This window comes from Schistocerca serialis, chromosome 10, assembly GCF_023864345.2.
Source record: "Schistocerca serialis cubense isolate TAMUIC-IGC-003099 chromosome 10, iqSchSeri2.2, whole genome shotgun sequence".
Taxonomy (NCBI): domain Eukaryota; kingdom Metazoa; phylum Arthropoda; class Insecta; order Orthoptera; family Acrididae; genus Schistocerca; species Schistocerca serialis.
In genome coordinates, this window is record NC_064647.1 from 156,611,427 (window position 1) to 156,683,515 (window position 72,089).

Consider the following 72,089-nt stretch of genomic DNA (forward strand, 5'->3'; position numbering starts at 1 on the left):
GTCGAGCCGGCCGCGGTGGCCGAGCGGTCCTAGGCGCTTCAGTCCGGAACCGCGCGATTGCTACGGTCGCAGGTTCAAATCCTACCTCGGGCATGGATTTGTGTGATGTCCTTACGTTAGTTAGGTTTAAGTAGTTGTGTTCTAGGGGACTGATGACCTCAGATGTTAAGTCCCATTGTGGTCAGAGCCATCTGAACCATTTTTGATAGTGTCTGACTGCTACAAGGGAGGACAGACGTACTGTGCAGCAAGTACGACATCACTCATTAACATCTGCGGCTACCATCCGAAAACAAGTACTCCCTGCAACAATCTAAGTTATCCCACACCGCTGGTTGGACATTATCAGCAACCGGAGTAGCAAATTACCGCCCCATACGTAGACTGCCGTTAACACAGCAAGACAACGGGATGGATTTGGAGTGGTGTCATGGCTGGGAAACATGTACTATTGATGATTGGCGTCGTATTGTGTTCAGCGATGTATGGCGGTTCTGCGCTACCCCGGATGACGTCGTCGGTGATAATGGCTGCAGACCTGTGGACGGGTCCCATAATCCCAGCGTTTTGGAGATGCACAGCGGTGTTACTCCTGGGGTCTCGGTGTTGAGATACATCGGGCATGACTTCAGGATGCGACCGGTAGTGAATGAGGGAATCGTGAAGGCATGTCGGTACGTCATGGAAGTCCTGCGGGCTCGTGTGCTACCTCTCATACAAGAAAATAGTGGTGCCACTTTTCAACAGGCCAACAGGCCTACATCTACAAGTCACCTTATGGTGCATGGCGGAGGGTACTTTGTATGCCACTGACGTCCCCCCCCCCCCCCCCCATGCCTTTTCTGTTCTAGCCGCGAATATTCGCGGTAAGAACGATTGCCAGTAAGCCCTTTCACGGTCCCTGCACGAGATGTACGTAGAAGGAAGCAATATATTTCTTGAGTCTCTAGGAACTTTAACAATAAACCATACCACGTTGCACAGAACGCCTCTCTAGCAGAGTCAGCCACCAGGGTCGGTTGATCATCTCTGTGACGTTTCCATGCTTACTATGTGAACCTCTAACGAAATAGAATGGTATTCTTTTGATCTTCTCTATTTCCTCTATCAGCCCTGTCTGGTTCGGATCCCGTACTAGTAAGAAATATAAATGTATTGGTCGAACGAGTCTTTTATAGCCCATATCCTTTGTTGATGGACTACATTTCCTGAGGTTTCTTCCAATGACTCTCAGTCTGGCATCTGCGTTGCTCGCGAATAGTTTTATGCGTTTGAAATCTGGTTTCGCAGGACAGAGCGGATCAGGTTATGGTTGTGGAGGGGGGAGAGGACATCCAAAATACCAGCATTAGATGCGTCAGTTTGGACTATAAACCTTTTATAAAATTCCGGCACTCCGAGAACAGAAGGATTGGCTATAGCTGCCTTAATGTGCTCAAACGCGGCCTCTTGGGCACGTCCCCATTCAAAACGCACTCCTTTCCGGCGCAATTTATTTGAGGGAACCGCCAACTGAGCAAAATTAGGGACAAAACGCCTAAAATAATTCGTCATGCCTATGAACCTGGCAATTCTACGTTTATCAGTAGGTGGAGGCAGAGCTCATAATGCCATAGTTCGTTCCTGGTCGATGCGAATACTCTGACCTGATACTAGGCGACCTAAGAAGGACACCTGCTGCCTGGCTAACGTCAATTCACTGGGTTTGACAATTAACCCGGCTCCCTGCAACCTCAAAAAAACTTGCTGGATATGATCCAAATGGTCCTGAAACGAATAGCTATAAATGACTAAGTCGTCCAAGTAATTATACACACAGACTAATTTCAAGTCCCCAAGGACATTATCCAGCAAACGAGTAAGAACGGCTACACCAGTAGCCAAACCAAAGGGAACCCTGTTAAACAGATTCCAATCAGCACAAAATGCAGTTCAAACCAAGGAAAGTAAACCAATTAGCACCGGGAAACCAAGTAAAGGAGTTATGAAGATCAGGTGCAGGAACAGACTCGAGGACAACCTTAGCGTTCAGGCGCCGGTAGTCAACAGCAGGCCTAAAATCCCGCCCCTGATCCTTAGGAACAAGGAATATGGGGGAAGCATAGGCAGATGTCGAAGGCCTAATAACCCCTTGCTCAATAATTTTGGTTATTTTAGTTCTCAATATCTTCACCTTATGGGGTGAGAGGCGATATGGGGACTGCCTAACAGGAATATCGTCAGATAGACAGATGTGGTAATTAAGAACATTAGTAACGCCCAATCTATCACAAAGAAGCTCAGGGAACCTCTGCAGCAAATCCTGTAATTGAAAGGCCTGATGTGGGGAGAGACGGGCGAGACCGAACTCATTAGGAACAGCCTCAACAGCCAGGATGCCGGTATTTGGATGCGCAGTACGTTTAGCACACTCACAGGAACCAAAATTCTCCACAGGAGCCAACTTAAAGAAGAAGATGTGCCTGGAATAATCCAAGACTAACCCAGTTTTATTGATGAAATCACACCCCAAAATTAAATCGACTAGCAGCTTCTTGACCAGGGCTAATGATAGGAGCCAGGAGAAATCCCCAACCGATATACTCCCTCAGACCCAACCATGCAGAGGCAACACCTGGCCATTGGCCACCCGACGTCTCTATACCAGAGAAGGGACCGACCAAAGTTTCGCGAGATGATCAAATTCAAGAAACCATTCGAAGCTCAATAGTGAAAGGGAGCTACCAGAATCCAAAAGAGCACAAATAGGTTTCCCGCCTACTCAAGAACAAATATAAGGCAAGGGTGCTGATGAGGGAGCGACAACACGGGTACTCCAAGGTTTAAAGGCTCGATCCCGAGGTCGCTGCCCAGCCCGGCGTCATTTATTGGCTCTGAGCACCCGAGGTTGAACACAAGAGCGCACCAAATGAGCCATGCTACCCCACCTGAAGCAACGCTGGGGTTCCCTTTTAACAGCCTCAGCCGATGTAGGCTATTCGGAATTTCCCGTGACAACTCCCATGGCCTGGCTCTTAACTTCACGACATACATCGTTCGCAAACGGCAACGCAGATATCGCTACAACAATGGCACGGAGCTCTTCCCAGGTTGAAGAATGATCACGAAAACCAAAGTGCGACTTATCGGCCGCTCGCATTCCCCTAAGAACAATAGACTGACAAATCGATCAACAAGGCTAAGCAGGCCATCTGAACTCTGTCGACATACTGATGTAACTCCTCTTTATCCTGCTGCACCTCCCAAATATAACGACACTCAAGCTGTTTCCGAACTCCAGTGGTCACTCTCTGGTTAATGACAAGCTCCCTCAATTGCTGTAAGGAAAACCCTCCTGCCATGGCTCGGGATAGGAGGTTCTGCAACTCGCCTCTAGCTAACGGGTACAAAAGTGACAAAATTACTTGGTGCGAAACGCGAAAGACAGCTGTGGTGTCACCGCCAGACACCACACTTGCTAGGTGGTAGCTTTAAATAGGCCGCGGTCCATTAGTACATGTCGGACCCGCGTGTCGCCACTGTCAGTGATCGCAGACCGAGAGCCACCACAAGGCAGGTCTCGAGATACGGACTAGCACTCGCCCCAGTTGTACGGACGACGTAGCTAGCGATGCACACTGACGAAGCCTCGTTTATTTGCAGAGAAGATAGTTAGAATAGCCTTCAGCTAAGTCAATGGCTACGACCTAGCAAGGCGCCATTAGCCTTACATAGCTTGTATCTAAAGAGTCTCACTTGTATCGCCACAATCTCCAGATGTACAACAAGGATAGATTAAAGTTAAGTATTCCAGAAGCTACGTACTTTTCTTTATAGCATTCATTACGTATCCTGCGTGAACTAAACGTGTGCCTTTCGGCTACTTCCGTGGCGTGGCTGTCTTGCTACGCCACAACAACAGCAGCATGTTGTTTCAGATGAACCAACAACCATGATAAGTTTTCGACCTGCTCATGTCGACCTACAACTAATTCAGTAATACCTCGAGGATATAACAACACCAGTTGGCTGAAGTGGCCGTGCAGTTAAAGGCGCTGCAGTCTGGAACCGCATGACCGCTACGGTCGCAGGTTCGAATCCTGCCTCGGGCATGGATGTTTGTGATGTCCTTAGGTTGGTTAGGTTTAACTAGTTCTAAGTTCTAGGGGACTAATGACCTCAGCAGTTGAGTCCCATGGTGCTCACAGCCATTTGAACCACAACAACACCACCCCCGGGCTGGCTCTCGGTTCCCCCTTGATATAGCAAGTCCCAGTCTTCAGTCCTCTTCCCATCCAATTCCAAACATGTAAGCTCAAACTAACAATGCATTAACCAAAGACCCCAATTCGACAGTTAATTTTTTATGATGATCCTAAAACCTAACATGCCTAAATCCGCTATCCGATTGATTAAATGCACTAACACAAATGGTGTCCGCAAGGCTCCTAACAGCCTTAAATAAAATTCAAAGGCTGCTTCTGTCTCACGTAACACCTCCGGCGTGATGTCAAGCAGATGAAGAATGGTAGCATGAAAGCGAGCCACTAAGTCTGGAACACTGCCCTCTTTATCCTGCTGCATCTCCCAAATATGACGACACTCAAGCTGTTTCCAAACTCCAGGTTATCGACAACTCATAAACAAGATAGCCCTTCCTCAACAGGACAATTCCCGGTCACTGCCTGACCGCCATTAAAATAAGTCACCTGAAACAGTCAACAACCAAAGCAATATGGTGCAACACTAAAAGAAATAAAATTCAAACTAACAGTAACTGGAATGGTAATATCACAATCGTAACCAAGCTTTGCTACCAGTTGAAATCTGGTTTCGCAGGACAGAGCGGATCAGGTTATGGTTGTGGAGGGGGCCGTAATCAGATACTGTCAGTTGCACAAAACACACAAACTTTTATTTTCCTAAGAACCACTTAATTACACATTGTCTTAAAAGGATCAAATTAATACAATACGGCAGAAGGTCTAGTTAAGAAAACTTGTGATACCTCCTGCGCTGAAGGCCCAAAACCACACACAAAACAAGAATGGCTGAAGGCCTGAACACAAGTCATAAAAATTGCTTTAAAGAATACATACGGCTGAAGGCCTTACTTTAAAAAATTTTCACGTTTATACTCGACTGAAGGCCACATACAAGATATTGAACAACTTATGGCTTAGAGTCTGGATAACAAGAATTTCAGATAGAGCAAATTTTTTTAAAAAATCCACCGAAGGAATTGTCTTTGCCTTCTTTGGTGGCGGTGAATCAGCACGTTTCCACAGCTTTGACTGTTGTTTTGTATGTGGGGCACAGTAGAGCACCCAAGTTTCATCTGTGGTCACAAACCGGCGCAAAAAACCTTGTTCGTTTCTCCTAAAACGGGCCAAACATTGTTCTGGAACGTCCATTCCTACGCGTTTTTGATCCAGCCTCAAGAGTCAAGGTACCTGTGTTACACTTAATTTTTTCATTTGTAATTCTTCAGTTAAAAGTGATATACCCTTTCAGATGACATCTGTTAAGCGTGAGCAGTTGCACGCACTTTCAATCGGCAGTCCTCCATGACCATTTTGTGCACTTTTGCAATGATTTCTGGAGTAGTGACACATCTTGGCCGACCACTGGACGGATCTTGATCTAAGCTCTCCCGACCAAATTTAAATTCATTTTTTCACTTGGCAACAGTTGAATACGAAGGAGCACAGTCCCCCACTGTATTCTGGAAATTGGCACGAATGTCCTTTGCTTTCATATCTTTCTTTATGAAGTACTTAATCACTGCTCGAATCTCGATTTTTTTCATCTTCGCAAATCACTAGGCGGGAACAACAGAACCACGCCACCGCCACAGCTCTCTTCCAAGAGCACTGACATGGCACGTGTTCACAGGCAACATTCCAATGAATATCACGTGAACAACTCGTTGCGCTGGCGCTGACCTCTCGTGGTGATTCCGAGAACTTTTCAAACTACCCTCGTACAACAGCACCATCCACGAAGAGCCTCATGGAACTCGTTGCGCTGGCGCTGACCTCTCGTGGTGATTCCGAGAACTTTTCAAACTACCCTCGTACAACAGCACCATCCACGAAGAGCCTCATGGAACTCGTTGCGCTGGCGCTGACCTCTCGTGGTGATTCCGAGAACTTTTCAAACTTCCCTCGTACAACAGCACCATCCACGAAGAGCCTCATGGAATTTCCGTCGTCCCGATCCACATGGCACATATCTCCATGAACTGTCTGCGTCATGTTGAGGTACTCCCGTCGCCAGCAAGACATATGTCACTGAGAAAACATGTGTGAGACCGGCTCGGACGTCAATCCCATCCCAGAATGTCATGGACCAGATACAATAGTTGCAGGGTAGCTTACCTCAGGAGAAGATACAATGGTTTTATGACACAATCCCCGATAGAATTAGTGTATGCATCCAGTCCAGAAGGAGTACAACGCCATACGGCCGAGTCCTTTTCCGTTGTGACCAGATTCTGGAACCATTTAAATAATATCACATACATTAAAAAACTGAAAACCCGCCTCGATTGCGAAAAAAGCACCTAGTGTTAAGTGTTAACCCAGGTTTCGGCGTAGATAACTACACCTTCTTCAGAACAACAATAAAACCCACAAGTGCCTAAGAAGACCTTTGTCAATGATTAAAAGAACACCATAGCTATACTTAACACTAGGTGCTTTTTTCGCAATCGAGGCGGATTTTTAATTTTTTAATATACACTCCTGGAAATTGAAATAAGAACACCGTGAATTCATTGTCCCAGGAAGGGGAAACTTTATTGACACATTCCTGGGGTTAGATACATCACATGATCACACTGACAGAACCACAGGCACATAGACACAGGCAACAGAGCATGCACAATGTCGGCACTAGTACAGTGTATATCCACCTTTCGCAGCAATGCAGGCTGCTATTCTCGCATGGACACGATCGTAGAGATGCTGGATGTAGTCCTGTGGAACGGCTTGCCACGCCATTTCCTCCTGGCGCCTCAGTTGGACCAGCGTTCGTGCTGGACGTGCAGACCGCGTGAGACGACGCTTCATCCAGTCCCAAACATGCTCAATGGGGGACAGATCCGGAGATCTTGCTGGCCACGGTAGTTGACTTACACCTTCTAGAGCACGTTGGGTGGCACGGGATACATGCGGACGTGCATTGTCCTGTTGGAACAGCAAGTTCCCTTGCCGGTCTAGGAATGGTAGAACGATGGGTTCGATGACGGTTTGGATGTACCGTACACTATTCAGTGTCCCCTCGACGATCACCAGTGGTGTACGGCCAGTGTAGGAGATTGCTCCCCACACCATGACGCCGGGTGTTGGCCCTGTTTGCCTCGGTCGTATGCAGTCCTGATTGTGGCGCTCACCTGCACGGCGCCAAACACGCATACGACCATCATTGGCACCAAGGCAGAAGCGACTCTCATCGCTGAAGACGACACGTCTCCATTCGTCGCTCCATTCACGCCTGTCGCGACACCACTGGAGGCGGGCTGCACGATGTTGAGGCGTGAGCGGAAGACGGCCTAACGGTGCGCGGGACCGTAGCCCAGCTTCATGGAGACGGTTGCGAATGGTCCTCGCCGATACCCCAGGAGCAACAGTGTCCCTAATTTGCTGGGAAGTGGCGGTGCGGTCCCCTACGGCACTGCGTAGGATCCTACGGTCTTGGCGTGCATCCGTGCGTCGCTGCGGTCCGGTCCCAGGTCGACGGGCACGTGCACCTTCCGCCGACCACTGGCGACAACATCGATGTACTGTGGAGACCTCACGCCCCACGTTTTGAGCAATTCGGCGGTACGTCCACCCGTCCTCCCGCATGCCCACTATACGCCCTCGCTCAAAGTCCGTCAGCTGCACATACGGTTCACGTCCACGCTGTCGCGGCATGCTACCAGTGTTAAAGACTGCGATGGAGCTCCGTATGCCACGGCAAACTGGCTGACACTGACGGCGGCGGTGCACAAATGCTGCGCAGCTAGCGCCATTCGACGGCCAACACCGCGGTTCCTGGTGTGTCCGCTGTGCCGTGCGTGTGATCATTGCTTGTACAGCCCTCTCGCAATGTCCGGAGCAAGTATGGTGGGTCTGACACACCGGTGTCAATGTGTTCTTTTTTCCATTTCCAGGAGTGTATTAACTAACGATTGCTGACGCGCTGCGATGTTGAAGGTTCTTAATATCACATACCCTGAAATGACACAATTTCAGAGACTTTAGTGGTCTCATACAATATGATTTTCGTCTGTAGACTGATACGGCGACTTAAAATTTGTACTGTCGTGAATTGAACCCAGGTCTCCTGTTCATTAGGCAGCTGCGTTAGCCACCAAGCCATCTTTTTTTTATTATTTTTTTTTATTTTGTTCAATATTGTTCGTAGCGTTTGGTTTGGGCGGACGTCACAAGACATCCGTTCAATTTGATCGTTGATTCGTTTACTCAGTTTTTTTATTACAGAGGGCTGGCAGCCCTCTGACCGAGCACGCTGAGCTACCGCGCCGGCTTGCCACCTTGTCACGGCAGTTGACACCCCTGCACGCACTAGGGTGGCACACCTCGTTCCTAAATAAAAATTCTCACTGCCGCCCCAGTCTACTTTAAACTCCCCTTACACACGAACAGAATTGCCGAGGCTCTCCATGTTCTGGAATAGTAACTCAGCATCGCACGTAAATGGTGGATCCATCCTGAAATGAGCAACTACGCCTGCCGCGGTGGCCGTGCGGTTCTAGGTGCTGCAGTCCGGAACCGCGGGACTGCTACGGTCGCAGGTTCGAATCCTGCCTCGGGCATGGATGTGTGTGATGTCCTTATGTTAGTTAGGTTTAAGTAGTTCTAAGTTCTAGGGGACTGATGACCTAAGATGTTAAGTCCCATAGTGCTCAGAGCCATTTGAACCATTTTTTTGAGCAACTACCTACACAAATGAAATGACACAGAGACTGGTCTCATACAGACACGATTTTATGCATATAGGCTGAATCGGCAAGTGAAAATTTGTACCAAGGCCAGGAATCGGCAGTGAGAATTTGGATCGGAGGGAGGTGTGCCAGGGCAATCCTTGCAGTTGTGTGAACAGCTGTGCAAAGGTGGCTCACTGGTTAAAGCACCTGCTAATAAACAAGAGATCTGGATTCGTTTCCCGGCCCTGATACACATTTTCACTCGCCGCTTCAGTCTATATACATATCACATACCCTCTCACCCCCATGATGTTTTATTTCGTATCCTCCACCCTTTCTGGGTGCCTCACTCCCTTTGTCAGGCAGTGTACGTCATGTACGTGCGTGTGTGTTCGTGTATTGCTAGAACACAAAGAGGAGCGTGTAGTGTTCGGCAGAGCCGGCAATAAAGAGCGGCTGTCAACACAATAAGGCCGCGAGAGGGCGCATTTAATCGCAGAGACCGGCGCGGCCCACCTGCCACGTGACGCACCGATCCAGAGCGGCAGCCGCCGCCCACGCACTGCGCAGCAACCCCCCTTGGCGAGCACAAAGATAATTACAGGGCGCGGCCAAAGCACGTCGTCAGCACGCTAGCTAACTGGCGGCAAGGCCTCCTCTGTTTGCCGAGTCCCGCACCTGTTTGAGGAGCGCTTTTGTCATTATCGAGAGGCGGGCCCGTGATGTAACAGGGAGAACCAGACGCACACACTGTCACGAACGGGTCTTCACCCAACTCTCTGTAGATATCTTCTCATTTAACACTCGACGCTTCTGCTTAAAAGATGAGTGGCGTTCAGTAAGTAATGCATCATTTGTTTCTGGAAGCAGGCTGCTTTTATTCAGGATTTCAGATACACCACACTACTACACACTCTTTTGGCTACAAAACCCTATTTTTCAATATAATCTCCGTTCAACTTGACGACCTCACGCTGTGGCGGATGTTCACTGTTCCACGTGTAGCGGCACCACCATTTAGGATAGGGAAAGTTAGTTTTGTGCAATATTCTGAGCACAAATCACAGCCAAGTGCGGGCCGGATTGCAGTGAGTTGCGCATACCAACAGTTGCGAAGTAGAATAGAGGCCACAGGGCCGTCAAATTGCTGAAAGAGTATACGTATCGGTTTTGCATGTCGCAAATCACAGGCAGAAGGGGCCCACTGGCCAACCTACCGTGTTATGAGTGCGTGACGCGAAGCAGCGCGTACTGCAAAACAGAGGCGCACAACTACGTATAAATAGGTGCGGGTTTCTAACGAGATTCATTCGAGTGTGGCAGCTCTCCTGGATGGCGGGGCGTGTCACACCACCAGCTGCACGCAGCAGCAGATGGGGCGCCAGCGTTCCAGTCTACGGCCGGTCGCTGGTTCGACCCTCTGAGGCCGACGCAGGGTCCGTAGCCAGCCAGCGGTGGACCACTCCACGGCTCGCTACCGCAGACAGTCGTCCTGGCTTCCAAAACACGCTGGAGGCATCCTGAGGCGAGGGCCACTCTGGATCGCGGGCTCTTGCTGTCGCACTGATCTTAGCCATGACGCCGGCCGGAGTGGCCGTGCGGTTCTGGGCGCTACAGTCTGGAACCGAGCGACCGCTACGGTCGTAGGTTCGATTCCTGCCTCGGGCATGGATGTGTGTGATGTCCTTAGGTTTAATTAGTTCTTAGTTCTAGGCGACTGATGACCTCAGAAGTAAAGGCGCATAGTGCTCAGAGCCATTTAGCCATGTCGGTAAGAAGCATGCAGTTGTCTGCCTGCAGCTCTCACTGAGCGTCGCTCAGTCAGTAGGGCCACAGTCAGCTGCCAGCATCCTGACGACGACGCAACTCCGCTGCCATACAGGGCCAACACAAGCAGTGCATGCACAGGCTGCTGAGGCAGCCATTTCACACGAAGCCGTTTCACAGACAGCGAACTGATGTCCTTAGCATTGCAGGACCCAATGATGCAGATCGAAAGGAACGGGGGCACCGTAGTTGGAAACAATAAATCACTTTGAAAGCTCTGACAAGTCTTAATACGGTGCCTTCTACCTCTTCCCACTACATTTGGTGTTGCTGTTACATACAGTGGCAGAAGTTTCCATTACACACGGTTTCAATTCTCGGGCCCGTCCGCCCGACAGCGAACTTGGGTGGTACCAGCCTAAGGCTCGCCTCTGGCACACAGTTTTAATCTGCCAGGAAGTTTCATATCAGCGCCCACTCCGCTGCAGAGTGAAAATCTCTTTCTGGAAACATCCCCCAGGCTGTGGCTAAGACATGTCTCCGCAATATTCTTTCTTCCAGGAGTGCTAGTTCTGCAAAGTTCGCAGGAGAGCTTCTGTGAAGTGTGGAAAGTAGGAGACGAGGTACAGGCGGAAGTAAAGCTGTGAAGAAGGGGCGTGAGTCGGGTAGCTCAGATGGTAGAGCACTTGCCCGCAAAAGGCAAGGTCCAGAGTTCGAGTCACGGTCTCGCACACAGTTTTAATCTGCCAGGAAGTTTCATTTCAGTGCACACTCCGCAGCAGAGTGAAAATCTCATTCTATCTTAAATTTTGTTTCTCTAAGTTACTCACAGCTTAAAAGAAATGAAATTGCTTTTGTTATTTGAATTCAATTTTAGCCATCCGCAGTACTTTCATCATATGTCTGTATCGCTGTTGGACTAAACTGTTCATTGTGGTAAAAGGGTCTGGGAACATTGTAAGAGGGCCGTTGCCTTATACCTGTATTAGTTGCAGGTTGAGATCGGTGCTTATGACTGGAGAAGCCGCAATGCCCCGTGTGGCCCCGTGAGCTGCGAGGTCGGCAGACCTGTCCCCAGCCAAGAGTACTCGCTTCATCTAAGGGATGTTTTTGTTAATAAATGGTGCTCAACTCTGTCTCATCACTTAATTATCCCAGCCCTCAACTCTGCTCAACGCCAGCTTACTAGGAGACCCTGTACATCTGCATTGGTCGACGTCGGAGCCAAGTCTTGCTGCATCAGTAATCTGCCAATCGTCCACGTACTGCTTCTCGCGGAGTGCATTCTTCATTGGGCACAACTCGTCGCTCTTTATCGAGTTCTGGTAGCCGGCGAGGAACTTAGCAGGCACACACCTTTGTATACCGCAACTGGTGGTCGAGTGTGTCTCATCAGTTAATTATCCCAGCCCTCCACTCTGCTCAACGCCAGCTTACTGGGAGTCCCTGTACATCTGCATTGGTCGGCGACGGAGCCAAGTCTTGATCTTGATGCATCAGTAATCTGCCAATCGTCCACGTACTGCTTCTCGCGGAGTGCATTCTTCATTGGGCACAACTCGTCGCTCTTTATCGAGTTCTGTTAGCCGGCGAGGAACTTAGCAGGCACACACCTTTGTGTACCGCAACTGGTGGTCGAGTGTGTCTCATCAGTTAGTTATCCCAGCCCTCCACTCTGCTCAACGCCAGCTTACTGGGAGACCCTGTACATCTGCATTGGTCGACGACGGAGCCAAGTCTTGCTGCATCAGTAATCTGCCAATCGTCCACATAGTGATTCTCGCGGAGTGCATTCTTCATTGGGCACAACTCGTCGCTCTTTATCGAGTTCTGGTAGCCGGCGAGGAACTTAGCAGGCACACACCTTTGTATACCACAACTGGTGGTCGAGTGTGTCTCATCAGTTAATTATCCCAGCCCTCCACTCTGCTCAACGCCAGCTTACTGGGAGTCCCTGTACATCTGCATTGGTCGGCGACGGAGCCAAGTCTTGATCTTGATGCATCAGTAATCTGCCAATCGTCCACGTACTGCTTCTCGCGGAGTGCATTCTTCATTGGGCACAACTCGTCGCTCTTTATCGAGTTCTGTTAGCCGGCGAGGAACTTAGCAGGCACACACCTTTGTGTACCGCAACTGGTGGTCGAGTGTGTCTCATCAGTTAATTATCCCAGCCCTCCACTCTGCTCAACGCCAGCTTACTGGGAGTCCCTGTACATCTGCATTGGTCGGCGACGGAGCCAAGTCTTGATCTTGATGCATCAGTAATCTGCCAATCGTCCACGTACTGCTTCTCGCGGAGTGCATTCTTCATTGGGCACAACTCGTCGCTCTTTATCGAGTTCTGTTAGCCGGCGAGGAACTTAGCAGGCACACACCTTTGTGTACCGCAACTGGTGGTCGAGTGTGTCTCATCAGTTAGTTATCCCAGCCCTCCACTCTGCTCAACGCCAGCTTACTGGGAGACCCTGTACATCTGCATTGGTCGACGACGGAGCCAAGTCTTGCTGCATCAGTAATCTGCCAATCGTCCACATAGTGATTCTCGCGGAGTGCATTCTTCATTGGGCACAACTCGTCGCTCTTTATCGAGTTCTGGTAGCCGGCGAGGAACTTAGCAGGCACACACCTTTGTATACCACAACTGGTGGTCGAGTGTGTCTCATCAGTTAATTATCCCAGCCCTCCACTCTGCTCAACGCCAGCTTACTGGGAGTCCCTGTACATCTGCATTGGTCGGCGACGGAGCCAAGTCTTGATCTTGATGCATCAGTAATCTGCCAATCGTCCACGTACTGCTTCTCGCGGAGTGCATTCTTCATTGGGCACAACTCGTCGCTCTTTATCGAGTTCTGTTAGCCGGCGAGGAACTTAGCAGGCACACACCTTTGTGTACCGCAACTGGTGGTCGAGTGTGTCTCATCAGTTAATTATCCCAGCCCTCCACTCTGCTCAACGCCAGCTTACTGGGAGACCCTGTACATCTGCATTGGTCGACGTCGGAGCCAAGTCTGGATGCATCAGTAATCTGCCAATCGTCCACATAGTGCTTCTCACGGAGTGCATTCTTCATTGGGCACAAATCGTCGCTCTTTATCGAGTTCTGTTAGCCGGCGAGGAACTTAGCAGGCACACACCTTTGTATACCGCAACTGGTGGTCGAGTGTGTCTCATCAGTTAATTATCCCAGCCCTCCACTCTGCTCAACGCCAGCTTACTGGGAGTCCCTGTACATCTGCATTGGTCGGCGACGGAGCCAAGTCTTGATCTTGATGCATCAGTAATCTGCCAATCGTCCACGTACTGCTTCTCGCGGAGTGCATTCTTCATTGGGCACAACTCGTCGCTCTTTATCGAGTTCTGTTAGCCGGCGAGGAACTTAGCAGGCACACACCTTTGTGTACCGCAACTGGTGGTCGAGTGTGTCTCATCAGTTAATTATCCCAGCCCTCCACTCTGCTCAACGCCAGCTTACTGGGAGACCCTGTACATCTGCATTGGTCGACGTCGGAGCCAAGTCTGGATGCATCAGTAATCTGCCAATCGTCCACATAGTGCTTCTCACGGAGTGCATTCTTCATTGGGCACAAATCGTCGCTCTTTATCGAGTTCTGTTAGCCGGCGAGGAACTTAGCAGGCACACACCTTTGTATACCGCAACTGGTGGTCGAGTGTGTCTCATCAGTTAATTATCCCAGCCCTCCACTCTGCTCAACGCCAGCTTACTGGGAGTCCCTGTACATCTGCATTGGTCGGCGACGGAGCCAAGTCTTGATCTTGATGCATCAGTAATCTGCCAATCGTCCACGTACTGCTTCTCGCGGAGTGCATTCTTCATTGGGCACAACTCGTCGCTCTTTATCGAGTTCTGTTAGCCGGCGAGGAACTTAGCAGGCACACACCTTTGTGTACCGCAACTGGTGGTCGAGTGTGTCTCATCAGTTAATTATCCCAGCCCTCCACTCTGCTCAACGCCAGCTTACTGGGAGTCCCTGTACATCTGCATTGGTCGACGTCGGAGCCAAGTCTGGATGCATCAGTAATCTGCCAATCGTCCACATAGTGCTTCTCACGGAGTGCATTCTTCATTGGGCACAAATCGTCGCTCTTTATCGAGTTCTGGTAGCCGGCGAGGAACTTAGCAGGCACACACCTTGGTATACCGCAACTGGTGGTCGAGTGTGTCTCATCAGTTAATTATCCCAGCCCTCCACTCTGCTCAACGCCAGCTTACTGGGAGGCCCAGTACATCTGCATTGGTCGGCGACGGAGCCAAGTCTTGATCTTGATGCATCAGTAATCTGCCAATCGTCCACGTACTGCTTCTCGCGGAGTGCATTCTTCATTGGGCACAACTCGTCGCTCTTTATCGAGTTCTGGTAGCCGGCGAGGAACTTAGCAGGCGCACACCTTTGTATACCGCAACTGGTGGTCGAGTGTGTCTCATCAGTTAATTATCCCAGCCCTTCACTCTGCTCAACGCCAGCTTACTGGGAGACCCTGTACATCTGCATTGGTCGACGTCGGAGCCAAGTCTTGCTGCATCAGTAATCTGCCAATCGTCCAGGTACTGCTTCTCGCGGAGTGCATTCTTCATTGGGCACAACTCGTCGCTCTTTATCGAGTTCTGGTAGCCGGCGAGGAACTTAGCAGGCACACACCTTTGTATACCGCAACTGGTGGTCGCGTGTGTTCATCAGTTAATTATCCCAGCCCTCCACTCTACTCAACGCCAGCTTACTGGGATACCCTGTACATCTGCATTGGTCGACGTCGGAGCCAAGTCTTGCTGCATCAGTAATCTGCCAATCGTCCACGTACTGCTTCTCGCGGAGTGCATTCTTCATTGGGCACAACTCGTCGCTCTTTATCGAGTTCTGGTAGCCGGCGAGGAACTTATCAGGCACACACCTTTGTATACCGCAACTGGTGGTCGCGTGTGTCAGCACTACCAACAGAGACGTCCAGTTGAGCAGCGAGATGTCTGACTGTGATACGTCGATCACCTCGTATGAGAGTCTCTGCACGTTCCAACATGCAGGAGTCAGGGCTGTGTGCGGCCGGTCGGCACACGGGACATCGCTTTGCGCGACCTTGTTGCGATGATGACGTATGCCTCGCCCAACGACTCACTGTGCTTTTGTTCACTGCCACGTCTCAGTAGATATTCTGCAAGTCCCTATGAATGTCCACGATTTTCTGTTTTTTTTCACCAAAGGAAAATAACAGTTCTCGGCTTGGAAGACACCTCCGCTGCAGACGCCATTTTGAAGGCTTCGTATAGCGCCGTCACGTATCGGAATTTCATGAAAATGTAGAGGCTGAAGTGGGATTGGCGCAAATGATTGAAATGGCTCTGAGCACTATGCGGCTTAACTTCTGAGGTCGTCAGTCCTCCAGACTTAGAACTAATTAAACTAACCTAAGGACACCACACACAACCATGCCCGAGGCAGGATTCGAACCTGCGACCGTAGCGGTCACTCGGCTCCAGATTGTAGCGCCCAGAACCGCACGACCACTCCGGCCGGCTCTGAAGCGGGAATATTCCACCACGTCCCACAACAAATTTCGTATTTTTCAACCGAAGAGGAAGGATAATGTGCTGCGTTACTTATTGAACGCCCATCGTACTCGTATTTTTATTTCTCGCTAGACAAGCTGCTTCATGCCTCATCAAACAATAAAAGGTAATTATGAACCATCATACTTTACTGTCGTTAGTTTCAGCCAGTGATCACAAATAAACTGCTGTCACACTCTAGATTTCGATTGGTAATAGTGATCTTAAATTCTGCCAGGTAAAGGAAGACCAGATTCGGCTGCTGGACAGCCTACACCCTGTAAACAATAAATACAAAGGGCATTCAGAAACGTTTGCACAGTCGTCTCTATTTTTTTATTTTTTGCAGGAGGAGAATGAAATTTTTTGTGAACATACTTGTAACGTTTAGCTACAGGAGAGCCATAAGGAGCTGTGAAGTAGATGTCACGTTGCGACAATGGTCGGTGATGGACTTCCTCTTCAAGACCGGCGATGACTCTGCCACTCGATTCACAGGAAGTTGCTCCCTGTTTATGGGGAGGAAAATGTTGTTCAAATTTGTGTGAAATCTTATGGGACTTAACTGCTAAGGTCATCAGTCCCTAAGCTTACACACTACTTAACCTAAATTATTTTAAGGACAAACAAACACACACACACCCATGCCCGAGGGAGGACTCGAACCTCTGCCGGGACCAGCCGGACAGTCCATGACTGCAGCGGCTGAGACCGTTCGGCTAATCCCGCGCGGCAGGGGAGGACACAGTGGATCGCAGCAGTATCCGGCGGTGGTTGCAGAGGTTTAAAGAAGGTGATTTCTCTTTGCTAGACAATCCACGATGCGGTAGACCATCGACGGCAGTCAGTGATGTGAATAAGGAGACCATTGATCAAATCATCCCAAATGACAGATGTGTGACGACACGACAGATTGCTGAAATGACTCGTTTGTCATTGGGTAGTGTGGTATCACTGATACAGTCACTAGGGTACAGAAAAATCTGTGCACGTTGGGTGCCTAGATTATTGCCAAGAGAAATGGAAACGATGAGGAAGAATGCGTGCGAAGGTCTCATGAAGACCTTCGCTGAAGAGTGGAGACAGTGTTTTTGACGGCGTCATTATCCAGGATGAAACATGATTGTTTTTTTCCGAACCTGAGGGCAAAACCCAATCCATGGAGTGGCGTCATCCGGGTTCCCCTCGAAAGAAGAAACCGAGACTTTCACGAACAGCAGGCTGAAAGGTGAAGGCCTCCTTCTTCTGGGCTCAGTGTGGTGTCATTTTCATTGACTTTTTGGAACCTGACTTCACAATTAACCGGGACCATTACTGTTTGTTATTGGGCAAGCTGCGACGTACCATCAAGACAAACAGACCACAGCTTCAGGGTCAGCTCATCAGACTACACCATGACAATGCCAAACCCCATTCAGCCCTTATGACGCAGGAGAAACTCAGGAAAATGGGTTGGAAAATTGTTCCTCATCCTCCCTGCACCGGACTTGGCTCCATCTAATTTTTGCCTCTTTTGTCGTCTGAAGGCCCACCGGCACGGTAAAACATTTCATAGTGAGAAAGACCATATTTACTGTGTCAAGCGCTGCTGTAAATTTTACCAAAGTGCATTTACATCATGGAAAGAACGTTGGGCCAGATGCGTCACAGTTGATGGAGGCTATATTGAGAAGGCTCAATGTATAGCTAAATGTTCCAAGTATCTTCACAAAAGAATTCATTCTCCTCCTGCAAAAAATAAAAAAATTAGAGACGACTTTGCAAAACTTTTTGAACGCCCTTTGTAGTAAAATAATGAAAACTACTCGTCTGTCTATTGCTTCTACTTTTTTCTATCTTCTGTGCATACACAGGGTGGTCAGAAACAGTCTGAAAAGCTAGTAATGGTGTTGCAGGGTAGGTTGTGCTGAGAAATAATTGTTAAGGAAAAATTTCCATACTTTGCGCCGTTTCGGAGTTAATTAACATTTAAGTTAGCCAGTCAGGCAATTGCAAATTCAAGCGGCTCATCAGAGGCGGTGTCGCCAAACGTGTTTTTCGTTTCGTTTCCTAAAACCGACCGAGAAAAGATACTAAACTGGACATAGGTCGGTTGTAAGGATCGAATCCAACCCAAAGGCTGAGCAGTCTCCTGCGCTACCGTCTACGCAATGGGAATAAGTGATAAAAATTGTATCTGCCGTGAATTTGCGCGCTTTTCAGCCTGATTGGCTACGGTCTATAAATTAAGGTCGTAATCCGGTTAATCAATAGAAAAATGTATTTGACAACAAACTGAAAGATATGCGAGCATCAGTTATGAACAAAAGGTAAATGCAGTTACAATTAATAATATCTCCAATCACCCATAGCGTCGATAATTGCTTGGCAACTCCCATGCATGCTTGAAACCAAGTTTTCCGCGTATTCACATAGAGCAGACCTCCATATGCGTCGAATTTGCGTTGACAGCTGTTTCAAAGCGCATTTTTCTTGTACTTACGCAATGTTTAGAATGGGTTTCCTGAAAAAAGTTAATCATCATTTATTCCACTTTTGGAGTAATTTCCATTTGAGTGACGTTCTTCAAGGTCATTCACGTTTTTAACCAAATTATACAGCGTTACCCACTTGTGTACAAATGACTTCGATTTCTTCACGTCAAAACGCGACACGTTAAGCTGCACTCGTGTATTCTTATGTACGAGGGTTATTCGGAAAGCAAGGAACGATCGGTCGCGAAATGGAAACCACATTGAAAATCCGATGAAATTTTGCACAGGTGTGTTAGACAGAGTAGCTACGTCATTTGCTACGACCTAGCAAGGCGCCACAACATTTGATACTGAGATTATAACGTGTACCGTCAAGAGCGATGTACACCAATTGTGGATTAAAGTTAAGTATTATATCAACTACGTACTTTATTTGCTACTATTAATTCCCTTAACTGTTCCAGACCTCACGCCAGTCAGCGTGTAATTAAACACGTGCATTTCGGCCTCCTCTAGCAACACAGTGTTGGCTCTTCTGCCAACACTTCATATGGCGACGAGTATCAAAAGGGTCTTCTTCTTTCTACTTGCTTAATTTACTTGTGTCATGGCTTCGCCACAATCTCCAGATGTACTGTCCGAATTTTATCGCTTGCAGAATCAGCAGACGCAGGCGTTATTGGATGCCCTTGGACAGCTCGTCCAGGGTCAACGTGCAATGCAAAACGATGCGGCAGCCGCCGCTCCACCGCTACTGCAGCCACAACATGCAGTTGCACCACCTTTTCGTCATTTTGATGCGGCACTGGTAAGCTGGACGGAGTGGTCACGAAATTTGGATTCCATCTCGCAGCCTACAGAATTCAAGGTAACGAGCGGCAGCCTTTTTTGTTAGCATCCGTCGGGGTGCACACGTACCAAGTGATAGTGAAATTATTTCCCTGACGCGATGTAGCAACTCTGTCCTACGACGACATTTTGTCGGCATTAGATGCATATTTCAAAGAATCAGTCAATGTAGTTGTCAAATGGTATACGTTCTTTCGTACCAAACGTACGGCCGGTCAAACTAATCGGGAGTGGGTTGCAACCTAGCAAGGCCTTACTAGGGATTGTGCTTTTGAGTGTGAATGTGGACTCCCTTATTCAGATACAATGGTATGTGATGCAATTGCACATAACGTTTCCGATGTTTGTATAAGGGAACAGATTTTAAAACTAGTCAATCCCTCCCTTCAACAAGTGATGGACATATTGGATAGGCAAGACACACTTGATTTTGCTCAGGAATCATTTGTAACTTCGCTAGCTGTGTGTCACGTTAACCGGCCCGCCGAGCAAGCTGCACAGAACGGCAAACAGCCCTCGCGCCCGTCAGCGCAGCTGCCCCCACCTCTCCGCTACGTGTGCCGCGCAAGCACGCAAATGCAGTGCTAAAATCATACCCGCAGTGTGCTACTAGACATTCGCGTGAGAATTGCCCATCAGGCCAAGCTATTTGTTTTTTCTGTAATAAAAAAGGACATGTTCAGAGTGTTTGCCAGAAAAAGCTCCGATCGGACACTCACAACCATTCCAGGCCCTTTGCTTCACCCCAGAATCGGAATCAAACCAAGAATACTCAGGCTCGTGAACTTTTGCCCATGGAAATTCATGTAGTTAATTCCACTCCGCCCAGTGCCACTCTCTCTAACAGTGACTGTGTTCATCCCACAAAAAGTGTGCGTCGAAATCGACGGAAATCCCGTCAAGTCGCAAGTGATTCTGTACCAGTGTCAGTTCATGTTGCACGAGACAGTCGTTCTTGTCGTCAGCAGGACAATAAACTTTTTGTGGACTTGGATATTCAAGGCAAAGTGATACCGTTCCAGCTCGATACAGGAGCTGCGGTTTCACTAATCAATCACGACATGTACCAACAGCTGGGCAAACCTCCGTTGCGTGCTGCAAATGTTAAGCTAACTACATATTCAGGTCACAAGATTCCTGTATTAGGACAGTGCAGCCTTCTTGCAACATACGAGGGACAAAAAAAACTTGTGTCTGTTTATGTTCTTTGTTCTTCTTCTGCTGTGAACTTGTTTGGCTTAGATTTATTTCAGTTGTTTAACTTGTCTATAGTAAATCAGGTCCTATCAGTGAACCAGACTGTGCCTTCAGCCAGTGTTTCTCATCTATGTGAAGAGTTTGCAGACATTTTTGCACCGGGCCTTGGTTGCGCTAAGAATTATGAAGCACATTTGGAACTGAAAGTAAACGCGCAACCGAAATTTTTCAGAGCGCGCAATGTTCCCCACGCATTGCGTGATGAGGTCGCACGAACATTACACGATTTGGAATCACAAGGTGTGACTGAACGTGTGCAGGCTTCTCTCTGGGCCTCACCCTTAGTAATTTTGCCAAAACCTTCTGTAAAATTGAGACTTTGTGTGGACTTCAAGGCAACAGTGAATCCACAACTAGTGATTGCAACTTTTCCTTTACCCCGCCCGGAGGATCTTTTTGATAAACTGTGCCCGGGTAAATATTTTTCGAAGTTGGACCTAGCAGATGCGTACTTGCAAATACCGGTGGACGAAGAATCCCAGCGAGTTTTGGTGGTTAACATGCATCTTGGTTTGTATAGATTCAAGACTGACATTCGGGTGTGCATCCGCCCCTGCCTTGTTTCAGCAATATGTGCAAACTGTTTGTGCGTCGGTCCCTACTGCAGCAAACTATCTGGACGATATTGTGATGTCCAGAAAGACAGCAGAAGAACATTATTTCAGGTCTTCGCGTGTGGAAGGACAAATGTGTGTTTTTTGCTCGTGACTTACCTTATCTGGGACATGTAATGAATGCCCAAGACATACATCCCAGTCCAGAGCACCTCCGTGCCATAGAAGACTTGCCTTCGCCGCAGAATTTGAAGCAGCTACAGAGTGTGCTGGGAAAAATCAACTATTATCATAAATATATCCCACACGCCTCTTCCATTTCAGCTTCGCTTCATCACTTACGCCGTAAAGGTGTTCCGTTCGTCTGGACGGCGGAATGCGAACGCGCCTTTCGCCAGTTGAAATCGGCGTTACTTTCCAATACTTGCCTTACGCCATTCGATCCCCGGAAGCCCCTTTTTTTGATGGTAGATGCATCGGATTTCGGTATCGATGCTGTGCTTGCGCACAAAGATGGTTCACAGCATCGCCCTATTGCCTTTGCGTCCAAATTGCTCTCGTCTGCGCAAAGGAATTATTCCCAGATCGAGAAAGAAGCTTTGGTTCTCGTGTTTGGTGTTACAAAGTTTCATGATTTCTTGTACGGTCGTCACTTTACCATCATCACAGACCACAAACCTTTGGCGTCGCTTTTTCATCCGAACAAGCCTGTACCTCCACGTACAGCGCAGAAATTCCTTCGCTGGTCTATTTTCCTCTCGTAGTACCGCTACGATATCTTGTATCGGTCCACTGCTAAGCACGGAAACGCCGATGCGTTGTCCCGTTTGCCTGTTGCTGAGGATAGAGCGTTCGATTCTTCCGAACTTGCTTGCATGTTCATTGATGCGGAAACCGATGACGTGGTCGACTCTTTTCCAATTGATTTTCGTCGTGTAGCTACAGCCACAGCTGCTGACCCTGTCCTTGCTACCGTTTTGCGTTTTGTTGCTACGCAATGGCCCTTGTCAAAGTCACGGATCGAGGATCCGTTGGTTCGCCGATTTTTTGCTCACAAGGAGAGACTTTTTGTACGACGTGGTGTTTTGCTGTTGCGTTCTGATAATGATCAGTCCAGGGTCGTGGTCCCACGTTCGTTACAGTCCTCTGTCGTACGGCTTCTCCACCGAGGACATTGGGGTATAGTGCGCACGAAACAACTTGCTCGTCAGCACTGCACTTGGTTCGGAATCGATGCTGCGATTACGAAAATGTGCTCTTCTTGCATGGCGTGTGCCGAACAACAATCCGCACCACCGCGGAAATTCTTTGCATGGCCAAAAGCCACTTCTCCTTGGCAACGCTTACACATAGATTTTGCTGGTCCATTCTGGAATGCTCGATGGTTGGTTGTGGTCGATTCATTCAGTAATTTTCCTTTTGTTATCCGGATGTCTTCCACGACGTCATCTGCCACCATCCAAGCGTTATCTGCTATCTTTTGCATTGAAGGTCTTCCACAGACTATTGTTTCCGACAATGGCCCACAATTCATGTCCGCAGAATTTCAGTCATTCTGCAAGCCAATGGTATTCAACATCTGACATCCACGCCGTTTTCGCCTCAGTCAAACGGTGCCGTTGAACGATTGGTCCGGACTTTCAAGTCACAGATGTTGAAGTTAAAAGAGTCGCATTCTCAGGAGGACGCGTTATTGCTCTTTTTGTCCTCGTATCGCTCTCAGCCCCGAGATGGTCGCTCGCCGGCTGAGTTGCTCCACGGTCGTCCTCATCGAACCTTGATGTCTTTGCTGCATCCGCCACATCAGGTTCCTGTGCAGCGGCAGCCATCTGCTTTTGCTCCAGGCGACGTTGTATACTATCGCAACTATCGAGGTTCACAGCATTGGCTCGCAGGGCGCATTCTTCGCTGCCTCGGCCGCGCTATGTATCTGGTTTTGGGGGCCTCTAGTGAGGTGCGTCGGCATCTCAATCAGCTGCGCCTCTGTCGTCGCACGGGTTCTGCCGCTCCCCGTCTGCTTTCAGCGACGGTGCCGTCCGGTCAGCGCCCTGGGGACCCATCTACTGGCTCGCCTCATCCCCAGGTGTTACCGACGCTGCCTTCCATTTTGCCCCATGGCGACGCGCCGCCGCCGCCGCCGCCGCCGCCTGTTCTCCCGCCGGCGACGCCCGCAATGGACGCTTCGCTGCAGCCGCCAAGCGCCTCCCTGGGTCACGCGCCGCCAATCGCTTCCCGTGACCAGCTGTCCTCCGACATGGACCTCTTTCCCGCTCCGGACCAGATGTCGTCTTCGACCGTCGGCTACCCCGCCCCGATGGAGGTCGAATCTTCGGCCCCTCCTGTCTCTCTACGGGCGCATACACCGCATGTTGGCGTGCACCCTGGACTAGGTTTTCAGGCGTTTCCTAGCTCCACTCGGACCGAATGGCCGGGTGCGGGTGGCACAGCCTCGCCTGTTGTTAGGCTCCCCTCCTCGTCGCATACGTCAACATGGGGTCCTCCTGTCACTGTCAGTGATTGCAGACCGAGCGCCACCACACGGCAGGTCTAGAGAGAATTCCTAGCACTCTCCCCAGTTGTACAGCCGACTTAGCCAGAGATGGATCACTCACAACTACGCTCTCATTTGCCGAGACGATAGTTAGCATAGCCTTCAGCTACGTCATTTGCTACGAACTAGCAAGGCACCATAGCATTTGATATTGAGATTATAACATGTACCGTCAAGAGCGATGTACACCAATTGTGGATTAAAGTTAAGTATTATATCAACTACGTACTTTATTTGCTACTATTAATTCCCTTAACTGTTCCAGACCTCACGCCAGTCAGCGTGTAATTAAACACGTGCATTTCGGCCTCCTCTAGCAACAGTGTTGGCTCTTCTGCCAACACTTCAGGGAGCACATAAAGATACCTAGTACACTAGTGTCTCCCGCCAAGTATGAGGGCCTGATGAGAAATTTCGCCTGAAGCTATACAGCCAACATTACATAACTGTCGTGCATTTTCTCGTTCAAGACAATTCTCAGCCGCATTCTGCAGGGGCAATGAAAATGCTCCTGCATCGTTTTCAATTGGAAGTGTTTGATTACCCATAATACAGCCACTAATTGTTTCCCTCTGAGTTTCATCCCTGCTCACATGAATAGCTGGCTATGAAGACAACATTTTGGCACAGACAACGAGCTGTAGGCCAGCGTAGAGAATTGGCGGAAAGCACTGGCGGCTGCCTTCTATTACGAGGGTATTGGAAAATTGGTACAACGCTACGACAAACGTCTGAGTCGGATCGGTGACTATGGAGATAAGTAGCTTGGAAGCTGAAGCTAACTGTTGCAAAAAAAAAAAAAAAAACAGTTTTGATTTTCGCTTTGGTTTCCATTTTGCGACCTATCGTTCCTTACTTTCCAAATAGTCCTCGTATCTCCGCCAAGAATTCAAAGTAAACTAATAGTTTACGGACATTGTATGAAGGACAAAAGTTCCATTCATTGTGCTGTGAAAGAACTAAAGCGATGCCTTTTACAGTGTGTGTGCAACGTTGATCACGCCATTACTTAAATGAGTATAGCTTTAATTATAATCAATTCGGAAATGACGCAACTCATCGAAATTTTTTTTTATTTTTTCTCAGCACAGTCTACCCTGCAACATCCATACAAGCTATTCAGGCTGTTTCTGACCACGCTGTGTCAATTAAATTGGGTATCGCACTTTGTCTGTCTGTGCTAATCTCAGAGACTACTGCAGGGATTTTGATCCGCTTTTTACTAATGGACAGACGCATTCACGAGTAAGGTTTCTGTGTATAATTTATAAATATTTCGTGGACACTGCGTGAACTATGGTGAGTTAAAAGCATCCCGCCGCCGTGAAAACGTTGCGACTTCAGAGAATACCGACGCTTCACCAAAACCGATACCGGGCCTGTAAAGCGCGTGACAGCAAACCGAAACGTCACGTTATCGAACTCTGGTCGGGCGGCAGAAACTTTGCAGCTTGCCTTTTAACCTAGCATTCACCTCTCAGAGACGTGGAGATTAGCCACATTATTACCATCAGTACACACCTATACAGCATTCTTCTTCCACAAAAATGATAAATTAACCTCAACCGCCGCAATTTTGTGTTTGTATGTGAAGCCTGACATCATGAGCTTCTGTAGGGATATTGATATTCGCTCCAGGTTGCCACTGGAGTAGCCAGATGCTCACCACAGACTTACTGAAAATAACTAGTTCGTTCAGAAAAACTAATGTAGCGTCCCATACTGAGCAGAAAAAAAGAGCCGATAAACGCTACATTTGCTCTTAGTAAATTATGTCAAATATCTGATGTAACGTTCTGTACATAGATAAATCAAGTTAATAAGGATTATTTGGCTGTCTTACAAACAAGTGTCAGAACAATGTTATTTTCCATATTACAATTTTTGAAGTCCAAAATAATTGTAGGGAAAGAACTATGAATTGTGGAAAAGAACGTACACAAGTTTGTGCTGTACAAAAATAACATAAAGAATGAAAAATAAACGCACGACACCGACGTAGAAGACGTGTCTGGAAAGATTAAACAAGGACTCAAAATAAAAAATTTAGTGAAGGAGAAAGTAATCTCAATATCTACTACTTCGTAAGTTTTTGCAACTGTCTTGTAACTGCTACAGCTACATCTACATCTACAAGTACAACCTTACTCTGCAAACCACTACGAAGTACATGGCAGTAGGTACTTACCAAATGGTTCAAATGGCTCTGAGCACTATGGGGCTTAACTTCTGGGGTCATCAGTCCCCTAGAACTTAGAACTACGTAAACCTAACTGACCTAAGGACACCACACACATCCATGCCCGAGGCAGGATTCGATCCTGTTACCATAGCGGTCACGCGGTTCCAGGCTGTAGCGCCTAGAACCGCTCGGCCAACCCGGCCGGCCGGTACTTACCATTTTACCAGTCATTAGGGCTTTTCCCCGCCCCATTCATGTGTGGAGCATGGGAAGAAAGATTGTTTAAATGCGTCTGTGTGTTAATCTGTGCTTTAACCTAATCGTGTCTTCACAATTCCTTTGGGGGCGATACTTAGGGCATGTAGTATATTCTTAAAGTCCCTGTTTAAAGCCGGTTTCTGAAACTTTGTTACTAGACCTCCTCTTGAAAGTACCCACCTATCTTAAAGGGTGTGCCAGTTCAATTCTTTCAACAATCTGATATACTCCCCTCATGTCAAACAAACATGTGACCATTCGTGCTGCCCTTCTACGTATACGTACAGGATCCCCTGTTAGTCGTATGTGGTATGAGTCCCACACACTTGAGCATTATTCTAGGATGGATAGCACAAGTGATTTGTAAGCAATCTCTTTCGTAGACGTTTGGATTTCCTTAGTATTCTACCAATAAACCTAAGTCCGTTACTTGCTTTATCCACGACAGAACTTGTGTAATAGTTCCATTTCATGTCCCTACAAAGTGGTGCACACTGATATTTGTATGACTTTATCGATCTCAACTGTGGCTAATACAGCGGGCCACTGTCAGGTTGATATCCCACCGCTGTCTGGGGCGATTCTCCACTGGTCATAGACGCTCAGTTGGAAGCGGAATTCATCACTGAAGAGAATTCTATTCCAGTCAATGAGATTCCAGACCCCGATGACTAGCGTAGACGTGTCTGGAAATGCTCCGGACGGTGGTGGGATACCTACCTAACAGTAGCCCTCTGTACAGCCCAACACCAGGAGTGATGGCTGTTGTGGTCTTCAGTCCTGAGACTGGTTTGATGCAGCTCTCCATGCTACTCTATCCTGTGCAAGCTGCTTCATCTCCCAGTATGTACTGCAGCCTACATCCTTCTGAATCTGCTTAGTGTATTCATCTCTAGGTCTCCCTCTAGGATTTTTACCCTCTGCGCTGCCCTCCAATACTACATTGGTGATCCCTTGATGCCTCAGAACATGTCCTACCAATCGATCCCTTCTTCTAGTCAAGTTGTGACACAAACTCCTCCCTAATTCTATTCAATACTTCCTCATTAGTTATGTTAACTACCCATCTAATCATCAGAATTCTTCTGGACGCCATTTCTTTTCATAGAGGACCCCTCTGGTTGTCATCCGTGGCACCCTCACAACACAGCGGTATGTTGACCATATTCTTCGCCGAATTTTGCTCCTCTTTATGGCAAGCCATCCTGGGCTTACATTAATGTGAGAGTTCCTATCATCAAGCTCGCCGGATCTCTCCCCAATTTCTACGTTTGAAGCATAATGGGCAGTGCCTCCAGCCATATCGGGATTTTGACGATGTAACTCTCCAATTGGACAGAATTTGGCACGATATCTCTCAGGAGGACGCGTACAACAATTCTTTGAATCAATGGCAAGTCGAGTAACTGCTTGCATAAGGGCCGTAGATGAACAAGCGCGTTATTGATTTGCTCAATTTATGAAGCTCTTTTTCTTGAATAAATTATCCAGTTTTTCTGAAACTGTAATGATTTGTCTGTACGCGCGCATCTACCGATTTTCGCCCCATCCACATAATTCCTTCGTGGTGTGTCTTTTTTTTGTCTTAGAGTGTACAATGCGACTTTGGAGCTAGTGTAACAGATGAAACCAGTCTACACTGTATTCTTAAAACTAGGAGGACTTCACTGAGTTACTGCCTGTAACAACAGATTAGAGTTTGGAGTAGAAAAAATGTGTTTTTTGAAGAGACAGCCGAAATACACCAGTTTCCAAAAAACGCTTGTGCGCCACCGGTTCGTCAGACACAAAAACCTTAATTGTAAAATTGGTATGAAATTTTATGCAGTTTCATTTTGGATCGGGAGGTTAGATAGTTTGTGAGTTATAACTTGAAACTCGCCAGAAATGACTTTTTTTTACTTTTTTCCATTTTTTTCAACGTTGCGGAACGAAATTTTGTCGGCAAGTCTCAGATTCGAATTCACAGCTCCAAAAAACATCTACAACAGTGTTATGCTATGATTTGCATTGTAAACATGTGTATGGATTTACTATTTTTGTGCTTTGGTTTTAAATAGAACGCCCATATTTCAATTTATTACCACAGTGGTGCCACCTCGTGGATAACTGTAATACCTGCCATGTCTACTACCTAATATGTCTGTATGCGTCTTTTAAGTGAGCATGAGCGTGAAAATTTGGTGAACCGTGTACGATATTTTACATAATGATTGTTTTATTATTGACCGGCCGACATACTCTACCATGCACGTTCTTGGGATGTTTTTTGCTATGTCGCAAAAATTAACGTACATTATGGACGCTACTCCTTCAAGTGTAGTGCATAGGTTACGTTATGGATTCACATTATGTTAAAAAATCTTATGTAGACAGAACTTACAGAATATTATTAGTAATTTTCCTGATCATGCCATTGTAATGGGTACGGGGGTGGGGGGTGACTTCAACTTGCCAGGTATAGATTGGCAGTGTTATGCCATCAAAAGTGGTACCAAAGACAGGGAATCGTGTGGCATTGTTCTGGATGTCTTGTCCGAAAATTACCTTGAGCAGATAGTTATAGAACCCAGTCGTGAGGGTAACGTCTTCGACTTCCTGGCTACAAACAGACCTCAACTTATTGATCAGTTAACGTAGAGGAAGGTATCAGCGATCATAAGGCTGTGACAGCATCTATGACGACGGGTCCTACAAGGAATGATAAGAAAGGTAGGAAGATATATTTGCTCAGCAATGGTGACCGGAGACAAATTTCAGAATATCGCAGCAGTCAGCATCAAATATTCGGTGATGAGGACGAAGAGGTGGAGAACAAATGGAAAAACTTCAAATCATCGGTGAATGTGCCCTAGACAAGTATGTTCCGAGTAAGGTTTTAAGTGATGGGAAAGATCAAGCAAGGTTTAATAGCCGTGTTAGAAAAGCGCTACGTAAACAAAGAGCACTTCATCTCAGATTCAAGAGAAGTAAAAACCTAGATGACAAACAAAATCTGAACGAAGCGCAAATGAGCATAAGGAGAGCAATGCGAGAAGCGTTCAATGATTTTGAAAGTATGACGTTGTCAACCGACCTGAGTAAAAACCCTAACAGATTTTGGTAGCATGTAAAATCAGTAATTGGTTCAAAATCATCTATTCATTCTCTCAGCGACCACATCGGCACCGAAACGAAAGATAGCAGAGAGAAGACCGAAATACTGAATTCGGTCTTACGAAGTTGTTTCACCGAGGAAGATCGTAACACTGTCACTCCTTTCAATCGTCGTGCGAACGTCGAAATGGCAGATATTGAGATAATCCATCGCGGAATTGAAAAGCAGCTACAATCGCTTAGTAGTGGAAAGGCTTCAGGACCAGATGAGAGCCGGCAGGTGTGGCCGTGCGGTTCTAGGCGCTACAATCTCGAACCGCGTGACCGCTACGGTCGCAGGTTCGAATCCTGCCTCGGGCATGGATGTGTGTGATGTCCTTAGGTTAGTTAGGTTTAAGTAGTTCTACGTTCTAGGGGACTGATGACCACAGATGTTAAGTCCCATAGTGCTCAGAGCCATTTGAACCATTTTTTTGACCAGATGAGATACCTCGTTGACGTCAATCTGTTGTGGAGTTATGGAACATGACTTATGCTCAACAATTATAGCGTTCTTGGAAAATGAACATCTCCTCTATAAAAAATCAACATGGATTCTGCAAACAGAGATCCTGCGAAACTCGGATCGCTCTGTTCCTGCATGAGATCCACAGCGCAGTGGACAGCGGCGCTCAGGTTGATGCCGTGTTCCCTGATTTCAGGAAGGCATTTGACATCGTCCCGCATTGCCGTTTAATGAGAAAAAAAAATACTAGCTTACGGAGTATCGGAGCAGACCTGTGGTTGGATTCAAGACTTTCTTTCTTGCAGACAGAACTCAACACGTCGCTCTTAACGGAACTAAATCGACTTATGTAAAGGTAATACCCGGAGTACCACAGGGAAGTGTGATAGGACCGTTGCTGTTTACAATATGTATAAATGATCTAGTAGAAATCCACTACTGTACAGCTCCTCTATTGATGACAAACAGGTGGAGATAGCGTCTGCCGTAAAATATCTAGGCGTAACTATCCAGAGCGGCCTTAAGTGGAATGACCATATAAAACATACACTGGGAAAAGCAGACACGAGACTCAGATTCATCGGAAGAAGGAAATGTAACTTATCCACGAAAGAAGTGGCTTATAAGGTTCTTGTTCGCCCATTTCTTGAGTATTTTTCGTCTATCTGGGATCCCTATCAGGTAGGATTGATAGAGAAGATCCAACGAAGAGCGGCGCGTTTCGTCACGGGATCGTTTAGCTGGTGAGAGAGCGTTACGGAGATGCTAAACAAACTCCTCTGGCAGACGTTACAAGAGAGACGTTGTGCATCACGGAGAGACTTGCTATTGAAATGTCGGGACAGCACTTTTCAGGAGGAGTCAGACAACATATTACTTCCCCCCACATACACCTAGCGTATTGACCACGAGGAGAAAATTCGAGAAATTAGAGCCAGTACAGAGGCTTACCGATAATCATTCTTCCCACGCACTATTCGCGAGTGGAACAGACAGTGGTACCGGAAGTACCCTCCGCCATACACCATTAGGTGGCTAGCGGGGTAGTATGTAGATATAGATCTGTAGATATCTCACACCCAGTTTTGTGCTTACTCGGTCAGTGCTTTACAGATCCGAAGATGGCAACGTAATCCGCCGAAACCAGTAACGTGAATAACTGCTTTACTAAAGAGGCTGGGGCATTTTGAAGTTTGTTACTTCTATTTTAACATTAGTCTAGATCAAGCACAGAGTGGAATGGAAGAAGAAATCAGAACTACCCTATAACTTTCCCGCTAGGGGCAGTTTTGAGATCAAATTGCCTTTTTCAGAGGACACTGAACGAAACCCGCTATGTGGACCAACACTACTGGCCATTAAAATTGATACCCCACGAAGATTACCTGCTACAGACGCGAAATTTAACTGACAGGAAGAAGATGCTGTGATATGCAAATGATTAGCTTTTCAGAGCATTCACACAAGGTTAGCGCCGCTGGCGGCACCTACAATGTGCTGACATGAGGAAACTTTCCAACCGATTTCTCATATACAAACAGCAGATGACCGGCGTTGCCTGATGAAACATTGTCGTGATGCCTCGTAAGGAGGAGAAATGCGAACCATCCCGTTTCCGACTTTGATAAAGGTCGGATTGTATCCTATCGCGATTGCGGTTTATCGTATCGCGACACTGCTGCTTGCGTTTGTCGAAATCCAATTAATATTAGCAGAATATAGAATCGGTGGGTTCAGGAGGGTAATACGGAACGCCGTACTGGATCCCAACGGCCTCGTATCACTATCAGTCGAGATGACATGCATCTTATCCGCATGGCTGTAACGGATCGTGCAGCCACGTCTCGATCCCTGAGTCAAAAGATGGGGACGTTAGCAAGACAACAACCATCTGCACGAACAATTCGACGACGTTTGCAGCAGCACGGACTATCAGCTCGGAGACTATGGCTGGGGTTACCCTTGACGCTGCATCACAGACAGGTGCGCCTGCGATGGTGTACTCAACGACAAACCTGGGTGCACGAAAGCCAAAACGTCATTTCTTCGGATGAATCCAGGTTCTGTTTACAGCATCATGATGGGCGCAACCGTGTCTGACGACATCGCGGTGAAAGCACATTGGAAGCGTGTATTCGTCATCGCCATACTGGCGTATCACCCAGCGTGATGGTGTGGGGTGCCATTGGTCAAACATCTCGGTCACCTCTTGTTCGCATTGACGGCACTTTGAACAGTGGACCTTACATTTCAGATGTGTTACGACCCATGGCTCTACCCTTTATTAGATCCTTTCGAAACTCCACATTTCTGCAGGATAATGCACGCCGCATGTTGCAGGTCCTGTACGGGTCTCTCTGGATACAGAAAATGTTCGACTGCTGCCCTGTCCAGCACAGTCTCCAGATCTCTCACCAATTGAAAACATCTGGTCAATGGTGCCCGAGCAACTGGCTCGTCACAATTGAGTCGTGTTGAAGCTACATGGGCAGCTGTACCTGTACACGCCATCCAAGCTCTGACTCAATGCCCAGGCGTATCAAGGCCGTTATCACGGCCAGAGGTGGTTGTTCTGGGTACTGATTTCTCAGGATCTATGCACCCAAACTGCGTGAAAATGTAATCACATGTCAGTTCTAGTATAATATATTTGTCCAATGAATACCCGTTTATCATCTGCATTTCTTCTTGGTGTAGCAATTTTAATGGCCAGTAGTGTATTTTTAATTTATTTTACGCACAACGTTGTCTACTATCCAGGAAGGATAAGTGGTACGTGCGTGCCAACAATCCTGTGTGTGCTTGCGTGCGTGTCTCCTTTGATAAGCTCTTCCACCCTGCGAGAGCACCAGCCGCGAGTGGGGAGCGTGTAGCAGCGTATCGACCGACCCCGCTACGTCACGGGCTGTCGCGTCGGCACAAACGACTCCTGTGTCGCCCACGGAGAGTTACGGCCCAGGCCTTATCACCGGCACGGTCCGACGCCCGAGGGGAGTGCAGTGGGAGAATGAATGAATGGAGGAATGAATGGGTGAATGGAGAGCACGCAGACAGCGGTGCAGGTCGGGGGCAGGCGACGATCGCTAGAGTTGAGTTGTAGGGAGGGGAGAGGTGTCCCGACACACACAACGAATTTTTAGAACAATAGAAATGGCAATGCCACATTAATCCTTTTCGTTCTTCTAATCCTTTCTCTCAAGCCTTGTAAGATTAGTTTTTCAGGTCAAGGAAGCTAACATGTAAATAGGTACTTATATACACATCTCGACCTTACGCCGTGTGGCGGAGGGTACGTTGTGTACCTCTATTACTTCCCCCACTTCCAGTTTAAGCCGCGAGTGGCTCGCGGGAAGCACTATCTCTGGTAAGCCTCCGTGTGATCTCCAATATCTCTAATTTGCCCCCCCCCCCCTCCCATTATATTGGTTCAGGTCAGCATATAGACTAAGACAAGACTAACATACGTTTGTAACATTTGTAGACGTGGAGTAAGCTTTTGACAATAATGGCTGGAACACACTCTTCGTAATTCTGAATGTAACAGGAGTGGAGCACAGAGAGCGAAAAGCTACTTACATCTTGTACAGGAACCTAAAACTAAACTCCTCCCGAACAGGCCAGGAACGCCCAACGTCACCGACCGGCCGCCGTGTCATCCTCAGCCCTCACGCGTCACTGGATGCGGATATGGAGGGTCAGCACACCGCTCTCCCGGCCTTATGCCAGTTTCCGAGACCGGAGCCGGTACTTCTCAATCAAATAGCTCCTCAGTTCGCCTCACAAGGGTTGAGTGCACCCAGCTTGCCAACAGCGCTCGGCAGACCGGATGGTCACCCATCCAAGTGCTAGCCCAGCCCGACAGCGCTTATCTTCGGTGACCCAAGGGGAACCGGTGTTACCACTGCGGCTAGGCTGTTGGCTCTTGTACAGAAACCAAACGGGACTTATGGGGCGAGCGACATGAAAGTGAAGCAGTACTTGAAAAGGGAGTGAGACAGGGTTGTAGCCTACCCCGATGTTAATAATCTATGGAACTTTGGAAATTTGTCGTAAGCTCATATGGAACCAAACTGCTGAGGTCATTGGTCCCTAGGCTTACATACTACTTAATCTAACTTACGCTAAGGACAACACACACACCCATGCCCGAGGGAGGACTCGAGCATCCGACGGGGGGAGCCACGCGAACCATGGCAAGGCAGCTGAGACCACGCGGCTACAATGCGCAGCTTAACTTATACACTGAGCAAGCAGTAAACGAATCAAAAATAAAATAAAATAAAAAATAATATTGGCGAAGGAATTTAAGTTTGCATTCCTGCGAATGTGAAAATATTTTGTTGCCTCCGACTTACATAGGGAGGAACGATCACAAAGATAAAATAAGGGAAATCGGAGCTCGTACGGAAAGATATAGGTGTTCATTCTCCCCGCGCGCTTACGAGATTGAAATAATAGAGAATTGTGAAGGTGGTTCGATGAAACCTCTGCCAGGCACTTAAATGTTATTTGCAGAGTATCCATGTAGAAGTAGAAGTAGATGAGAGAAAAAATGATAACTTTGAGGTTTGCCGATGACATTGTAATTGTGTCAAAGACAGCTCAGGACTTGGAAAAGTAGTTGAACGGAATGGACAGCGTTTCGTTAGCGTGAAATATTCTGAATGTCAAGCTAACGGAATGGACTGTGGGCACACTAATAAACATACATTTTTGAAATTTGGCTGCATTACTCTTCGGCATGTCCGTAAAAAATAATGGTTAACTATTTAATTATAATTTATTCTTTAGTTATTGCTGAAAACGTGGCCAAAAACAGCCGACTAAACTACATCCTCGTTTCAAATGCCCGCCATTTTATTATTTTGTCAAATTTCAAAAAACCGCGTGATATCCTATAGGCATACTCCATATCAATTCAGGCAGGCTAGGAAAAAATCTTACCTTGACAGTCTCGGATGTTATTGAATTTAGCATATGTTAAAATGAAGGACTAAGTAAAAAACACGTATTTTTCTGTTTTCTCCAAAAAAAATCTGCTCCAAGACACAGCCCTCCAAAGATGACACCCATATACCATCTTGAAGATACGAATTTTGGAAAAAAATTTAAAATGATGTATCTCTGGAACAGTACTAGATATTCTGTTGTTTTTTTTATTTGAAAGATAGTTGCTCCATTTGGACTTATCTGTCAAAGATCTTTTACTATAACGTTCTGAACTTTTTTTATTATTTATGGAAAATTTTGTTTTCATAAATGCCGATCCATAATATTTTGATTTTTTTCTGTTGATTAGTACCATATAGTTCCACATTCCCTGAAATTGAGACCTTCCGCCAGCCTCGGTGGCCGAGCGGTTCTAGGCGCTTCATTCCGGAACCGCGCGACTGCTACGGTCGCAGGTTCGAATCCTGCCTCGGGCATGGATGTGTGTGATGTCCTTAGGTTAGGTTAGGTTTAAGTAGTTCTAAGTTCTAGGGGACTGATGACCTCAGATGTTAAGTCCCATAGTGCTCAGATCCATTTGAACAAATTTTTTCAAAACGGAAAAATAAGTTTCTCACTTCATTTTTAAAGCCAAATTCCAAATTTAAGTTTCAATCAAACAGAAAAAAAACTCTTAACAACTGTTGTGGTGTTATTTGCTGAAGAGAACCATTAAGTGTTGCAGTAATCAGAATTTCACAGTACAGCTAAAGGAAAAAAATCCCCAAACGGTGAACTTTTAGTTATATTATACTAAAATAAATTTTTGTCATTTGTTACCCGGCTGTCTGTCTACCCCTCCATGTATTAAGGTCCGTTTTCCCCAGGAACTGGTACACATGTCAAAATGAAATTTGTGTCACATACTGATGTATATAGTCTCTTGGCGTTGTAATACATGTAAGCTTCTAAGTCAACAAATCAAAAAATATGCCCATTTATGTCACTTATTTTGATACTCCACAACTCATTCATCAAAATGTATTGGATACTTCCAGTTGGCCTAGAATCATTACATTTGGAAAGGAGAAAGGCTTCTTACTACAAGTAAAGGGAAAAATCTGAAATTGTTAAGAATTTTTTTCAACTGTTACCCAACTGCTACTCTGTCCGTCCATCTGTAGAATGCCTTTTTCTCAGTAACGTAGACGTATTAAGTTGAAATTTATAGCATATACTACGGTCAACGATCCCTTGGTGGTATAAAATTTTAAGCTTTTAAATAAATGCACTCAAAAGATATTGCCATTTATTCACATATTTTGATGCTCGCAAAGTCATTAACTAAAACCTATAGGGTACTCCCCGTCGACCTAGAATCATGAAATTTGGCGATAAGTTAGGTTTCAGAGTGCGAGGAAAGGAAAAAGAAATAGAATTTGTTAATTTTCAGTCATATCGCACAAAAAGTTTTCTTTTGCTAATCATTATTCGATTTCCAACTTATAATTAAAATATTCCCAGGACCAATATCTTGCCAGTATCAATGTCGATAACAAACAAAAAGCCGGCCGTTGTGGCAGAGCGGTTCTAGGCGCTTCAGTCCGGAACCGCGCTGTTGCTAAGGTCGCAGGTTCAAATCCTGCCTCGGGCATGGATGTCTGTGATGTCCTTAGGTTAGTTAGATTTAAGTAGTTCTATGTCTAGGCGACTGATGACCTCAGATGTTAAGTCCCATTATGCTTAGAGCCATTTGAACCATTTGAACAAACAAAAAACGTTGTGATTCTCAACTCACGGGATTGATTAACTGCCTATATAGATCATTAAGTTTGTAGGGAATCCTCACAGCGTGTATCTTACTCGCGGCTGGCTAGTTTTTTATTTCAGATAATATTTACAGATTTCAGTATATCCGTCATGGAAGCATCTCATATTGTACAGAGCAACAACAGTACTCGGACGGGGGCTTAATGATGACTGAATTTCTTTAAAATAATCATGAAATATTGTCCAAAAGACAATAAATAATTTGCAAAAAGATTTATGTTGATTGTTTCATTAGTTTCTCCAAAAAATCATAAAAGTCTATTATTTTATAGGATTACTGAGAAGAATGCACCCCTAACAAAATCAAAACAAGAGCAATGGACTGTAGTGCTATTAAATCAGGTGATGCTGAGGAAATTAGATTAGAAAATGATACACTAAAAGTAGCAAAGGAATTTTGATATTTGGGCAGTAAAATAACTGGCAATAGCCGAAGTAGGGAGGACATAAAATGTAGGCTGGCAATGGCAAGATAAGCTCTACAGAAGAATGCTGAAAGTTAGATGGGCAGATCACGTAACAATGAGGAGTTACTGAATAGAATTAGGGAGACAAGAAATTTGTGGCAGAACCTGCCTAAAAGAAAGGATTGGTTGATAGGACACATTCTGAGACATAAAGCATCACCAATACAATCCTGGATGAAAGTGTGTGCGTGGGGGTGGGGGCGGGAGGGGTGGGGTGGAGGGGGGAAATCGTAGAGTCCAATCGATGAATATGGTAAACAGGTTCAGTAGTTATCCAGAGATGAAGAGGCATGCACAGGATAGTGTAGCATGGACAGCTGCATCAAAGCAGTCTTTGGACTGAAGATCACAACAACATGTTGGGTGAGGAGGAAGCATTACACTGAAGCACCAAACAATCTGGTATAGGCATGCGTATTCAAATGCAGAGATATGTAAACAGGCAGAATACGGCACTGCGGTCTGCAACGCCTATATAAGACAAGTGGCTGGCGCAATTATCGGTTACTGCTGCTACAGTTGCAGGTTATCAAGATTTAAATGAGGTTGGACATGCTGTTACAGTCGGCGCACGGGCGATAGGACGCTGCATCTCCGAGGTAGCGATGAAGTGTGGATTTTCCAGTACGACTATTTCACGAGTGTCCCGTGAATATCAGGAATCCGGTAAAACATCAAATCTCCGGAATCGCTGCGACCAGAGAAATATCCTGCAAAAATGGGATCAACGATGACTGGAGAGAATCATTCAACGTAACAGAAGTGCAACCCCGCAAATTGCTGCAGATTTCAGTGAAGAGCCGTCAACAAATGTAAGCGTGCGAACCATTCAACGAAACATCATCGATACAGGCTTTTGGAGCCGAAGGCCCACTTATGTACCCTTGGTGACTGCACAACACAAAGCTCAACGCCTCGCTGGGTCCGTCAATATTGGACGAGTCTCGTTTCAAATTGTATGGACTGGATGGGTGTATACGGGTATGGAGACAACCTCATGAATCCATGAAACCTATATGTCAACAGGGTTCAAAATGGTTCAAATGGCTCTGAGCACTATGGGACAACATCTATGGTCATCAGTCCCCTAGAACTTAGAACTACTTAAACGTAACTAACCTAAGGACAGCACACAACACCCAGCCATCACGAGGCAGAGAAAATCCCTGACCCCGCCGGGAATCGAACCCGGGAACCCGGGCGTGGGAAGCACTACCGCACGTCCACGAGATGCGGGCATCAACAGGGAACTTGTCAAGCTGGTGGATCTCTGTAATGGTGTGAGATGTGCGCAGCTGGAGTGATTTGGGACCCCTCAAACGTCTAGACACGACTCTCGCAGGTGACACGTACGTAAGCATCTTGTCTGATCACCTGCATCCATTCATGTCCATTGTGCAATCCGGGCAATTCCAGCACGACAGTCCGACACCCCACACGTCCTGAATTGCTACAGAGTGGCTCGAGGAACACTCTTATGAGTTTAAACACTTCCGCTTGTCACCAAACTCCCCAGACATGAACATTTCTAAGCGTATCTAGGATGCCTTGCAACGTGCTGCTCAGAAGAGATCTCCACCGCCTTGTACTCTTACGTATTTATGGACAGCCCTGCAGGATTCATGGTGTCAATTCCCTCCAACACTACTTGAATCGATGCCACGTCGTGTCGGGGCACTTCTGCGTGATCGCGGGGGTCCTACACGATGTTAGGCAGGTGTACCAGTTTCTCTGGCTCTTTAGTGTATATTGGTTGATTCTTCTGCGTACGTACGTTTAGCACTAGACCGCACCGTGATGCAGAACGCCTCTTTTGCAGCGTCTGCTCCTGGAGTTGGCTGAGCAGCTCCGTGACGCTTTCGTGCTTTCGGAATGAATCTGTAATAAAACGCACAGCTATTCTTTGCACCTTCTCTATACCCATTATCAATCCTGTCTGGTACGTAACCCAGACTGAGTAGAAATATTTAAGGTCTGGTCGAACGAGCGTTTTGAAAACTACTTTGTTTGTTGATGGTCTGCATTTCCTGAGGATTCTTTCAAAGGATCTCAGTCTGGCATCTGCCTTACCCGCGATTAGTTTTATGTGGTCGTTCCACTTCAAACCGCTCCATACGCAGTAACCCGGATATTTTATGGGAGTAAATGCTTCCAGTGATTGTTCTGCAACCGTGTAATCATACAGTAAAGGTTTTTCTGTCTACGTACTCGCAATTAAGTTAACACTTAACTCACGAGATGTGGTCTCTCAGACCGCGCGAAAATTTTCGAACTCGCTCCCCAATGTCAATTTTGCTGGAATTCTTCTATACTCACCATACCCACCTTAAACAGCCAAACTTACGATGTTTTGTTTTCGGTTGCTAAAATGGCTCCAAGCACTATGGGACTTAACATCTGAGGTCATCATTCCCCGCCGGCTTCAGTGGCCGAGCGGTTCTAGGCGCTTCAGTCTGGAACTACGCGACCGCTACGGTAGCAGGTTCGAATTCTGCCTCGGGCATAGATGTGTGTGATGTCCTTAGGTTAGTTAGGTTTACGTAGTTCTAAGTCTAGGGGACTGATGAAAAAAATGGCTCAAATGGCTCTGAGCACTATGGGATTTAACATCTCAGGTCATCAGTCCCCTAGACTTAGAACTACGTAAACCTAACTAACCTAAGAACTTCACACACATCGATGCCCGAGACAGGATTCGAACCTACAACCATAGCAGCCGCGTGGTTCCAGACTGAAGCGCCCAGAATCGCACAGCCACTGTCGATTGCCTTATAGCCTTCTGTGTTTATTGTTGACACGTGTTACTGATAGGTGTTGAAGTCTCCTAGACCGCGTCTCGTGAACTACGTACCTGCTTTCTTCAGTAGGGTACCCTATAGCTCAAAAGAAAAATGAAGTGATCGTGTGGCATTGTTGACCGGGAGGTCCCAGTCGGGCTCAGCCGACAAGTGCGAGTTTGATCAAATTGTTAGCCGCTCCATGGAGGAAGGTGTCAGTAATATGGATGACGAAATAAACGAAAAATACAACGATTTTACATTAGCCAATGACCACGGTTCAGCTACCGAACAAGAACATCATTCAGAGGAAGAACTTCAGGAAAGTTGTGATGGGGATCTGTCAGTTCCTACAGTGAAATACTTAAATTGTCTGTTAAAATCGAATGTGACCTGAGTGGTGACAAGAAAAATGTAGTTCCCAGCAGTGAATGTCAATTTGACAGATTTTTTTTTTTTTTTTTTTTGTACCTACTGGGTGGAATTTTTATGCGCAAATTTAGACCCTGGAATTTAAATTTATCTGGAAACATATTTGCTACAGAGATTATATAATTTTTCAGAATGTGAAATTCATTACTCTAACAGTCCATTTATGTGTACTATTTAAAAAAATGTTCAAATGTGTGTGAAATCTTATGGGACTTAACTGCTAAGGTCATCAGTCCCTAAGCTTACACACAACTTAACCTAAATTATCCTAAGGACAAACACACACACCCATGCCCGAGGGAGGACTCGAACCTCCCCCGGGACCAGCCGTACTATTTAAAAGAAAAACACAAAATTACGTGCTTTTATGTGATAAATAGTAAAATGCTGCAGGCTTTGTTTATTGCAATGAAATAAACTAGGAGCATTTAAACAACACTTTCATTGTAAAAATAAATGTTATATAGCATAAATTAAAACTTTTATACGGTTTTTGCATTAAATCTCGCTGGTCCCGGCGGAGGTTCGAGTCCTCCCTCGGGCATGGGTGTGTGTGTTTGTCCTTAGGATAATTTAGGTTAAGTTGTGTGTAAGCTTAGGGATTGATGACCTTAGAAATTAAGTCCCATAAGATATCACACACATTTGAACATTTTTTTGCATTAAATCTCAGTTTAAACATAGGCGTTCCAGAGACCCCATCTCGTAGTATACGTTACAGAAAATTCACTTCGCGACTTAAGGGTTAATACTGATGCAGTGTTGTCCAGTACACTGTCTTCAGTCATCAATAAAAATATCTGCACTTACACCCTTAACCCCTATAAACGACTCGGGAGATTTAGGAAGATTTTTAAAATCTCTGGTTTCCTCAAAGAAAATTGAATGAGTCGTCAAAATTTATAAAATAATAGAAAAAGTTTTATCATTTGCTGCAGTGATGTTAGAGAAGAAAAAAATTGAAAAAGATAAAAATAAAAATGTAAGAACATGCCTATGTGCCATGTGCATAGTTAGTCCTAAGCCTTAATAAAGTAAGAAGGGATTTTCTTGTTACCAAAATAATCGGAAAGACCACAGCTAAAATATTCGTAGTCGGAAACACCGTGTCGACGTCACGGATCACTAACCGCACTGTCGGGAAGTCCACGACAGCCCACCCTGCATTCAATGGCACTTGGCCTACGGCTGACAGCTTTTGCGCGTTCCCCACAGACAGACAGACAGACTTCAGTAGCCCCCTGTGTGGTCCCGACTCCGAGGTTAATTGGCTGTTCGCGGCGAGCGAATGGGCGCGGAGACCCGGCTAATTGCTCCGGTCTCTCACCTCTCAACCCGAGCTGCCGTTTACCTCAGCTTGAATCAGGGCCAGAGCTGCTGGCGTCTCTGCAAAGAGTTTCTCAAATTCGTGACGGCTTCTAAGCAGTTCCCGGTGAGAGAACCCAGGGAGTTGTCCTGGATGGCAAGTGACCACCGGAGACAATGGTAGAGTTATTGTAACACAGATGTGACATTATTTTCTTCCAATATTCTCTCAAGTATTATCTAATCTTGTAATGAAGTGCCTGGGCTAGCAGGACAAAGCGGATTAGGTTGTGGAAAGGGGCCAAAATAAGTTGCTGTCAGTTGCGCTTAACATACAAACTTTATTTATCAACACATAATATTACAACAAGGATGCAAAAAACTCAAAACTTTAATCGACCTCCTTTGATTAACTTTAAATCGGCTGAAGGCCACTCTCAAAATCCAAAACATAAAGCCTAAGCAAGAAATTGAAATACAAGGTTCTTCTGGAGGTTTCACCCAAAAATATTTTCTAAATCTTCAATCAAAACGTGCTGAAGGCCTTCGCAATTTAATTTTAATGGAACTTGGCTGGAGACCGCATAATAAGCAACAAGAAGACTTACAATCAAAAGGTAGAAGGCCTTGTCTTAAAACATTTCATGCAAAATTCGGCTGAAGGCCCCATACAAAATAACAACAATCTCATGCCTTAAGGGTAAGACAAGAACATTAATTTAAGAAGTATTCATACTCGGCTGAAGGCCACACATCGATCAAATAACTAAAACCCAAACAAGGACATTACTATGTAACACACAAGGAACGGCGCTCAAACGTTTCCAAGGGTCGGACTGAGATTGTGACACTAACGCCCGTTTAGGTGAGACACGCAGCCTGTCGAATGGCAACTGAATCTGTAGATAACCCAAACGACAACCCAACAAAATCAGTTTCACTCCACCCAACCAGCAAAACGACCACAGGATTTCAATACAACGACACACCTAATATTGGCGCCCACAACGACCGACACCACCTCAGCTGTCGAACTACACACCGTGCTGGACAGCAACAACACGATGAGGTAAATACACTGCCGAAAATTACGTCAACGACCAGGGCAAGCGACCAGAACGACAACGGCCACAAGGCATAAGATACCGCTGGTCAACTTTCATAACAGCGAATAAATTAAGTTAAACTCCACAGGTAGATGGCTGGAATCTTAGCCGACTTGAATACACACACGTTGCTAACGGGAATGTCCCAAAAGCGACAGCCAGGATCAAACGAAGAAATGTAAACAGTTGAGGCCCAATAGTAGGTTAAGTGAGGACTCAACCTTCATGTCCGAGATCGATGGGCGACGAATTCGTAGCACTCGCAAGCAACACCTCACACTCCAACAGCGCATGCACACCGCCAGCGGCCCTGGCCAGAGCACGCGCGACATAGACTTCCCTGCTGCTCCACGCCAACCGACTGATTGCCCAGGCCCGGAAATAGTGAAAGGACCAAATGTACGTCGGCCGATGAGACGACCAACCAAACGAACAACCAACGGTCGTCCCACTCCAATCTCCCTCTGTTGGACAGATCATGTGTGTCGCCAGCGGTCGGCGAGCACTGGCTCCGTCCCCGACTTCACTGCTGCTGCGTCACGACTGCACTGCTGGTCCGTCTACAACTGACTGCCAGACACACGACAACCCGGAAATACTATCGGTCGCTCCAGTGATGGTATGACAGAGCACTTATTGATACGCGCTGCTGCTGTGCTCACGGGCAAGTAAGGCGAGAAGTTAGTGACGCCAGTAAATGGAATAAGAAAACGCGGCGACAGTACCGTAATAGAAGATGACAAACAAGAATGACATGAACACAAGCCGTGCATGTCTCAAATAAGAATTATGATCTGTAACTGAAACCTACAAATGTTGTTCTTATTTGAAATATTTTTTTGTTGCAAAACAGATTGTAACCAGTAATAATTGCATGCAAATAATTATTACACGGGGTAACTGTTGCTAGAGAAACAATAGGGAAACTTAGATGTGTACCATATAGGGCAAAGAATTCCATCGTAGCGCATTGTGTATGACGATAGAATGCGTGAGCTGGGCACTTCGGAATAGCCACGAATTAGGGTGGAAGTGTGCATCTTATGGAAAAGGAGACAGTTATCCACGTGAGGCCAAAACTAAAATTTACGAGGCACAGGGGAAGCGACGTATGTGGGCAGGTGAATCAAGCTCCAAATAACATCAGGATCCAGCCCCATAATCGTTTGCCGGTCGGGGAGGCCGTGCAGTTCTAGGCACTTCAGTCTGGAACTGCGAAACCGCTACGGTCGCAGGTTCGAATCCTGCCTCGGGCATGAATGTGTGTGATGTCCTTAGGTTAGTTAGGCTTAAGTAGTTCTAAATTCTAGGGGACTGATGACCTCCGATGTTGAGTCCCATAGTGCTCAGAGCCAATGGAACCATTTTGAACCCATAACCGTTTGCAACTAATCACAGTGCTCCCGTAATAACTTGAACTAATGGCGCAGACGCCAACACTGTTGATGTCTATACCTACAACACTAGAGGAAAAATGACGTTTATTACCCATGGTTAATGACATCGGTGGCTCAGAAAGGAGTTCAACGTCCTGCAACAAAAATTTTAGGTCATTTGCCCTATAACATAAAATGTGATATTGTTTGCCTATGTTGTTAAGAACAATGTAGTGTTCCTTGGAATATGCTTAAATGTCAGAAGAAACAGGCACTGCCATGACTACAGCCGTTATGAAATACATGAAATGTACTTGCAGTTGCGAATATGGACAATATAAGGGAATGACGTAAGTGAACATTTGTGCTGGACTGGAGTTCCAAAATCGGATTTCCCGCCTAACACAACAGGTTAGCTGCTTTGATTACACGTGCATGACTGACGGCCAGGCCCAAACTTCAGTATGTCGTAGTTTCTGCGGCATAGCCTGTATTCGTACACAATTATGTAATGCCCAACAGGTCCGAACATTTTAATAGAAAGTCACTGCATAGTACATACAGCTGATTGTTGTTAGGGTTGGGTTGGGTTGTTTGGGGAAGGAGACCAGACAGCGAGGTCATCGATCTCATTGGATTAGGAGAGGATGGGAGAAGAAGTCGGCTGTGCCCTTTCCAAGGAACCATCCCGGCATTTGCCTGGAGTAGTTTAGGAAATTCACAGAAAACCTAAATCAGAATGGCCGGACGTGGGATTGAACAGTCGTCCTCCCGAATATGAATCCAGTGTGCTAGCCACTACATGATAGTTGTTGGTATTTGCAACTTTGATTAGATGTTCATGTATTTCATAACAGCTGCAGTCCTTTTTTTATTGTTATTTCTCTCCCCATAATGGGGCGGGCTGGCAGTGGCACATTACGCCACTCTTCAGTCAAGAGGGTTACAAAAAATAGAAGCACATGATAAGAGAATACACAAACGAGAATGGTAAAAACGGGCGAATAAACGATAACAAAAACAGAAGAGTATGAAAGGTAGATTAAAAAAACAACAACAACATAGAAGAAAGCCACACATACATGTGAAAAATGATCACCGTAGATCGAAGCAAGAACAAGGAAGCACCACAGCGGGAACACAAATGAGTGAACAGCTGTAGTCGCTGCAGAGCCTATTCCTTCGGACAACCATGGATTTCCGAAGAAGCATTGCTTCGTTCTTCGTAACAACATAGGCACTGGAGTATTGTATTTAATCACCAGTACCAGGCAGCAACTTTCAATTAAAACGTCCTCCCCTGTACAGGAATTACGTAATGTATACGGCTGGCTAACGACAGACATAGCACTCACTTTAATAACCTGAAACGAGGCCAGGCAGACTGGTACAGTAAACACAACAGCACTAATTCAATTAATGGCATGCAGCACATCCTATAAAAATTACAAACTACAATGATATAACGTATTTACAATCAGACCATTCATTCCACCACAAATGATTACTCTTACTGAGTCATAAATATTTTACGGTACAAAATAAACAATGTCCGGTAATGGCATTGCTCAGTAGCCATCATCACGACAAACAACGAATATTACATTGTTGTTAAATATTCTGTAAGTTTATATGTATATAAGGGTGTCGAACCACACCATTTTCCATACTTACACTGATAACATCAAGCAGGATGTGGTTATTAGTGAATCGGTTTGTTGATCTATGATCAGTGCTGATTGTAATATGAATGAGGTTGCGCTAGAAACGCAAATACACACATCAAAAAAAGTTTTGCGTCATCTCGGTTCCGAAAGTTCTGGAACCTTTACAGAAATGACCACTCCGCCATTGGCCATGCATTATGAACAGGTGCTCAATCGTGTTGAAAGTTGCAATGGCCATCCCCGAATTGCTCTTCAACAGTGGGAAGCAAGAAGGTGCTTAAAACACCAATGTAGGCCTATGCTGTGATAGTGCCACTCAAAACAACAAGGGGTGCAAGCCCCTCCATGAAAGACACACCATAACACCACCACCTCCGAATTCTACAGTTGGCACTACACACGCTGTTAGATGACGTTCACCGGCCATTAGCCACACCCACACCCTACCGTCGGATTGCCACATTCTGTACCGTCATTCGTCACTCCACACAACGTTTCTCCAGTGTTCAGTTGTCCAATGTTTACGCTCCTTACACCAAGTGAGGCGTCGCGTGGCATTTATCGGCGTGATGTGTGGCTTATGAGCACCCGATCGATCATGAAATCCAAGTTTTCTCTCCTAACGCCTAACAGTCACAGTACTTGCAGTGGATCCTGAAGCAGTTTGGAATTCCTGTGTGATGGCCTGGATAGATGTCTGCCTATTACACATTACGACCCTCTTCAACTGTCGGCGGTCTCTGTCAGTCAACAGACGAGGTCGGCCTGTACGCTTGTGTGCTGTACGTGTCCCTTCACGTTTCCACTTCACTATCACATCGTAAGCAGTGGAACTAGGGACGTTTAGGAGCGTGGAAATCTCGCATAGAGACGTATGCCACGAGTGACACTCAATCACCTGACCACATTCGAAGTCCGTTAGTTCCGCGGAGCGCTCCATTCTGCTCTCTCACTATGTCTAATTACTGAGGTGGTGATATGGAATACCTTGTAGTAGGTGGCTGCACTATGCACCTAACATAAAAAACGTATGTTTTTTTGTGTGTCCGGATGCTATTAATCACATTGTGTATGGAAGTTTGAGTCTCGCTGTCATTGGTGCATGGATAGCCAGAGCGCTTCAGGCGATCGCTCGCGTAAAGCGGGAAATCCGGGTTCGTGTCCTGATCCGGAATAAACTTTCATTGTCGACATTTCCTTACACAGCTTATGGGTGTTCGTATTCGCAAATGCGAATGTGTTTCATGTTAACATAAAATATCTGACCGATAGCGAAGCCAGTTTTAAATATAATTTAAAATCATTTCTCCTGGACAACTTCTATTCCATCGACAAATTTCTGCTTAAAAAGTGGCAGCCAGCAAAAAAAAAAGTGTGGTTGCATGTGTAGGACTAAAAATCATAATGTGTTCATTAATTAAGGGACACGTACACAGATACTCCAGTATCAACCTCTGGGAGGAAGACGATCTGGGCATCCACTAATACGACTTATGGATCCTCTTTAACTGGAACCGAAACAACGGCTTTTCATGACTGGAAATATTGTGATGATGATAATGACGATGACGATGGTGACTTTTACCATCGATATTCACGTAAGGAAATTGCATTTCCAAGATAATAAAAAGCCATTATTATTTATAGAAAACTAGAACAAAGTAGTTAAAAAAGAGCACTAACACACTTCTCACAAATCTTTCATGTATAGAACAAACCTCATGATGTCATTAATGTTTGCTTATTTACATATTTTTCACTGATGTAAATTATTTCACAAATCTTTCTGAGACTCAGTGATCTGTCATACTTTTCCTTGTGTAGGAAACTGAAATTACATTGTAGCATTAAAAAATTCTCAGTCGTAGATTCCAAAATATTGATCCTTTCAAGTGACCAGTACTTATTCTTCTTTGAAAAAAATATGTTCCATGGATGCATTGGGGCATGGAAGGCAAAGATAAATTCTCTAACCTTATGGAGGATCGTTACTGCAATGTTTTTCTCCTTGAATACTTAAAAAATTTACGCCCACCTATCCTGTACTGCTGCACTGTCAGCATTCCATTCTCATAATTTTTCTGTTACAATTGTTTTAGCCAAAAAAAAATTCATCAAACAAGAGTAAACAGAAAAGATTACATTACCTATGTCTTTTATTGCTGAAATACTCGCCTCCACATTTGACCATTTCCGTTTTGATTTCAAAGTAGACCAACCGAAGTCAGCGTCATGTGGAAATTTCTGACTCCATGAAACTAGATAGTAATATGCTACGCTGTAGAACGTATTTAAGGAATAAACTCCATCTTGAGGAGCTCGGTAACACTCATACAATTTCAGTAACATGAATTTAACTTGGAGATTCAAAAACTTATCTCCCCTACTTTTTAGATTTGTTTTGAGTAGCTCATAATAACCTGATGTTTCTACAACACAAACGTTCTGCCTTTCAATTACTAGAATGCTTATTTGAAAGATATTTAGCTGAATGTACACAGACCATAACCATAATTCTGATTCCTCATTATCGAAAAATGAATGCAAACTAGCAGGGCACCCTGATCTGACAGGAAAAATTATTTTAAAGCAAGATACAATTTCACAATCCTTTCAACTGCAGACAATAATGGCAACCACCTTGTGCTGGTGTAGTCCAGTACTTGCTGATATTCAGCATTCACGAAATCACAGAATTCCTTTAGTCGTTCCACCCTAAGACTGTATATATGGAAATACTTAACAAATTTTACACACAGTGTTTTCTACATCGATTGGTAACTTGCCTACTGCTGTTTCTGCGCTGTTATGAATTATATATGCCACGCGACCAATCCCTACAAGAGACTTATTCAGACCTAATTTGCTGAAAACTTTGTCTTTACCTCCTCTCTTAACCCCACCAAACATTCATTCAATTCATATTACACACAAATTTTGATTACAAACTATGGGCCTGTTGAAAGTGGTGTACAAGCTGTGATAAGACAGCTGATGTTGCATTTCCGACAGAACAGAAATCTAACAACTTTACATGTACCTCACTTTCTGGTTTGAAATATCTGACTATGAGAGGAAGAAATTTAGTAGATTTATGATTGCTGGTATCGACAGAAATGCTTATGAAATTCACTTCATTAAGGTCTTCAGTAAGAAGCTCTTTCCACCATGGAGCCAATACATTATTAATAATACATTCTGTTTTTGTGCTTGCACAACTAAACTTGATATCGTACAGCTTCTTAATCATTTTAGAAGTGGAGCCCCTGGCACTACAGCTGTGACTGCGATGCACAATATGACAGGCAAATGTTCCTTCTGCCACAGCAAATTTTAATTATTCATTGCTTGAGACAGAAACAATTTCTAAAATTTACTAAAAAAATAAAAAAATCAGTAGTTAATAACAAAAGTGTAACATTTCCAAATTACAACATTTTTAACTCACCTAATATTGTACTGGGGAAAAGGTGCCCATTTTCGATGATGTTACAGCAGGCTGTTGAACCCAATTTATGTTTCTTAGTTTTCTCGTGATGTAAAATGTCTGAAGTCCCACCAGGTGCAATGCAAAATGTGTTGTGGCAAGTCATGCAATAAACCTCACAATTTATTGTGGAACTTCCCAGAAAAGGATACTTTTCCTTTAGTTTAGATAGAAACATGCACTTGCATTTAGGCATAATTTGAAGAAATGTTGTATCGCAGTAGGGTTCTGCACACCGTGGTCTAGGGGTAGCGTCTTTGATTCATAATCAAAACGTCTTCGGTCCCGGGTTCGATCCCCGCCACTGCCTAAATTTTGATAAATAATCAGCATTAGCGGCCGAAGACTTCCGGCATAAGAAGTCGTTCTCATTCTGCCAACGGCCTTGTCAAAGAGGGCGGAGGAGCGGATAGAGGTTCAGGGCACTCTCTTGTCCTAGGGTTGGGAAATCGCCCCTAAAGGCGGAAGAATCAGCAATGATCAACGACATGAGGATGCAGAAGGCAATGGAAACCACTGCATTAAAGACACGTAACGTGTATCCACAGGACATGTGGCCTGTAATTGAAGAAGTGTCATGATGACCTCTCCATTGGCAAAAGATTCCGGAATAGTCCCCTATTCGGATCTCCGGGAGGGGACTGCCAAGGGGGAGGTTACCATGAGAAAAAGATTGAATAATCAACGAAAGGATAACGTTCTACGAGTCGGGGTGTGGAATGTCAGAAGCTTGAACGTGGTAGGGAAACTAGAAAATCTGAAATGGGAACTGCAAAGGCTCAATCTAGATATAGTAGGGGTCAGTGAAGTGAAGTGGAAGGAAGACAAGGACTTCTGGTCAGATGAGTATCGGGTAATATCAACAGCAGCAGAAAATGGTATAACAGGTGTAGGATTCGTTATGAATAGGAAGGTAGGGCAGAACTGTGAACAGTTCAGTGACCGGGTTGTTCTAATCAGAATCGACAGCAGACCAACACCGACAACGATAGTTCAGGTATACACGCCGACGTCGCAAGCTGAAGATGAACAGATAGAGAAAGTGTATGAGGATATTGAAAGGGTAATGCAGTATGTAAAGGGGGACGAAAATCTAATAGTCATGGGCGACTGGAATGCAGTTGTAGGGGAAGGAGTAGAAGAAAATGTTACAGGAGAATATGGGCTTGGGACAAGGAATGAGAGAGAAGAAAGACTAATTGAGTTCTGTAACAAGTTTCAGCTAGTAATAGCGAATACCCTGCTCAAGAATCACAAGAGGAGGAGGTATACTTGGAAAAGGCCGGGAGATACGGGAAGATTTCAATTAGATTACATCATGGTCAGACAGAGATTCCGAAATCAGATACTGGATTGTAAGGCGTACCCAGGAGCAGATATAGACTCAGATCACAATATAGTAGTGATGAAGAGTAGGCTGAAGTTCAAGACATTAGTCAGGAAGAATCAATACGCAAAGAAGTGGCATACGGAAGTACTAAGGAATGACGAAATACGTTTGAAGTTCTCTAAAGCTATAGATACAGCAATAAAGAATAGCGCAGTAGGCAGTACAGTTGAAGAGGAATGGACATCTCTAAAAAGGGCCATCACAGATGTTGGGAAGGAAAACATAGGTACAAAGAAGGTAGCTGCGAAGAAACCATGGGTAACAGAAGAAATACTCCAGTTGATTGATGAAAGGAGGAAGTACAAACATGTTCCGGGAAAATCAGGAATACAGAAATACAAGTCGCTGAGGAATGAAATAAATAGGAAGTGCAGGGAAGCTAAGACGAAATGGCTGCAGGAAAAATGTGAAGACATCGAAAAAGATATGATTGTCGGAAGGACAGACTCAGCATACAGGAAAGTCAAAACAACTTTTGGTGACAGTAAAAGCAACGGTGGTAACATTAAGAGTGCAACGGGAATTCCACTGTTAAATGCAGAGGAGAGAGCAAGTAGGTGGAAAGAATACATTGAAAGCCTCTATGAGGGTGAAGATTTGTCTGATGTGATAAAAGAAGAAACAGGAGTCGATTTAGAAGAGATAGGGGATCCAGTATTAGAATCGGAATTTAAAAGAGCTTTGGAGGACTTACGGTCAAATAAGGCAGAAGGGATAGATAACATTCCATCAGAATTTCTAAAATCATTGGGGGAAGTGGCAACAAAACGACTATTCACGTTGGTGTGTACAATATATGAGTCTGGCGATATACCATCTGACTTTCGGAAAAGCATCATCCACACAATTCCGAAGACGGCAAGAGCTGACAAGTGCGAGAATTATCGCACAATCAGCTTAACAGGTCATGCATCGAAGCTGCTAACAAGAATAATATACAGAAGAATGGAAAAGAAAATTGAGAATGCGCTAGGTGACGATCAGTTTGGCTTTAGGAAAAGTAAAGGGACGAGAGAGGCAATTCTGACGTTACGGCTAATAATGGAAGCAAGGCTAAAGAAAAATCAAGACACTTTCATAGAATTTGTCGACCTGGAAAAAGCGTTCGACAATATAAAATGGTGCAAGCTGTTCGAGATTCTGAAAAAAGTAGGGGTAAGCTATAGGGAGAGACGGGTCATATACAATGTGTACAACAACCAAGAGGGAATAATAAGAGTGGACGATCAAGAACGAAGTGCTCGTATTAAGAAGGGTGTAAGACAAGGCTGTAGCCTTTCGCCCCTACTCTTCAATCTGTACATCGAGGAAGCAATGATGGAAATAAAAGAAAGGTTCAGGAGTGGAATTAAAATACAAGGTGAAAGGATATCAATGATACGATTCGCTGATGACATTGCTATCCTGAGTGAAAGTGAAGAAGAATTAAATCATCTGCTGAACGGAATGAACAGTCTAATGAGTACACAGTATGGTTTGAGAGTAAATCGAAGAAAGACGAAGGTAATGAGAAGTAGTAGAAATGAGATCAGCGAGAAACTTAACATCGGGATTGATGGTCACGAAGTCAATGAAGTTAAGGAATTCTGCTACCTAGGCAGTAAAATAACCAATGACGGACAGAGCAAGGAGGACATCAAAAGCAGACTCGCTATGGCAAAAAAGTCATTTCTAGCCAAGAGAAGTCTACTAATGTCAAATACCGGCCTTAATTTGAGGAAGAAATTTCTGAGGATGTACGTCTGGAGTACAGCATTGTATGGTAGTGAAACATGGACTGTGGGAAAACCGGAACAGAAGAGAATGAAGCATTTGAGATGTGGTGCTACAGACGAATGTTGAAAGTTAGGTGGACTGATAAGGTAAGGAATGAGGAGGTTCTACGCAGAATCGGAGAGGAAAGGAATATGTGGAAAACACTGATAAGGAGAAGGGACAGGATGATAGGACATCTGCTGAGACACGAGGGAATGACTTCCATGGTACTAGAGGGAGCTGTAGAGGGCGAAAACTGTAGAGGAAGACAGAGATTGGTATACGTCAAGCAAATAATTGAGGACGTAGGTTGCAAGTGCTACTCTGAGATGAAGAGGTTAGCACAGGAAAGGAATTCGTGACGGGCCGCATCAAACCAGTCAGTAGACTGATGACCAAAAAAAATCGCAGTAGGGACGAGAAAGAGTCTCTGTATACTGAATGCGAATACAATACTGAAATGATTATTCAAGAAACTGAACGAGAGCAGATGCACTTCTTAAAACATTCAACACTCAACAGTCACTACTGAGTTGAGGTCGGCTCAAGAATGCACAGGTAGAAAATAAGAATTGTCGATACTCAAATAAAGAAACAAAACGCATGCTTAAATTTAAATCTTTGCTAAACAATATTTTTACTTCTCGGCTAAGTCATACATTGTTGCTGTTTGAAACTAAATATTAACAGGTTTAGTGCAATCGAGATATATGAGGCGTGAAAGAGGTGGAAGCAGGGGAGGCGTGGTTGACCATTCTATTGTGTGGTGAATAATACAGGTAAGCTACTTCAACAGAAACCGAACAAAAATAAATAAAGAGATAACCTAGAAAATAAGCTAACTTTACACATAATTTCAGAATTACAGATCCCAACATTTTCAAACAATTGTAGGTAATTATATACAAACCAGCGTTATTAACGGCATAAAATGTATTTACGAAATTTTAATATTCGGGACATTTGTGCGCCCCGACAAAAATTGCGTGGACGCCGGACAACTGGGCCAAAAAAGAGGACTGTTCCGTCTTTTACGGGGCCTGTGGTACACTTATCATTAATGTTAACAATAATATATATATATTCTGTAAATTTACTCGTTCCACTTTCTTCTTTGGATTTAAATAATAATGTTGCTTGTGTAAAATGCTAGTTCCTTCATCTCGTCTTCAACCACAGAAATTACTGCGTAGAGCAGGATACTGTACCTTTCCTAAATTAATAAAAGCGACTGACACTAATCTGTCGAAGAAAAAACTTAATTAAAAGCCTGTGGCAGATTCTCTTTTGCTGAAAATAGTGACAACTCAATAAGTCATCCAATTCGTTCTATTTCACATTTAGAGGTAGTAGATATACTTTCAGTTTGAATGAGAGCACATAGTAAAGTAAAAGTGAATAAAATATCACTGGAAAAAGTAAGTTTAAAAAAATCTATAATTTTACGAATTACTTTGTGAGAGTGTCTTCTCTTTTCCTTAATGGTTCGTTTTCTATTGATACAGGTGTGTCGAACCTGATATCTTTTAGTTAATAGAAATATTTTCAAATTACCCACAAAGTAAAATTCTATTCGTTTTATTTGGGGAGTTAACGGAATTAGCCTTTTAGGTAAACGTAACAGACAGGTAATGCAATTTTGACTATAACCCTTTAACGATTTCAGGAGAATTATTGGTACAGTTTTCCAGATTATTACATCTGTTTCTCTAGTAAATTCAAACAATAGCTAATTTTCCTCTTTACTATTTCGTGAAGTTTTCTGTTGGTTACGCGGTCTAACTACTTCGTTAGCACACATTTGTTCAGATCAGTTATGTGGAAGTTACAGTTCTGATAGCCAAGTCGTTAACGTACAGAGTTCGTTCAACAGGGCTGCCAACCGTATTTAGAAACAACTTAATTCATTCGCTGTGGGTTATTATAAAACTTGGAGGTACCTTCCCATTTGTCACTGTCGTGTGTGATTTGCATAGTTTTGTAGCATGTTACCTGTAAAAAACTTACCCCTCTCTAACTGGCTATGCAAAATTGAACGTGATCACGTGAGCCTAATAGTATCGATAAATTTAAGGCAATCATTGCTGAAGTAAATAACTGATCGTGCGGAAATCTGTGCAACATGTTATTTTTACTAGTAATATGACTGTGATGGATAAAAGAATCCAGAAATAACAAATCCACAGATACTAATAAATGTAAGTAATACATTTAAAACGATCTCATAATGAAAATAATTCTCGTCACATTCAGTTTTTAAAGGTTTCGTTTTTGTCATCGTGCCATAGATACGTGACTCCAAAAATACTGCAAACATTGTGAGTGTGTGGGTTTTATTTTGTCAAGTTGCGCAATGGATTGATCCAACAAGTACCCTTTGGCTCCTGCAAGAAACAATTTCCACCTCACACTACTACAGACGTCAGACAGACGCTCCTAATGTACCAACAAGAACTGCTTGACAAACATTCAGCAACAAATATCTTCTGGAGTCATTCGCCATAAGGAAAAGACACAGAAATATTCTATATTCTTACATAACTAGTGAAATGCTTGGGTACGGGATTATTGCTAGTTGGTGTAAGAAAAATATTAAACGAACGAAAAATATTATTTATTACAAAAAATTCTGAGAAATCAAGTGAAACATTTTCTTATAAAATAATAGTAATTTCCAGGCTCTTTTCGGAACAGTAGATTGCCTCTTATGGATAGGAATGCTATTATTTTACAAAGTATGGAAAGGTTCTTTTCTCACTTTTCTTTAAGAATGTTATTTACTCAGCAGAATGGCTGACAATGAAATTGCCCCTTTTTCTGGAAAAGTTGCAAGGGTATATCATTCGCTGTCTCCCCTCACTCCTCTGGCTGTTTGCGTCAGAAATATTCTGCCAATCAGCAATGCTCTTTTAAACGGGAGGATGACGTTTTCGTTTGAGTCGACCAATGCAGAAATATGTAGTATCTCTGTTAGGCGTATACTATCCTCCTGTGAGAACTCTGTAACTACGCAGTCGGTCCATGAAACAATGTGTCTTCTGGGCGCTCCCACACAATGTAACGGAATTTGCTTTTAAGTCGAAGTCGTTATCCCTTCGATCCAGCAAAAGCTGTCTTCCCTCTGGGTCGTCGCTTCGGCTGAAGTAGGTATGTTGTTGACCCAACCCTCTGAAGGGACGGTCTTCCCAGTGGGCTGGTTTCCTCTTTAGAACGAAAATTCCTGTGGTCGTCATGTTGTGTACGCCAGCCTCGACATTTTTCAACCTCGGTCTGCACTTGCGATTTACTTATTAGATTTGCATATCGCTTACATGAATTCATGCAAAATTGACTCTACCTTACCGAGTTTTGGTTCAAATGAAGCGGATTATGTGCAGAATACGATTGTCAGGACGGAATATGTAAGAAATGAAGGTCAGGAGACCACGCCACCTTACAACATGCAATAAATATGTATCAAATGACGATGAGTCGCTGTACGATACAAAACCGATATTGAAAAATAAAAATTTTACAATAAAACAAAGGGCGACTTGTTGTAGTAATTTCTGAAAATCTTGAGAAATATTTTATTTCGTTTACTCTAGTAATTTAATGTTTCCCATGACAGTATTAAAGACAAAAAAGACTTGTAAAAACTATGCAAAAGCTAGTTCCGTTTACAATTCCACCTAAAGTTAATTCTTACAAGAGCAATAGTCTCGCAGTAAGAAGACCACAGAATCAAGGCGATGTAATTCTTCATTTTAGACTGCTGAAATTCAGAAATTGTTTAGGTGAAAGTTACACAAATTTCAAACGGGGGAGGGGGGGATGTTAGGTTGCTACTAAACCATTGTAAATTTTACTACACCAAATTTTATTCAAAGGAAGTCATCATATATAGGCTATGCTCTAGTTAATTACAATTGTTAGAGCTCCAATGGTATGTTGCATACAAAATTTCGCGTTTTATACCCTATAATAACCTTTTTGCTGCTCAAAATGTTACTGATCAAGATGACATAATTTTTTGTACTAGTTACAAATTATTATAATTACAATTCTAAGGATATTTTACAAACAAAATGAGGAGAGAGTCTTCTGCCTTAGACGCTAATATTACAATCCAAGCACGACCTAGGTCTGTCTCCCACGGTCACGCAGGTATTATCCTTATGATACCTTGTGTCCCTCATTTGCTGCTTCAAACTTTTGGTCTACATCACTGTCACTAGATCACACAACATTACGTTCCCCCTCATTAAGTTCCCCATTGCTGCGTTTTTATTAGCTTCTTGAAGCAAATCATAACTATGTTAGTGTCAAAATCAGACTCACCACCATGCATATTGTGTTAATTTCAGTAAGATAACACGAGACCAAAAAAAAAAAGGTTCAAATGGCTCTAAGCACTATGGCATTATGGGACTTATAAGGTTATCAGTCCCCTAGGCTTAGAACTATCTGTGTTGACGTGTGTGTGCTATTCTGTCATTCTGCGCAATGGATTAATCTGAGATGTACCCTTTACCCTGTGGCTTCTGCAAGATGCAATTTCTACCCCCACACTACTACAGAAGTCAGACAGACGCTCCTAACGTTCTAAAGAAAAATACCTGAAAAACTTTCAGCAATAAATATCTTCTGGAGTCGTCCAGTGTAAGGAAATGACACAAAAATTTTACAAAATTTCTTACGTTAGTAGTGGGATACTTGGGTACTGGAGTAGTGCTAGTTACTGTAAGAAAAACATGAAACTAACGAAACTTATTATTTATTTTGCTAAAATTCTGAGAAATCACAATGGCACTTTCAGTTATGAACTGAACACGTTATTTCCGGGTTCTTTTTGGAATGTGAAGTTACCTCTTAAGGATAGGATTGGCCACTGAAATTTCTATACAAAGTTTAAGATTGTTATTGACTTGGCATAATGGCCGAGAGCTGCGCCTACTCAACTTGAATAATTATCCGTTAGAATGTTGCTAAGTACGGTCGAGGCTGTCGCATATGAAATGCAGTGAAGTGTACTGTTTTGGAGGAAATATGGGGCTCGCAATAGCTGTAGCGCACAATACCGTAAGCTGCGATGACTGCTGTCTGTGCCGCTCGCTGCTGACAAATAAGATAACTCTTGTTCCATCTGGATTGACCTTCGCCAATCAAAGTCTCCCTATGCCTTGAGGAAGCCAAGGATTCCTATTCGCCCCTAGTCTAACTATTGGTGTGGTACACCGGTCAGATACCCAGTCCACCGCAATGCCACTCAAAAATTCGCTCGCAGGCGTTTAGCTATTACTTTGTCCGTTCACACCGCACAATAAGAATGGCGGCCCACGTACGGGACTACAAGTCCCACCGCCACACCTTCACCTGCCCATGTTAGGCAAAACTTTTCTGCCTGACTCATGTAGCACTATCACCGTCAGAGGGTGGTACGGGACTACAAGTCCCACCGCCACACCTCCAAAGCGAACTGCAGTGACGGAGTCACTGCCCTGTGGAAATTTACTGCCTCACCAACACAGTTAGACCTAATAGACCGGTGACGCTGTATTGCAACATATCACCCCGGACTACAAGTCCCCAATGGCGGCCAACACAGTGAACAATGCTTAATCGCAAGGACTCAATATAGAGTCGCACTCCGATTCGCTCACGACAGAGGTGTCTCTGAGTGAAGTACAGAGGAGAGACTTGTTCCTCGCTCTTTGAGTACACGTACTAGCGCGCACGCTCTAGTTACGTGTTCTTGCTCCAAGAGCGACAACGGAACAACCCCTCTCCACGCCAGACGTGAAGGGGTATATCTTTCGGTCTCTTTCATTACCCCTTCAGCTCAACGCATCAGGAATAACGTCTGCCAATCAGTATTACTCTTCTAAAACGGGAGAATGACGTTTCGTTTAAGGCGACCAATCCGGAAATCTGTAGCATTGGCGTTTGGCGTTTGCTGTCTCCCTCTGAACGTCTCTGAAACTGCATGCTATGTTTGTAAAGAATGCAAAGGCTGGGCACTCCCACACAATGTAGCGGAATTTGCTTTTAAGCCGAACACGGGGTCATTCTTCCTTTTACTCGGGCAAACGCTGACCGCTCCACGGGCGGCCGAGGTTGACTCGTCCTCTGAAGGGACCGGTCTCCTGGCGTGCGGTCTGCCTCTTTCAGACTAAAAGCTCCTGTGACCATCGTGTCTGGAATGTACGTGTGTATGCCAGCCTCGAGTATTTCAACCACGGTGTGCTTAGTTATTTGCATATCGTTTACATGAATTCATACAACATTGACTTTATCTTATCGAGTTTGGGTTCGAATGAAGGGTCTTGATGTGCGGAATGTGATTGTGAGGGCGGTATATGTAAGCAATGAAGGTCAGGAGACCACGACGTCTAACAACTACTTAAGCCTAACTAACCTAAGGACACTACACATATCCATGCCCGAGGCAGGATTCGAACCTGTGAACGTAGCAGCCGTGTGGTTCCTCACTCGTGCCTAGATCCGCTCGGCCACAACGGCCAGCCATCACGAGATCAGCACTGAAGGGTACAATGCGATATAAACTAACACTCTTCTGTTTTCGCTTAATGTTTCACAATAGCTGCATCGTTAACACAAGTCCCAAGCAAGAAAGCAAACATGCCAAACATTAACAAACAAGCACACTATTACTAAACATCCATAATGCTTACGAAAATGGCGCCAGCGTAAGTAAACAGCTGGAGTCAGGTAATAAATAATTCATCCATTGCTAACAGCAATGTTCGTCATGGAGGTACTCAAGAGCAGGTGTCGCTCTTGTGCCCACATTGGCGAGAATCGGGTGGAGATATCAACTGCAATCGTAAATTTTACGAGAGGTCAGTAATCTAGGGTTTAGCGGTAAGAGGGCGAGGGGATATTTAAAAAAGTTATGCGGACATGTGCTATAGCTTAGATGGATTTTTTAGACCAGTTTGGGGTTGTTTCCCCGTTTGATAGACCACATGTGTCCCATTCAAATTGTTTGTATCGACTTCACCTACACAACTGTGGTACATTATAAATAGCCGCTGTTTACCCCTGTATGTTACATCTGGATGCTGCGATGAGACGTCAAATGAGATGAATATGTAAAACCTTTGTTACGCGAATGGCAGATACAGGTGTCTAGGGAAGATTCTGGCAAAAACCAGCATATCGTGTACCACGTTTGCGCAACCAATTCGGGAATGCTATTGCAGTGTTTGTGGTCCACCTAAAGTGGTTTTCACAGCAGATATCAAACCACGATATTGCAGTGCATGCATGTCCGAACGAACAGGCACTGTGGCGACGACAACTATCATGAAATACGGAATGACGACACAGAAAGTGTGTGTCGGACCGGGACTCGAACCCAGATTTGCTGCTTGCCGCCTAAAAACTTCGGCTATCTTTCGCTTCACGCCAGACCTAAGCTTCCAAATGTCATTGTCATAACAACTCAGAGACAACTGTTAACTATAAAGGGAACATTACTGAAAATTAAATAGGGTTTACCAAAACGTCATTTAAAGGTGCGCCAATGTTAAGATTTTAATTATGTGGTGGGATATTCTCCATCAAATATTTTTTATCTAATGTTCTGTTGATGATCTGTGGCCGAAGCACGTAAACAATTACCGCCTCAACAACATGTAGGTTGTCGTTAGCGTCCGAAAAAGCTATGAAAAAGACGTAAAGAAGACGTCTCAATATGGACATCTAGGTTGCAGTCCTCGAGCGCGACTTTCCATCGCAGTTTAAACTTCTGGAAGGCAGGCAACGTTGTTCTTGCGAAACCCTGTTGGGTAAATCTGTAGAAATGCAGTTCAAGGAAGTCAAATATTTCTGCTAAGTCCATCATACAATGTGCGTAGTGGCTATGAGAATAAGAGAAAACATGATATGGCGTATGCTGAGGGAGACAGGACCAGACAGACATCTTTCCATCGATCAGTGCGTGAATAGAATAGCACGGAATGTCACTAGTAGTGCTACGTAGTACATTCGACTATAAACCGTAGTATGGAAATTTTGCATGTACCAGGTGGTTATGATTAGAGTGCGGGTACTCACGGAGTTCCACGGAGGGGTGTAATTATCGTAGGGCAGCGAAAATTGGTAGACATCCTAATGCATTAATGCAGAACCGATTTACACCGAAAAAATTCGTTTCGATTTGGACCACCAGGTGAAAATCTGGCGCTCTACAGCGTCTCGTCGACGCTCACATAGAACATACTGTGTAAGCGGTAGTTAATAGTAAACTCAACATTATGCCTTTCTCACTTGTCTGACCTTTCTACCCACGTCCCATTCCTAATCCATGACATAGGCAAACATTTCTGTACGTCGTTCTTGCATTCACAGTGCCAGATTTCCAGCTCGGGGCCAAAATTGGAACTACTCCTGTTTCAGCGCAAGTCGGTTCTACGTAAACGTATCAGGTTGTTTGCCAGGTTTCGATGCCACTTGATAATTACAGCCCACACTGTACTTCTGTGAATAGCTGCAATTTAACTCCGCCGCTCGTGGTCTTGCGGTAGCGTTCTCGCTTCCCGCGCACGGGGTCCCAGGTTCGATTCCCGGCAAATCCCTGCCTCGAGATGACTGGGTGTTGTTGTGTCGTCTTCATCATCATCATTCATCCCCATTACGGTCGGAGGAACGCAGTTGCAAACCACCTCCGCTAGGATCTTGTCTAGCCGGCACTGCGGGTATCCCGCATTGTCCCGTACGCTCCTCGGAGTATGGGACTTCATCTTCATCAGCTTACAACGGCTATCCAATGAAGCACTTAGAGGAGTTTTAGATATATAAAAAATCCTGTCTTGGTTCGAAGGACTTGCTAAATGATCGGTATCCATTGAAGAATAGATTTAAAAAAATGTTCAACTGTGTCTGAAATTTTATGGGACTTAACTGCTAAGGTCTTCAGTCCCTAAGCTTACACACTACCTGACCTAAATTATCCTAAGGACAAATACACACACCCATGCCAGAGGGAGGACTCGAACCTCCGCCGGAACCAGCCGCACAGTCCATAGCTGCAGCGCCCAAGACCGCTCGGCTAATCCCGCGCGGCGAAGAATAGATTCTTTTTCTCATAGTATGGCAACTCTTTTAAAAAGATGTACATCATTTATTTTATGTCTAACTAATGTTTAATAGACAGCACATAAGGATCTGGATTGTGCACATACTTTTCAGTGTCTCCTTCCGATAATTTTTTATAGGTGCAACTCAGTACGCACCAGTCTCTTTTATTGTACCATCTACTAACTGTTATTTCAATTTAAAGACTAGTGTGTTAAAATTTCTATATTCAGTGATTGTTATAAAGCTTTACTAGCTCCCAAGTACACTCTAAGACAAACAACAATGCACGACGGAAGAACTACCCGAATGGGGCTGAAACAGGTAGATCCGATGTACAGACAAAGATATGATTACAATTTCAGAAAAATTGGGTGATTTATTCAAGAGAAAAAGGTACATGATTAATTCAAGAGAAAAGATTCACAAATTGAGCAACTGAATAGCTCGTCGGTCCACCTCTGACTGTTACGGAAGCATTTATTCAGCTTGGCAATGATCGGTAGTTGGATGGCCTCCTGAGGGATATCGTACCAGATTCTGTCCAGTTAGCGCTTAGATCGACAAAATGACGAAACACTTGGAGGGCCCCGCCCATTACACTCCAAACGTTCTCAATTGTGGAGAGATCTGACGACCTTGCTGGCCAAGGTAGGGTTTGGCAAGCACGAATACCAGCGGTAGAAACACTCGCTGTGTCGGGTGGACATTGTTTGCTGAAATGTAATCCCAGGATAGCTTGCCATGAAGGGCAACAAAATGGAGCGTAGAATATCGTAGACGCACCGTCAAGCTGTAACGATGCCGCGGATGACCGCCAAAGGGCTCCTGCGTTGAAAAGAAACGCACCCGAGACCATCACTTATGATTGTCGGCTCGGGCCACGTGGCGAACCACAGTCAGGTTGGTAGCCCTCCACTGCCCGGGGACATCTCCAGACATTGCTGGTCATCAGAGCTCACTTCGAAGCAGGGCTCATCACTGAAGGGAATTCTACTCCAGTCAATGAGTTTCCAGGTGGAAGACATGTCTGGAGACGCCCCAGAGGGCGGTAGGATAGCAACGTGACTGTGGCCCCCCATATGGCCGAAAACCAAGCGTGATGGTCTGGGGTGCCATTTCATTTCATTTGGTTGTCATCCGCGGCACCCTAACAGCACTGCGGTACATCGACGACACTGTATGCTCCATTTTGTTGCCCTTCGTGGCGAGCCAGCCTGGGCTTACTGGCACGCCCTCCTAAGCCCGCATAACCGAAGAGGTAGTTGGAACTGTGGAAAGGGACCAAAAGGGCGCTGTCAGTTACACTCAAACACATATAACTTTATTTAGTTGTTCAAACAATACAGCAAAAATTTTTGAATAGGCCACACTATCTTATGCCTTAAGGGCACAACCACTTAAAAATAAAACGGCTGAAAGCCATTAACTTAAAATTCTGACTGAAAACAGAATATTTAGAAGGCAGAAAGCCTCACGTAAGTAAGTTCTATAACTTGGCTGAAGGTCCAACAAATCTAACACTTGAAAGCAAACAAGTTCAATTTAAAGACGGCTGTAGGCCCATGATTTAAGACTGCAGGTAAAATTAATTTAAAAAAAAAACACAAGGCAAAGGCCTTATCTTCAATTAGACTGAAGGACCCACACAGTCTGATACTTAAAAGACAAGAACTTTGATTTAAAAACGGCTGTAGGCTGATTACTTAAAACTACTAAAATAATTTTTAGTAAGCAGAAGGCCCAAAGCTTTATCTTTAAACAATATTTTACACAGGCTGAAGGCCCAAACAATCTAAGATTTAACAAGTAAGGAATTTAAATTTTAAAGCAGCTGAAGGCTCATTATTGAAAAACACAACTACAATAAATTTTCAAAAGGCAGAAGCCCAAAGCTTTATCCAAACAATATTTTAAATGAGGCCGAAGGCCCAAACAATGCAACACTTGGCAAGTAAGGAACTTTCCATTATAAAGCGGCTGAAGGCCGATTATTTAAAACCCAACTAAAAGCATACAAATTCAAACCATCGGCTATAAACCATTAAAATACACAATCAAACACCAATAAGAAAAGGCAGTACAGCCAGCGGCGATCAGAAGTTTCTGGGGGGTTGGTCTGCACTTGGAATATTAACGTTCGCTTGGGGGAGACAGGTAGTCGACCCAGCTATATCCGATCCGCCGGCAACCCAACCAAGAGACAGTCAACGGAACTACCGACAAGACGACTTGCTTTCCACCCGACCAATGCTCAAGGAGCTCCAAAGCCAAAACGTAAAAGGCGTAGCCGCCCACAACCAAGTATGCAAAAGCTGTCAAAACTACACACACGTGTTGGACAGCGACAACACGGTGAGGAAAGGACACTGCCCGAATTTTACGTCAGCGGCCAGGGCAGGTAACCGGAACGCTAACGGCCACAAGGCAGAAAATTCCACTGGTGCACTTGGACTTCTAATAACCAAAATACAGTTAAACTCCACCATATGGTAGCCAAACTTTCACCAACTCGAATACTCGCCCTTGCTCACGGGAACAGCCAACCATGAAAATCAACGGCACAATGTGAACAGCCTGGCTTCGGTAATTAAATCACCACTCAACTTTGATGTCCTGGGTTGGTGAGCCACGAACCTCGTAGCAATGGGAACAGCTCCCACACACTCCGACACTGTGTAGAGACCGCCAGCGGGCCCAGCCCACTGCACCGCACGGAGATTTCCTGGCTGATCCACACCAAACCACCGAATGCCACACATCAGCATGGAGACAGCACTAAGATAACTGAACAGTCGACATCACAAGCTACACACAGTTTCACGAACACTTGCACGAAGGACTAGACAATACTAACGGCAGCGACTGTGCAATAATAAGGACGAATCATGAGTCCGCAAGCGCAGGCAACCCATAAGCGAACGCCGGCCAACATACACGTCGTCCGACAAGACGAGCGACCGACAACTAACCAAGGTGGTCCGCACTCAAGTGATATGTATCGGCAACCGTCGGGCGAGTCATGGCTGTCCGGACCTCACTGCAGCCGCGCCCCGACTCAACTTCTGCCGCATCCTAAGTCAAACACTGCCAGGTTCGAACTGTGATGCTAGTGCCTCTCAACTCACTCGCAATCCGAACTCACTCCGAACGCACGCAACCGGGAAGTAATAGCAGTCAGCAAAGATAATACGCCAGGGCTTATATCGATAAGCGCCGCTGCTGCCGCTCACGGGCAGGCAAGGCGGCAACTCAGTGACACCAGTAATTGAAATTAACATAATGAGGTGGTAGTACAGTAAAAACAGGATGTCAAATGAGGTATGGCACGAACACGAGCCACACACGGCTCACTTACATTTCAGCAAGATAACGCCCGCCCACACACTGCGAGAGTTTCTGCCTTTTGTCTTCGTGCTTTTCAAACCCTACCTTGGCGAGCAAGGTCACCGGATCTCTCACCAACTGAAAAAGGTTTGGAGAATTATGGGCAGATCCTTCCAACCATCTCTAACGCGCCAATTGGACAGGTTTTGATAGGATATCCCTTAGGTGGGCATCCAACAACTCTGTCAATGAATGTGAAGGCGAATAACTTCTTTCATAAGGGACAGAGATGGACCAATGTGTTCTTGAATTACTCGATATGTGAACCTCTTTCTCCTGAATAAATCATCTATTTTTTAATTGTAATCATTTGTTTGGCAAAACATGCACATCACATCTACCGATTTCTGTCCCATTCAGATAATTCCTTGGTTTTGCGTCATTTTTTCGTCTTAGAGGGTATTTGTATGGTAAGCTTCAATCAGATTTATATGAGCTACAGGCACGCGTCCTGCACAGGACTGTCCCGGTCGGCATCGTAGCCTGAGAAGAGCGCAGCCAACTCACCTCGCTTTTCCACATAATTGCGTCCGGCCTCCAGCCTCGTCTCCAGAGTACTGAAGAATACAGCGATCTGCCGCCACTCCATCGGCTCCTGGCGCCATCATCACCTGTTGAATAAAACAGAGTTCTTTACCTGCCTTTTAGTTAACTGCCTTTTATATTCACAGCGACTCGCCATTGAAGATTAGATCTATGCTTATATTAAACAGTTTATATTGATTCATATGTTATTATGGATTAAGGCATTCCTACTTTCCATATAAGTGTGATCAATTCACTTTAGGTTATCAATCTGTAGGTTGCTGTTCACCACATCTACTGTGCACTTTTTGCAGTGTTTCACAGTTTATTGTTCTTTAATGAAGCTATGTGATTTTTCTTATGCCCAACTATTAAACAGTCGGTTTTATCAAAAGTTTATACTTTTATGACGCTTAACATTTATTTTCACAAATTTTTTATGTATTTTACTCAATATTTTTGAAATGCCTGGTCTAGCAGGACAGAGTGGATTAGGTTGTGGAAAGGGAGCCAAAATGAGTTCCTGTCAGTTGCACTCAACATACAATCTTTATTTATCAACACACGATATTACATCAAGGATGCAAAACACTCAAAACCTTAATCGACCTCCTTTGATTAACGTTAGATCGGCTGAAGGTCACATTCAAAATCCGAGACACAAGGTTCTTCTGGAGGATTCACCAAAGAATATTTTCTAAATCTTCAATCTAATCGGCTGAAAGCGTTAGCAATTTAATTTTAATGGAACTAGGTCGCATATTAAGGAATAAGAGGACTTTCAATCAAAAGGCAGAAGGACTTTATTAAAACATTTCATACAAATTGGGCTGAAGGCCCCATTCAAAAGCATAACAATCTTATGCCTCAAGGGCAAGAGAAGAAGATTAATTTAAGGGATATTAAAACTCGGCTGAAGGCTGCTCACCAACAAATAATTTAATGGCTTAAGCCCTAGAAGAAGAGTTTCAATTTTTAACGGCAGAAGGCCATATCTTAAAACATTTCATATAAAATAATGATTAACAATCTCATGCCTTAAGGGCAAGACAAGGACATTAATTTAAGAGATATTCATACTAGGCTGAAGGCCACATATCAACAAAATATGTTTAATGGCTTAAGGCCTAGAAAGAATTTCCTTCTAAAAGGCAGAAGGCCTTATCTTAAAACCTCTCCACTAAAATTCGGCTGATGGCTCCATATAAAAATATAACAATCTCATGCCTTAAGGGCAAGAAAAAAATGGTTCAAGTGGCTCTGAGCACTACGGGACTTAACTTCTGAACTCATCAGTCCCCTAGAACTTAGAACTACTTAAACCTAACTAACCTAAGGACAGCCGGCCGGTGTGGCCGAGAGGTTCTAGGCACTTCAGTCTGGAACCGCGCGACTACTACGGTCGCAGGTTCGAATCCTGCCTCGGGCATGGATGTGTGTGATGTCCTTAGGTTAGTTAGGTTTAAGTAGTTCTTAGGGGACTGATGACCTCAGATGTTAAGTCCCATAGTGCTCAGAGCCATTTGAACCATAACCTAAGGACATCACACATATCCATGCCCGAGGCATGATTCGAACCTGCGACCGTAGCGGTCGCGCGGCTCCAGACTGTAGGGCCTAGAACCGCTCGGCCACTCCTGCCGGCTTAAGGGCAAGACAAGAACATTAATTTAAGACATACTGATACTCGGCTGAACGCCACACATCAACCAAATAACTAAAATCCAAACAGGGAAATTACTACATAACACACAAGGAACGGCGCTCAGAAGTTTCCAAGGATCAACCTTGGATTGTAGCACTAACGCCCTTTTAGGTGAGACAGGCAGCCTGTCCAACGATTTCTTAATCTGTAGGCAACCCAACCGACAGACAGCCGACCGACCAATCAACCAAATCAGTTCCGCTCCTCGCATCCAGCAAAACGACCACAAGATTTCAATACACGACATACAGAATATTGGCGCCCACAACGACCAACAACACCTGAGCTGGACAGCAACAACAAAACGAGGAAAATACACGGCCTAAAATTACGTCAACGACCAGGACAGGTAACCGGAACGTCAACGGCCACAAGGCGGAAGATACCGCTGGTGAACTTCCATAACAGGGAATAAACGAGTCAAGTTAAATTTCACAGGAAGATGGCTGTAATTTTAGCCGACTTAAATACACACGCATTGTTGCTCACGGGAATGTCCCAAAAGCGACAATCAGGATCAAGTGGAGAAATGTAAACAGTTGAGGCTCGACAGTAAGTTAAGATTCAACTTTCATATCCAAGATCGGTGGGCGACGAACTTCATAGCACTCGCAAGCAGCACTTCACACTCCAACCGCGCGTGCACGCCGCCAGCGGCTCCAGCCCGACTCCGCACAATGGGGCCTTGCTTGCTGCTCCACGCCAACTGACCGACTGACATGCTGGTCCGTTCGCGACTGCTGCTCCATCGCGACTGCCCTGCTGGTGCGTCTCCCAATCACTGACTACCCGACACACGATGACCCGGGAATACTATCGGTCGCTCCAGAGATGGTACGACAGTGCGCTTATCGATACGCGCTGCTGCTGTCACTCACGGGCAAGTACGGCAGAAAGTTAGTGACGCCAGTAAATGGAATAAGAAAACGAGGCGGCACTACCGTAATAGAAGATGGCAAACAATTAATGGGATGAACACGAACCGTGCACGGTTTAATTTTTACGATATCTTTATCGTCCGATCCTTATGTGACGCCGATTTACCTTTGCTTTGAGTCTCTATCGGACTTCCGAAGATGATAGATTAATCTGTGAAACGGCCAAGTGAGTGTAAAAAATTTGTGCAACTGTCGACTGATTCTTATTTTGGTAGAGAGGTACACGCCGCAGCTGCTAAACAACAGCTGTGAACCGATATGTACAGTCGCTTGCAGGATTCACATGTAAACATATTTTTAAAATGTCCCCGACCATCCTCTATTAGGAGGTCTATGGCTTCCCTGAACAAATTAAGGACACAGGGTACTTCTGCAAGATGCAAAAATCAATTTTTTTATAACTTTATTAAATTCTATAGTCTACATCTACATCGATACTCCGCAAGCCACCGTCGGTGCGTGGTCGGGGCTACCCTGTATCACTACTTGTCGTTTGCTTTCCTGTTCCACCCGCAAATACAGAGAGAGAAAAAGGACTGTCTGGACGCCTCCGTATGAGCCCTCCTCTCCGTACCTTCGTGGTCCTTAGCGGCAGTAGAATCGTTCGGCGGTCAGCTTCAAACGCCGGTTCTTTAAATTTTCTCAATAGTGTTTCTCGAAAAGAATGTCGCCTTCCCCCCAGAGATTCCTCCGTGACACGTACTGTGTCGAACCTACCGGTAACAAATCCAGCAGCCTGCCTCTTAACTGCTTCGATGTCATCCTTCAATCCGACCTGGTACAGACCCCAAACACTCGACCAGTGCACAAGAATAGATCGCACCAGCTTCCTACAAGCGGGCTCCTTTACGGGTGAACCATTCCTTCCAAAAATTCTCCCAATTACCTGAAGTCGACAATTCGCCTTCCCTACCACAGGTCTCAAATGCTCGTTCCGTTTCATATCGCTTTCCAACGTTACGCCGACTGTGTCAAACAGGACACTAGTAATGCTGTATTACATTACAGGTTTTTTCTTCCTACTCAACCGCATTAACTTACATTTTTTCACATTTAGAGGTAGTTGCCATTCACAATATCAACTGCAAATTTTGTCTAAGTCGTCTTGTATCTTTCTACAGTCAGTCAACTTCGACACCTTACCGTACTCCACAGCGCCATCAGCAAACAACCGCAGATTGCTGCTCATCCAGCCCGCCAAATCATTTATGTATATAAAGAACAACAGCGGTCCTGTCACACTTCCCTTGGGCACTCCTGACGATATCCTTATCTCTGATGAACACTCGCGTCAAGGACAACATACTGGATTCTATTACTTAAGAAGTCTTCGGACCACTCACGTATCTGTGAACTTATTCCATATGCTCGTACCTTCGTTTACAGCCTGCAATGGGCCACCGTGTCAAATGCTTTGCGGTAATCTATAAATATGGAATCTGCCTGTTTCCGTTCTAACATTTACATATACGTTATTGGGTTTAGCATGAAAATGACCGCTATATGCTAAATTTTGGTGTTAGGGGGTCATACACCCTGCCACAGCCCCATTATTTCAGTTATAAAAAGCCATTAGTATTTCGAAAAACAACCGGAAAATTAATGCATCCAATTGTTCTGTTTCGTATATGTTGGACATGTTGGTAACACTGCTGGTCTGTCAGCTGAAAATGATCATCTTTGCTTGCGTTTAGTTCTGCTTCATTGTTTTTGTTTACGTACTACTGAAAGTATGCTGTCTAAATGAAGCAGATATTTGTGGTTGTACATATTCTCTAGTCTGAGGTGATACGTTTGAATGTTGGAGTGATAGCTAGATTGAAACTGTTGAGGAAGTTGGACATAAAAAACTAATTGTTTGATGTGACAGACTACAGGTGCATGAAACTGAAGGATCTGCTCTTCAGGTCACCAAGCAAAAAGTAGTAAAAGAAATGTCAATAGTAAGCTTGTAGAGGAAGAAATGCAGCAGAATAAAGACTTGAGGAATTTTCTGAGGTAGAATTTAATATGACTCATATCTGCATTCGCAATTTCCCAGAAGTTGTATGCTTCAGAATTTAGTTGCTAATACCTCCTTAAGTTTACAAAGCACTCCAGCAGCTTTTTTCTCTAACATGAAATTACCTCTACCTACCTAGCAAATCTACACTTTATTACAGTTTCTACTAAATTATAGAGAGATAAAAATTTTAATTCAGAAACATATTGTAAGAATTAAAATATAAGATGTACTAATATTATTTCTGTTAACATACATAATGTGCGGAATTGAATGGATCTAGTACCTCAGCCGTCATGTCACCCATATCTGCTAAAAATGGTTCAAATGGCTCTGAGCACTATGGGACTTAACTTCTGAGTTCATCAGTCCCCTAGAACTTAGAGCTACTTAAACCTAACTGACCTAAGGACATCATACAAATCCACGCCCGGGGCAGGATTCGTACCTGCGACCGTAGCGGTCGCGAGGTTCCAGACTGTAGCGTCTAGAACCGCTCGGCTACTCCGGCCGGCTCTGCTAAAAATTTATTCACCTTCACATCTGTATCGTGTGATTAAACGCTACCTGAATTTCAGGAAGTATTTTAGAAAATTTTCTACATCAATTTTTACTATCGTTTTTTTATAAATATGAATTGTTCAAAATACTTGTAAACTGTTTAGACACTTTTTTTCATTAAGTGAGATATGCTACAAACTGTAAAACATGTTGCTATTGTTGTTGGTGGTGGTGGTGATGGTGGTGGTGGTGGTGGTGGTGGTGTTGTGGTCTTGTCTCCGAAGACAGGTTTGATGCAGTTCTCCATACTACTCAATCCTGTGCAAGCATCTACATCTTCAAATAACTACTGGAACCTACATCTTACTGAATACGCGTACTGTTTCACCTTTTGGTATTCCTCTACAATTTTTACCCCCATCCACCACACACACTTCCCTCCGGTACTAAACTTGACTCGCATTCGGGAGGACGACGGTACAATCCCGCGTCCGGCCATCCCGTGACTTCCCTAAATCACTCCAGGCAAATGACGGGATGGTTCCTTAGAAAAGGGCACGGCCGACTTGCTTCCCCATCCTTCCCTAATCCGATGAGACCGATGACCTCGCTGTCTGGTCTCCTTCCCCAAACAACCCAACCCCAACCCAACTAAACCTGATGTCAACAAATTTCTCTTCATCAGTAACGCATTTCTTACCATTACCAGTCTACATTTTATATCCTCTCTACTTCGACCATCATCAGTTATTTTGCTGCTGAAATAGAAAAACTCCTCTCTTCTCTAAGTGTCTCGTTCTCTAATCTGATTCCCTCAGCATCACCTGATTTAATTCGACATTCCATTATCCTTGTTTTGTTTCTGTTGATGTTCATCTGATAACTTCCTTTCAAGACAAAATCTATTCAACTGCTCTTCCAAGTGCTTTGCTATCTTTGACAGAATTACAACGCCTTCGATAAATCTCAAAGTTTGTATTTTTTCTCCAGGAACCTTAATTCTATCTCCAAATTCTTCTTTGGTGCCGCGCGGGATTAACCGAGCGGTCTAAGGCGCTGCAGTCATGGACTGTGAGGCTGGTCCCGGCGGAGGTTCGAGTCCTCCCCCGGGCATGGGTGTGTGTGTTTGTCCTTAGGATAATTTAGTATAAGTAGTGTGTAAGCTTAGGGACTGATGACCTTAGCAGTTAATACCATTAGGTTTCACACACATTTTCTTCTTCTTTGGTTTCCTTTACTGCTCGCTCAGTGTACAAATTGAATACAATGGGTGATATGTTACAGCCCTGACTCACTCCCTTCTCGAACACTGCTTCCATTTTAAGCCCCTCCACTCTTATAATTGCTGCTCGAGTTGTAAACAGCCTTTCACAGACTGTATTTCCGCCCCACTACCTTCACAATTTCAAAGAGTATATTCCAGTCAATATTGTCAAAAACTTTCTCTAAGTCTACAAAT